The sequence below is a fragment of the Bombina bombina genome, chromosome 6 (genome assembly GCF_027579735.1).
Source record: "Bombina bombina isolate aBomBom1 chromosome 6, aBomBom1.pri, whole genome shotgun sequence".
NCBI classification, from domain to species: Eukaryota; Metazoa; Chordata; class Amphibia; order Anura; family Bombinatoridae; genus Bombina; species Bombina bombina.
The window spans coordinates 1,103,351,903-1,103,423,991 of NC_069504.1; the positions used below are offsets into that span (position 1 = coordinate 1,103,351,903).

At 40.4% G+C, this 72,089-nt stretch overlaps 1 protein-coding gene across 1 annotated transcript; it reads left to right on the forward strand.

Moving 5' to 3' along the window:
- The first annotated feature begins 14,223 nt into the window (after positions 1 to 14,223).
- Positions 14,224 to 54,203, forward strand: ADCK2 (aarF domain containing kinase 2). The gene is made up of 8 exons (XM_053719036.1): positions 14,224 to 15,282; positions 17,445 to 17,591; positions 19,093 to 19,221; positions 22,072 to 22,167; positions 26,355 to 26,606; positions 35,733 to 35,861; positions 44,550 to 44,603; positions 53,414 to 54,203. The coding sequence occupies exons 1-8, from the start codon at positions 14,380 to 14,382 to the stop codon at positions 53,555 to 53,557; spliced, it is 1,854 nt and encodes a 617-aa protein (XP_053575011.1). The 5' UTR covers positions 14,224 to 14,379; the 3' UTR covers positions 53,558 to 54,203.
- Positions 54,204 to 72,089: the final 17,886 nt, after the last annotated feature.

Consider the following 72,089-nt stretch of genomic DNA (forward strand, 5'->3'; position numbering starts at 1 on the left):
AAAAAACCTAACACTACCCCATTGAAGATCACCCTACCTTGAGCCGTCTTCACCCAGCCGGGCAGAAGTCTTCATCCGATCCAGACACAAGTGGTCCTCCAGCCGGGCAGAAGTCTTCATCCGATCCAGGCAGAAGTCTTCATCCAAGCAGCATCTTCTATCTTCTTCCATCCGACGAGGAGCGGCTCCATCTTGAAGATATCCGTTGCGGAGTATCCTTCCTGGTCGACGGACTAACCACGAATGAAGGTTCCTTTAAATGACGTGTCCCTTGAAGTCCGATTGGCTGATAGGATTCTATCAGCCAATTGGAATTAAGGTAGGAAAAATCCTATTGGCTGATGCAATTAGCCAATTGGATTGAAGTTCAATCCGATTGGCTGATTGGAACAGCCAATAGAATGCGAGGTCAATCCGATTGGCTGATTGCATCAGCCAATAGAATTTTTCCTACCTTAAAGTGAATGTAAACTCAGCCTTCGTTCTAAACAGCAGTGTAACAATTATGAATAAAAAACTTGAGTTTCATTTATCAAATTTATAGTTTTTAAATGGATACCTTTATTTTCATTAATTTATATCAATTTGCGGCTAAATCGTCCTCCGCCCGGCATTCGCGCTCTGTTGCTGACCTTTTTGATTGACGTCCTAATAGCCAATAACGGCTCTAACCAAGGGGGGACCCACCCTCTTCTCATTACGTAATAAGTCCTTATTGCGCATGCGTTAGTCTTCGGTGCAGAGCTAATCTATTGTAAGCTTGTGCACATTTCGCGCATGCGCAATAGTAACAAACACGGGGTAGCAATACATTCTTATACGGAGTCCTTTCATTTCCTCTGTATTGCCAAGCTTGGATTAGTGGATGTGAAAGGGCTCCGTATATAGGTTAGATATATCTTACATTGTACATTAGCAATAATGGAGGCTGATAATTATATGCCGGTTGCAAAGTAATAGACATTAGAACTTCAAAAAAGACTTACACTCGATATTTTTTTATTTGAAATTGGCTTGATTGAATTTTTTTTTTCTTTTTGGAGATCCTGTCCTACGCCACTCACAACGATAGTTTTCATTGAATGAATAGACTCATTTAATGAATACTATGGGGGGTAGTTATCAAGCCGTCTACTTTCCTGCCTTCGCCGGCCCAATACGCCCGCCTAAGCTCGCCTACCTTCGCCGCCGCGGACCTGAAAAAAAGTTATAAAAAAAAGCTGTCAAAAAGCCACGGGGCGATGAGCAGCGGACTGTGAGAGTTATCACTCATCCGATCTCCCTGCTCTTCGGCTGTTTGACAGCTTTCTTGCTAGCCTGTCACTAAGCACTCACACTAAACTACACTGCTCTAACCCCTATACCGGCGCCCCCGGAGCCCCCTGCAACTAAATAAAGTTACTAACCCCTAAACCGCCGCTCCTAGACCCTGCCGCAAGTCTTATAAATGTATTAACCCCTAAACCGCCGCTCTTAGACCCTACCGCAAGTCTTATAAATGTATTAACCCCTAAACCGCTGCTCCTAGACCCCGCCGCAAGTCTTATAAATGTATTAACCCCTAAACCGCCGCTCCCGGACACCGCTGCCACCTAAATTATACCTAGTAACCCCTATCCTGCCCCCCCTATACCGTCGCCCTCTATAATAAAGTTATTAACCCCTATCCTGCTGATCCCGCACCTCGCCGCAAATAGTTTAACCCCTAAACCGCCGCTCCCTATATTAAATTTATTAACCCCTATCCTGCCCCCCACTACACCGCCGCCACTGTTATAAAATTATTAACCCCTAAACCTAAGTCTAACACTAACCCTAACACCCCCCTAACTTAAATATTAATTAAATAAATCTAAATAATATTTCTCTTATTAACTAAGTTAATCCTATTTAAAACTAAATACTTACCTGTAAAATAAACCCTAATATAGCTACAATATAAATAATAATTATATTGTAGCTATCTTAGGATTTATTTTTATTTTACAGGCACATTTCAATTTATTTTAACTAGGTACAATAGCTATTTAATAGCTTACCTAGCTAAAATAAAGAGAAATTTACCTGTAAAATAAAAACTAACCTAAGTTACAATTACACCTAACACTACACTATACTTTAATAAATTATTCCTATTTAAAACTAAATACTTACCTGTAAAATAAATCCTAAGATAGCTACAATGTAATTAATAATTACATTGTAGCTATTTTAGGATTTATATTTATTTTACAGGTAACTTTGTATTTATTTTAGCTAGTTAAAATAGTTATTAAATAGTTATTAACTATTTAATAACTACCTAGCTAAAAGAAATACAAAATTACCTGTAAAATAAATCCTAACCTAATTTACAATTAAACCTAACACTACACTATCATTAAATAAATTAAATAAACTACCTACAAATAACTACAATTAAATACAATTACATAAACTAACTAAAGTACTAAAAATAAAAAAAGATAAGTTACAAAAAATAAAAAAAATAAGTTACAAACATTTAAAAACATATTACAACAATTTTAAGCTACTTACACCTAATCTAAGCCCCCTAATAAAATAACAAACCCCCCCAAAATAAAAAAATGCCCTACCCAATTCTACATTAAAAAAGTTCAAAGCTCTTTTACCTTACCAGCCCTTAAAAGGGCCTTTTGTGAGGGCATGCCCCAAAGTTCAGCTCTTTTGCCTGTAAAAGAAAATACAACCGCCCCCCCAACATTAAAACCCACCACCCACATACCCCTAATCTAACCTAAACCCCCCTTAAAATAACCTAACACTAATCCCCTGAAGATCATCCTACCTTTAGTCGTCTTCACTCAGCTGAGCCACCGATGGAACTGAAGAGGACATCCGGACCGGCAGAAGTTATCCTCCAAGGGGCGCTGAAGAAATCTTCCATCCGATGAAGTGATCCTCCAAGCGGCGCTGAAGAAATCTTCCATCAGGGCGAGGTCATCTTCCAAGAGGCGCTGAAGAAGTCTTCTATCCGGGCGAGGTCATCGTCGAAGCCGGGTCTTGAATCTTCATCCCGCCGACGCGGAACATCCTCCTTTCTCGACGAACTACCGACGAATGAAGGCTCCTTTAAGGGACGTCATCCAAGATGGCGTCCCTTCAATTCCGATTGGCTGATAGGATTCTATCAGCCAATCGGAATAAAGGTAGGAAAAATCTGATTGGCTGATGGAATCAGCCAATCAGATTCAAGTTCAATCCGATTGGCTGATCCAATCGTTGGTAGTTCGGAGCCTTCATTCGTTGGTAGTTCGTCGGGAAAGGAGGATGTTCCGCGTCGGCGGGATGAAGATTCAAGACCCGGCTTCGACGATGACCTCGCCCGGATAGAAGACTTCTTCAGCGCCTCTTGGAAGATGACCTCGCCCGGATGGAAGATTTCTTCAGCGCCGCTTGGAGGATCCCTTCATCGGATGGAAGATTTCTTCAGCGCCCCTTGGAGGATAACTTCTGCCGGTCCGGATGTCCTCTTCAGTTCCATCGGTGGCTCGGCTGAGTGAAGACGACTAAAGGTAGGATGATCTTCAGGGGATTAGTGTTAGGTTATTTTAAGGGGGGTTTGGGTTAGATTAGGGGTATGTGGGTGGTGGGTTTTAATGTTGGGGGGGTTGTATTTTTCTTTTACAGGCAAAAGAGCTGAACTTTGGGGCATGCCCCCACAAAAGGCCCTTTTAAGGGCTGGTAAGGTAAAAGAGCTTTGAACTTTTTAATGTAGAATAGGGTAGGGCATTTTTTTATTTTGGGGGGGTTTGTTATTTTATTAGGGGGCTTAGATTAGGTGTAAGTAGCTTAAAATTGTTGTAATATGTTTTTAAATGTTTGTAACTTTTTATTTTTTGTAACTTATCTTTTTTTATTTTTTGTACTTTAGTTAGTTTATGTAATTGTATTTAATTGTAGTTATTTGTAGGTAGTTTATTTAATTTATTTAATGATAGTGTAGTGTTAGGTTTAATTGTAAATTAGGTTAGGATTTATTTTACAGGTAATTTTGTATTTCTTTTAGCTAGGTAGTTATTAAATAGTTAATAACTATTTAATAACTATTCTAACTATCTAAAATAAATACAAAGTTACCTGTAAAATAAATATAAATCCTAAGATAGCTACAATATAATTATTCATTATATTGTAGCTATCTTAGGGTTTATTTTACAGGTAAGTATTTAGTTTTAAATAGGAATAATTTATTAAAGTATAGTGTAGTGTTAGGTGTAATTATAACTTAGGTTAGGATTTATTTTACAGGTAAATTTCTCTTTATTTTAGCTAGGTAAGCTATTAAATAGTTAATAACTATTTAATAGCTATTGTACCTAGTTAAAAAAAAAATTGAAAGGTACCTGTAAAATAAAAATAAATCCTAAGATAGCTACAATATAATTATTATTTATATTGTAGCTATATTAGGGTTTATTTTACAGGTAAATATTTAGTTTTAAATAGGATTAACTTAGTTAATAATAGAAATATTATTTAGATTTATTTAATTAATATTTTAGTTAGGGGGGCGTTAGGGTTAGTGTTAGACTTAGGTTTAGGGGTTAATAATTTTATTACAGTGGCGGCGGTGTAGTGGGGGGCAGGATAGGGGTTAATAAATTTATTATAGGTGGCGACGGTGTAGGGGGGGCAGGATAGGGGTTAATAAATTTATTATAGGTTGCGGGGGTCCGGGAGCGGCGGTTTAGGGGTTAAACTATTTATTTAGTTGCGGCGAGGTGTGGGATCGGCAGGATAGGGGTTAATACATTTATTATAGAGGGCGGCGGTATAGGGGGGGCAGGATAGGGGTTACTAGGTATAATGTAGTTGGCGGTGGGCTCCGGGAGCGGCGGTTTAGGGGTTAATCAGTTTATTATAGCTTGCGGTGGGATCCGGGAGTGGCGGTTTAGGGGATAATAACTTTATTTAGTTGCGGCGGTGTAGGGGGGACAGCTTAGGGGTGTTTAGACTCCGGGTACATGTTAGGTGTAGACAGCTCCCATAGGAATGAATGGGATGTCTGGCAGCAGCGAACTTGTACTTTCGCTATGGTCAGACTCCCATTGATTCCTATGGGATCCGCCGCCTCCAGGCTGGCGGTTTGAAAACCAGGTACGCTGGGCCGTAAAAGTGCCGAGCGTACCTGCTAGTCATTTGATAACTAGCAAAAGTAGTGAGATTGTGCCGCACTTGTGTGCGGAACATCTGGAGTGACGTAAGAATCGATCTGTGTCGGACTGAGTCCGGCGGATCGAAGTTTACGTCACAAAATTCTACTTTTGCCGGTCTGAAGCCTTTGATAACTAAGGCGAATCAGCCTCGCCACAAATACGCTGCGGAATTCCAGTGTATTTGAGGTTGACGGCTTGATAACTACCCCCCTATGTTGTTATACAGCGTAAACAGAAGTAATGCATGCGCAAGGGAAAATAGACACGGGAGCGCGCAGTGCCTATACGTAAACAGCGGGTGGGACCGCTGTTTACGTAATATGGATGAAAATTAGGAATCAGTGAGTGGGAGGAGCGGGTAAGCGAATGAGCGATATGCTATATATAAAATAAAAAATAAAATACACATTTTATTAAAAATTTATTGTGGCGGTATGCTTAATTTGAGGAATCTCTATAAAACTAGATTACACAAACCGGAAAAATTGACATTCACTTTAATAGGCCAGGAAGGATGCTCCGCGTCGGATGTCTTCAAGATGGAGCCGCTCCTCGTCGGATGGAAGATAGAAGATGCCGCTTGGATGAAAACTTCTGCCCGGATAGAGGACCTCTTCTGCCAGGATCGGATGAAGACTTCTGCCCGGCTAGGTGAAGATGGCTCAAGGTAGGGTGATCTTCAATGGGGTAGTGTTAGGTTTTTTTAAGGGGGATTGGGTGAGTTTTAGAGTAAGGTTGGGTGTGGGTGGTGGGTTTTAATGTTGGGGGGGTGTATTTCTTTTTTTACAGGTAAAAGAGCTGATTACTTTGGGGCAATGCCCCGCAAAAAGTCCTTTTAAGGGCTATTTGTAATTTAGTATAGGGTAGGGAATTTTATTATTTTGGGGAGCTTTTTTATTTTATTAGGGGGCTTAGATTAGGTGTAATTAGTTTAAACTTCTTGTAATTTTTTTTAATTTTATGTAATTTAGTGTTTGTTTTTGTACTATAGTGTATTTTATTTAATTGTATTTAATTTTAGGTAATTGTAGTTAATTTATTTAATGATAGTGTAGTGTTAGGTGTAATTGTAACTTAGGTTAGGTTTTATTTTACAGGTAAATTTGTAATTATTTTAACTAGGTAGCTATTAAATAGTTATTAACTATTTAATAACTATTGTACCTAGTTAAAATAAATACAAAGTTGCCTGTAAAATAAAAATAAATCCTAAAATAGCTACAATGTAATTATTAACTATATTGTAGCTATCTTAGGGTTTATTTTATAGGTAAGTATTTAGTTTTAAATAGGAATAACTTAGTTAATAATAGTAATATTATTTAGATTTATTTAAACAATATTTAAGTTAGGGGGGTGTTAGGGTTAGACTTAGGTTTAGGGGTTAATAACTTTATTATAGTGGCGGCGACGTTGGCGGCAGCAGATTAGGGGTTAATACATTTAATAACCTATGTGGGCTATGGCGGTTTAGGGGTTAATACTTAAATAGGTTAATTACGTTGTGGGCTGGCTATGGCGGTTTAGGGGTTAATAATTAGGCTTATTGGCAGCGGCGGCAGCAGATTAGGGGTTAATACATGTAATAGGCTATGTGGGCTATGGCGGTTTAGGGCTTAATATTAGAAAAGGTTAATTGCTGTGTGGGCTATGGCGGTTTAGGGGTTAATACAGTTTATTAGTTATTGCGGTGGGGGATTACGGTTGACAGGTAGATAGACATTGGGCATGCGTTAGGTGTTAGTTTATTTTTCAAGGCATTTTCGGGAGTTACGGTACTCCCATACTCAGCGCAAGGCCTGCTATGGCTGCCTTTTATGACGAGGTAAAAATGGAGTAAGATTTCTCCATTTTCGCCACGTAAGGCCTTGCGCTGGATATTGGATACCGATTTACGACGCAGTCCCATGTTAGCTTATGGGAGTAAAAATTGCGGGCGACAGGTGAAATATACGTGCCGCATTTATATGCGGAGCTGTATATAGGATACCAAAAACATGCAAAAAAACGGCGTCGCCGGGTTTTGCGGGCGACGATGCATATGTAATGGGGCCCCAAATGAGTACCACCTGTACCATGTGACAACCATCAGCCAATCACAAATTTATACACGTTTATTCTGTGAATTCCTGCACATGCTCAGTAGGAGCTGGCGACTCTAAAGGTTTAAAATCGCATGCTCTATCTTAACAATGAAAGTTGAATTTTGACTTGAATGTCCCTTTAAGACAAGTTCAGGGAATGCATTGCATGTGCAGTTAGCACTATAATAATAGTATATGATTGCATTTCTGAAGTGATGATTTTATAAGTGAGACAATTAGAATTAAGCAAAAGAATTATACAAGAATTGAACAAGGAGTAAAGAAAGATACAAGGCTTTTGTAATATTGTGTTTTATGTGTTTAACTGATGTGTTGCTGTTTGCTCACTTATATTCATCACCTCTTTATCACCCACTCCTTTAACCCCTTCATGACCAGAGCACTTTTAGATTAGTTGACCGTTTGGGACTAGAGCTATTTTTACATTTTTGCGGTGTTTGTGTTTAGCTGTCATTTTCCTCTTACTCATTTACTGTACCCACACATATTATGTACCGTTTTTTTATCGCCATTAAATGGACTTTCTAAAGATACCATTATTTTCATCATATCTTATAATTTACTACCATTTTTTTTTATAAAAATGATGATGAAAAAACACACACTTTTTCTAACTTTGACTTACATATCTACAACCACCAAAAACGCCCATGCCAAATAGTTTATACATTTTGTCCTGAGTTTAAAAATACCCAATGTTTACATGTTTACAAGTTATAGGGCAATAAGTAGCTCTTTGCTATTTCCAAAGCATTTTCTTTCAAAATTAGCGAGTTACATTGGAACACTGATATCTGTCAGGAATCCCTGAATATCCCTTGACATGTATATATATTTTTTAGAAGACATCCCAAAGTATTGATCTAGGCCAATTTTGGTATATTTCATGCCACCATTTCACCGCCAAAATGCGGTCAAATAAAAAAAATGTTCACTTTTTCACAAACTTTAGGTTTATCATTGAAATTATTTACAAACAGCTTGTGCGATTATGGCACAAATGGTTATAAACGCTTCTCTGGGATACTCTTTGTTCCGAAATAGCAGACATATATTGCTTTGGCGTTGTTTTTTGGTAATTAGAAGGTCGCTAAATGCCGCTGCGCACCACACTTGTATAATGCCCAGCAGTGATGGGGTTAATTAGGTAGCTAGTAGGGAGCTTGTAGGGTTAATTTTAGCTTTAGTGTAGTATAGTAGACAACCCAAAGTATTGATCTAGACCCATTTTGGTATATTTCATGCAACCATTTCACCTCCAAATAATTTTTTTTTCACTTTTTCACAAACTTTAGGTTTCTCACTGAAATTATTTACAAACAGCTTGTGCAATTATGGCATACATGGTTGTAAATGCTTCTCTGGGATCCCCTTTGTTCAGAAATAACAGACATATATGGCTTTAGCATTGCTTTTTGGTAATTAGAAGGCCGCTAAATGCAGCTGCGCACCACACTTGTATTATGCCCAGCAGTGACAGGATTAATTAGGTAGCTTGTAGGGAGCTTGAAGGGTTAATTTTAGCTTTAGTGTAGAGATCAGCCTCCCACCTGAAACATCCCACCCCCTGATCCCTCCCAAACAGCTCTCTTCCCTCTCCCACCCCACAATTGTCCCCCCATCTTAAGTACTGGCAGAAAGTCTGCCAGTATAACAAAAAAAAAAAAAGTTTGTTTGTTTTTATTTTTATTATTTTTTTAAAAATATTTTCTTCAGTGTAGGATTTCAAAATAATTTGCCCATTATTTATTTTCTGTAGTGTAGCTGCCCCCTCAATACCCCCTCCCAACGCTGCAAATGCATTGCAAATCAATGCACATAAGTGAAGATTGTGGGGACGCGCGCACCCACTCCCAGGACTGATCCGAAACTCGTTGCCGGTAGTGATCCAGAGATGGGCTGCCCACCCGCCTCCCTGAAGCTGCTCTCACCCACCAACGATTGGCACTATCGCTGGCCGATGCAGAGAGGGCCACAGAGTGGCCCTCTCTGCATCGGTGTGCCAAAAAAGGTATTGCAGTGATGCCTCAATATCGAGGCATTACGGCAATACCTTGAAAGCAGCTGGAAGTGATCAGGATCGCTTCCAGCCGCTTGAAACCCGAGAACATACCAGGAACGTCCTTGGTCGTTAAGGGTATTTTTTTTGTAGGACGTTCCTGGCACGTCCTCGGTCACGAAGGGGTTAACCTTCTGGCTCTCTCCCTCAGATACTACCACCCCTGCTGGATTGTCACATGGCCTGGAAACAAGGAGGTGGTGTAGGTATTTTATTTTCCTCTCATTGCACCTTTCAGCCAATACAACCCATATTGTGTCTCACATGTTATTCCTTTGAAAGCCACATGACTTGGTTGTTCTCTTCCCTTTCTATATGTATTGCTCATCAACTCTTTCTTGATAAGTTTGCTGCCTGGCTACATTACTTGCTCTCCTCACACACCCCTGCTCTCCTCACACACCCCTGCTCTCATTCTTGAGGATTACAACAGTCCCTACTGCAAAAAAATCCTTCTCCAGCTCACTTCATCCTACAGTCTGGCAATTGTCTTTACTCTCCCTCTCACAAAGATGGACGCTGCTTTGATCTGATTTTCAGCTATTGATGAACTCTCTCAAACTTCACAAATTCCCCTTTTCCTCTTTCTGTCCGTCATCTGCAACGTCCCAGCTCTTCCTATTACTCTCCCCCCATATAACCCTCATACCAAACTCCACACAAGCATTAAAAGGGATATGAAAAACATTTTTTTTCCTTTTATGTTTCAGATATAGGTCCTTTTAAGCAACTTTCTAATTTACTCCTAATAGCAACTGTTCTTTGTTCTCTTGCTGTCTTTATTTGAAAAAAACAGGAATGTAAGCTTAGGAGCCGGCCCATTTTTGGTTCAGAACCTGGGTAGCTCTTGCTGATTGGTGGGTAAATATAGCCACCAATCAGCAAGCCTTAACCATGGTCCTGAACCAAAAATGGGCTGGCTCCTAAGCTTACATTCCTGTTTTTTCAAATAAAGAAACCAAGAGAATGAAGAAAAATGTATAATATTAGTAAATTGCAAAGTTGTTTAAAACAGCTGCTCTATCTGAAAAATGAAACTTTATTTTTTTTTGACTTTAGTGTCCCTTTAGACTCCACTGTTCAGGTATGCATATATATACGCTAGCCTTTTCTTACCTCAGTTCTTCTCCTCCTTTGTCATCCCCTTGAACCCTCTTAGCAATTAGCATGTAAGCCTATGATCCCACCTGATTTTAGATCACATTCATGAGAGCTGATTTACAACAGTCCAACTCTGAGCAGGGTCCTCTACCCATTTGTCTAACTTAAAGGAATAGTCTAGTCAAAAATAAAAACTTTCCATCTATTGGGTTCTTGTAAAGCGTGGCTATTCACCCATAAGGGTCTCAAGGCGCTGAGAGGGTAGCAGTTCAGTCGAAGAGCCAGGCCTTGAGGTCCTTTCTGAACTTAGTTAGGGCGGTAGCTTGTCTGAGGAGCAGCGGGAGGGTGTTCCAAGTCTTGGCTGCCAGGTGAGAGAAGGATCTGCCTCTCGCTGTGGTTTTCCTGATGCGGGGGATGACTGGGAGAGCTTGGTCGGCCGATCGAAGATGTCTGGCAGGGGTGTAGAAGGTAATGCTGTGGTTCAAGTATTCAGGACCGATGTTGTGGAGGGCCTTGAATGTGTGGGTGATAAGCTTGAAGGTTATTCTTTTGTTGATGGGGAGCCAGTACAGGTCCCGCAGGTGTTTGGTGATGTGGTATTGACGAGGGATGTCAAGGATTAGTCTGGCCGAGGCATTCTGGATGCGCTGTAGTCTCTTTTGGAGCTTGATGGTGGTGCTGGCGTAGAGTGCGTTACCATAGTCCAGTCGGCTGCTGACGAGGGCGTGAGTGACAGTCTTCCTGGTCTCGGTTGGGATCCATTTGAAGATCTTTCGCAGCAGGTGAAGTGTGTGGAAGCATGCAGAAGAGACAGCGTTGATTTGCCGATCCATGGAGAGCGATGAGTCCAGGATGACGCCTAGATTTTGTGCATGGTCGGTGGGGGTTGGAGGGTGTCCGAGGACTGTGGGCCACCAGGAGTTATTCCAAGCGGATGTGGTGGGACCGAGGAGGACGACTTCGGTCTTGTCTGGGTTCAGCTTTAGGCAGTTGTAGCTCATCCAGGTGGCGACTGCTGTCAGCCCTTAGTGGACATTTCTCTTGGCGGTGGTGGGGTCACTGGTGAGTGAGATGATTAGCTGGGTGTCGTTGGCGTAGGAGACGATGTTGAGGTTGTGTCGTCGGGCGATGGCGGCGAGAGGGGCCATGTAGATGTTGAATAGGGTGGGGCTCAGTGAAGAGCCTTGAGGTACACCGCAGCTGATTTATGTGGGCTTGGAGGTGAAGGGTGGGAGTCTAACTTTCTGGGTTCTGCTGGCGAGGAAGGAGGTGATCCATTCCAAGGCTTTGTCGCGTATGCCGGCATCGTGTAGTCGGTTGCGGAAGGTGAGGTGGGAGACAGTGTCGAATGCTGCTGAGAGGTCTAGGAGAATGAGGGCGGCGGTCTCTCCTCGGTCGAGTAGGGCGAGGATGTCGTCTGTGGCGGAGAGGAGGTCGGTCTCTGTGCTGTGGTTGCTCCTGAAACCGGATTGGGAGGGGGTCCAGGGTGTGGTTGGCTTCGATGTAGTCAATGAGTTGCGCATTGATGGACTTCTCGATGACTTTGGCCGCAAAGGGGAGCAAAGAGATTGGGCGGTAGTTCTTCAGATCATTGGGGTCAGCCGTGGGTTTTTTCAGTAGCGGTTTTAATTCTGCGTGCTTCCAATCATCCGGGAAGGTGCCGGTTTCGATGGAGCAGTTGATGGTGCTGCAGAACTCGGGGGTGATGGTGTCACCCGCTCTGTTGAAAATGTGATGCAGGCATGGGTCCGAGGGTGCTCCGGAGTGGATCGATCTCATGATTCTGATGGTATCCTCTGTGGTGAGGGGGCTCCAGATGGTCCGTGGGGGATAGGCGGTGAGGTATCGGTGGGAGTTGGTGGGTAGGCAGTGGTGGGTGAGTTCTGGGGTGCGAAGCTGTCATAGATGTCAATGATCTTGCGGTGGAAGTACACTGCGAGGTTATCGCAGAGGTCCTGAGTGGGCCGGATGTCGTTGGTGTCGCTGTTGGGATTGGAGAATTTCTTGATGACTGTGAATAGCTCCTTGCTGTTGTGGACGTTGGCATTGATTCTATCTTGGATGGCTGTCTTTTTGGTGGTTTTGATGAGGTGGTGGTGGTGGGTAGTAATGGCTTCCATGTAGGCTGTTTTATTTGAGGGGCTCTTGCTGGATCTCCAGGTCCTTTCCAATCCCCTGCAGTGGCGTTTGGAGTCCTGGAGGGCAGGGGTGAACCAACTAGCCTTGTTGGTGAGTTGGCGGTTGGACGGTTTCTTGAGAGGGGCGAGGGTGTTGGCGCAGTCTGTGAGCTAGTGGTGGAGGTTGCAAGCGGAGGAGTTGGCATCTATGGAGGTAGCTGGGGGGCACTTGTTCAGGGTGGAGTGCAGTTGGTCTTCGGTGATGTTGTTCCAGTTTCTGCGGGGTGGGTGGTGCTGCCGGAGGTGTGTGGTGGGTTTGTTGAAGGAAAAGTGTATGCAATGGTAGTCTAGTCAAAAATAAAAACTTTCATGATTCAGATGGAGCAGCAATTTTAAGCAACTTTCTAATTTACTCCTATTATCAATTTTTCTTCGTTCTTTGTATTTTTATTTGAACGTAAGCTTACTAGCCGGCTCATTTTTGGTTCAGTGCCTAGGTAGCGCTTGCTGATTGGTGGCTACATTTAAACACCAATCAGAAAATGCTACCCAGGTGCTAAACCAAAAATGGGCCGGCTCCTATGCTTACATTCTTGCTTTTTTAAATAAAGATACCAATAGAATGAAGAAAAATGTATAAATAGGCGTAAATAAGAAAGTGGCTTAAAATTGCCTGCTCTATCTGAATCATGAAAGTTTAATTTTGACTAGACTTTCCCTTTGTCACCTGCATATTATCCCTATGTTTATAGCACTGAAGAGGCCAAACAACTGATAAAAATAATAAAATACAGAAGGGACTGCAACAATTTACTCAGGAATTAATCTGGAATGTTTTGGGGAAATATCAAATTCTGACAATAATGTTTCCCCCTCATTCCAATAAATACACTTACATTAATATAATTTGTACATTTACAAAATCAAACAATATAAACCATGAATGTCAATCCAACAGGTATTCTAAAATATGGGTTAAAATGTATTTTATCAACCTGCCAATTTCCTTTTGCAAATTATCTTGAGTGTGCGCATGCGCAGCTAGGTCTAGTCTATAGACAGAGGAGTGTGGCCACTAATAGCAGCAGATTACGTGACCATATGCAGGTATTGTCAGCAATCAATTACATACGCTATTTCTCACTGTTTATATAGTCACTTTACAATGATTCTGCATTGCAGTGGCTTTTCTTCTTAAACGAAGATCTGATGAGTTTATAGGATTCAGGCACACGATGCATTTCCAATAACACCTGTATGATCAAAACAATAGGATTTACACTAATAAATAAAATGTTACAACATACTGCTATCTATCCAGCATATTGATCCGCCCAATACAGAATATTGCTTCCTAGCCCTGGGCGCTGCTCCCAACGGTTAGAACCTAACATCTCTTTTTCTAAGACCTTAGATACCAGAGAGTTGTTCCTGCGAAACACATTAGAATACAATGCAGCTACATATGGCAGTCACAGGGTTAATGATCATTTCCCCGCCTACTACTCTTTAGTCAATACCGTATAACTCCTTCGCTGCCTGGCAGAGGTTTTGCAGCCCACGTGCATAGGAAACAGAAGCTGATTCGTCGCCTTTAAGTGGGCGTGGTTATCTTGCTACATTGTTGTAGCCTTTGGAACATTGACAGCTGAGCTCTGTGTTCTTCTATGACAGCAGCCTGATCGGTGCTGGTCGTCTGGGTCTTTAGTATTATTATTACTACATCAATATTAAATTCTGATGGCGTAAAGAGTACGCCCGGTGCAGACTTCCCCCTTGTGATATCTGCTTGACAGGAGGAGCACAGCATCAGCACAATGGCAGTGATGTTCCTACACCTCAGAGCTGGGCTTTCATTAAGCCATCTAAGGACGTGTTTACAAATCAGAACCTGGGCCTTCCCAAAATGGAGATGGACTAATATTTCCATAAGGTATCCGAAGCGAACACCCAGGTTCGCCCCAATGCATTCCTTGCCCAAGGTCACTTTTCTGTGCCTGGGGATTAAAGAGTTAACAACAAAAGCCCTGTGTGAGATGCTGGGTCAGAATCATACTGAGGGGGTCTTGGGTTCGGGGTCACGTGTGAGTAAGAGGAGTGCTCCTGGTCTCCTGCAGAACATCAGTTTTATTATTCGTTTAACCCTTCGTGCTTCTATGTTGTTCCTTAAGTTTGCCCCTCTGCTGCTGCTCTTCCCACTCACCTTCCTATCTGCGGGGTTTAGCTTTGTTTGGCTTCGTGTTCTGTTAAAGGCAACAGAGACATCAGGCCCTGCGTGTATCAAGCTTGGCCAGTGGGCTTGCACTCGCCGTGACCTCTTTTCAGAGGAGTTTTGTGTGATGTTTTCCCAGCTTCACGTGAAGGTGCCTCCCCACGCGTGGGACTACACGGAGCGCTGCCTGAACAGGGCCTTTGGGGAGGACTGGAGAGAGGTGCTGAGTTTTCCCAGCCATGAGCCTGTGGGGTCTGGGTGCGTTGCACAGGTGTACAGGGCCTCAGCTGACCTCACCAGGTTCACTCAATTCCAACCCGTGCTGGAGAACGCTGAGCAAGAGTCTGCATTTGAGGCCTGGGAAGTATCAGGGCTCTCAGGGATGGTTGGTCGGTTCTGGAGAAAAGGAAAGAGCAGAGAAAGAGAGGAAGAAATTCTTCACAAACCTGTAGATAACCAGACAGCAAATAGCTCAGAGACGCCTCATCTAATTCCTGTAGCTGTAAAAGTAAGGCCTGGGCTTTTATATGTTCAGGAAGGAACTAAAGAGGCTTTAAACTCAAAAATATTCTCTCATGACTCAGAAAGAGCAGTCGATATTTTTTTTTTAAATGTATTGTTTTGTGGCTCATGAAAATGTTGTGAGAGGTAAACAAAATAGTTTGTGCCAAGCACAGTGTTATCAAGGGCACACACAAAATATCAAACATGTCCCTAACTTCTGCCCATCACACTGTAACCCCTAATCCACAACAACAAAATACCCTCCTATGCTATTAACCCCCTTACCTCCAAAACCCAGACAAACCCCCTACTCTTAACCCCTAATCCACAACAACAAAAATACCCTCCTATGCTATTAACCCCCTTACCTCCAAAACCCAGACAAACCCCCTACTCTATTAACCCCTAATCCACAACAAGAAAAATACCCTCCTATGCTATTAACCCCTTAACTCCAAAACCCAGACAAACCCCCTACTCTATTAACCCCTAATCCACAACAACAAAATACCCTCCTATGCTATTAACCCCTTAACTCCAAAACCCAGACAAACCCCCTACTCTATTAACCCCTAATCCACAACAACAAAATACCCTCCTATGCTATTAACCCCTTAACTCCAAAACCCAGACAAACCCCCTACTCTATTAACCCCTAATCCACAACAAGAAAAATACCCTCCTATGCTATTAACCCCTTAACTCCAAAACCCAAACAAACCCTCTACTCTATTAACCCCATAACCACCACAACCCCCAATACAATTAACCTCTTAACTGTATAACTCCAATGCAAATGAACCCCCTTGTGCTAATTACCCCCAAAATACACCCCTACCATAAAGTGCTCTAAGTTACCAAAAAAAAAAATATGTAATGAAAATAAAATCAATAAAATGGTTACAGAAAAAATTACTGGAAACAAAAAAACACAACATAAAGCCCCTTTGAAAATAAACCCCAATAAAACCTCTAAACATTTCTTGCAGGATACACTTCCTGGGGTCCTTTTATCCCACCCACCACCACAGTCTGCCTGGCTCTTAGTCTTTGCTGACCTCTTTTATAGAGGTGTGCTGGTCATTTAGTTTCTTTCTATTGGCTGATTTTTAAATAAAATCCTCCAATAGCGGATAAAGGCTTATTTTATAACACAATAAGTATTGCTTGATTTGTTATCTGCCCATTGTGTAAAGACCACTAATTACTGACAAGAATACATTTGTAGCACTCTCATACCTGAAAATATGCACCATTATGTATATATATTATTAGAAAGACATCTTTTTTTATTTTTTTTATTCATAACTTTATTTTTTGTTTAAAAGGACATGAAACCTAAAATTTTGTTTCATGATTCAGAGAATATCATTTAAACAACTTTCAAAATGTACTTTTATGATCAAATTTGCTTAATTCCCCTGGTATCCTTTGTTAAAAGAGAAGCAATGCACTACTATGAGCTAGCTACAAACATCTGGTGAGCCAATGACAAGAGGCATCTATGTGCAGCTAGTTCCCAGTAGTGTATTGCTGCTCCTGAGCTTACCTAGCTATGCTTTTCAAGAAAGGATACCAAGAGAACAAAGCAAATGAGATAATTTAAGCAAACTGGAAAGTTGTTAAAAATGGAATGTTCTGTCTGAATTGTGGAAGTTCCATTGTGGCTTTAGTGTCCCTTTTACAATAGCAGATGTCATGCAGCGATGAGACACCTGGAGATAGTCCTTATAATGCATGTACCATATGATGTTTAGTTATGATCCAAACATTTTCTTTCATGATTCAGATAAAGCCTGTGATTCTGTGCTATATTTAGGAGCCCGCCCATTTCTGGAGCACTATATGGAAGCAGTTTTGTAAGATTATTATCTATTTCCAAGAGCACTATATGGCAGCACTATTTCCTGCTATATAGTGCTCCAGATGCCTACCTAGGTATCTCTTCAACACAGAATATCATGGGAATGATAATAGATGTCAATTGGAAACTTCTTTTTTTTTTTTAATGTTATGCTCTGTCTGAATCACAAATAAAATGTTTGGGCTTCATATCCCTTTAATTCTGTTTTCAGATGAGTTGGATACCTTGTGGTTTGGTACAAAGTTAACCCCTGTGCTTCTGAAAGTGACAATATGGCACATTTAATGACACATTTTTGTCAGGTTCTACATCCAGGCCTTAGTCAGCAGGTACAAATGGACCTTCTCCTCATGAAAACCTGGAGCCGACTGCTTGGGATGATCCCGGGGCTCAAGTGGCTGAGTTTGACTGAGATTGTGGAGGAGTTTGAAAAGCTGATGAGCCAGCAGGTGAGTGTGGGCAGATGGCAGAGCCTGGGCATATCTGTGACCTGGCAGCAGGGTCATTTAAAGGGACACTGTACCCAAATTTTTTCTTTTATAATTCAGAAAGAGCATGCAATTTTAAGCAACTTTCTAATTTACTCCTATTATCAATTTTTCTTCGTTCTCTTGCTATCATTATTTGAAAAAGAAGGCATCTAAGCTTTTTTTGGTTTCAGAACTCTGGACAGCACTTTTTTATTGGTGGATGAATTTATCCACCAATCAGCAAGGACAACCCAGGTTGTTCACCAAAAATGGGCCGGCATCTAAACTTACATTCTTGCATTTCAAATAAAGATACCAAGAGAATGAAGAAAATTTGATAAGAGGAGTAAATTAGAAAGTTGCTTAAAATGTCATGCTCTATCTGAATCACAAAATATTTTTTTTTGGGTACAGTGTCCCTTTAACCTGCGCTTTAGCAAACCTGACTTTGTTTAAAGTTCTAAATTAAAGGGCCATTGCAGCTGTCATTGGCTCACCTGACGTGTTCAGCTAGCTCCCAGAAGTGCATTGCTACTACTTCAACAAAGGATACCAAGAGAATGAAGCAAATTTAATCATATAAGTAAATTGGAAAGTTGTTTAAAATTGTATTATCTGTCTCAATCATTAGAGAGAGAAAAATGTACAAAAAGTTTTAATATGTAAGGGCTTTTTATGATAGCATTATTACTTGCTTATAACTGTGCTTTATACCTGCCAAGGGGTTAAACACATATTTAAAGTTAGCTCCAGAGAAGCAATGCACTATAGAGGTCCCTGCCTGGAGATTGTATATATTAAAGAAATACACTTCTTAGGGAAAGACTAAGTACTATTAATTGGCAGTAAGCTGAACTCTAATATTTTATAAAAAAGAGGTTCTGTAAAAGTTCTATTTTTTTAAACTAACAAAAAGTAGGTGTCTGTTTACAAGTTGTCTTAAAGGGACATAAAAGGTCTGATGCTGTAATGTGTTCGGAATTGTATTATTGCACTATTGCTTGTTTATAACTGTGTTTAACCCTTGCAGTAAGCAGCAGAGCACTACTGGAAGCTATCGGAACACATCAGGCGAGCCAATGATAAATGGCATATGTGTAGCCACCAATCAGCAGCTACTCCAAGTAGTGCATTGGTGCTCCTGAGCCTACCTCAGTGTGCTTTTCAAAAAAGGATATCAAGAGAACAAAATAATTTTGATAATAGAAGTACAATGAAAACTCTCTTAAAGTCTCTGCTTTATCTGAAACGTGACAGTTTGATTTTGACTTTCAAGTCATTTTAAAGAAACATAAAAGTGCACAAAGAAAATGCCCTAATGTGTTTAGAATATTAGTTCTATGTAAGTATTCCTGTTTATTTTTATGTCCCTTTAAGGTAAATTAGCAAAAGACTTCCCAAATGGTCAGATGAGTGGGAAGAAATTCTGTATCTATGGCCAGTGTCTTTTAATAATACGTTTTTCCTTTTACTCATTTAGATTGACCTACGGTTTGAGGCCAGAAATCTGGAGATTTTCCAAAAGAATTTTGAAAAACTGGAATTTATAAAGTTTCCCAGCCCGCTCCATCCTTTCATCACTAGGAATGTTTTAGTGGAGACTTTTGAGGTGAGTGATTTATATTAAAGGGACGGTCTACCCCAGAATTTTTATTGTTTAAAAAGATAGATAATCCCTTTATTACTCATTCCCCAGTTTTGCATAACTAACACAGTATATTAATATAACTTTTATCTCTGTGATTACCTTGTATCTAAGCCTCTTCAGACTGCCCCTTATCTCAGTGATTTTGACAGACTTGCATTTTAGCCAATCAGTGCTGACTCATAAGTAACTCCACGAGCATGAGCACAACATTATCTATATGGCACACATGAACTAATGCCTTGTAGCTGTGAAAAACTGTCAAATGCATTGAGATAAGGGGCGGCCTTCAAGAGCTTAGAAACTAGTATATGAGCTTACATAGGCTTAGCTTTAAACTAAGAATACCAAAAGAACAAAGCAAATTTAATGATAAAAGTAAATTGGAAAGTTGTTTAAAATTGCATGCCCTATCTGAATCATGAGAGTTTAATTTTGACTAGACTGTCCCTTTAAGATTAGCATTGTCCTTGTTGGTTATTTACATCAACATATTTGTTAATGGGATCTGAAACTCACAATTTTTTTGTGTGATTCAGACAGAACATATAATATCAAAAAGGTTTCCAATTTACTTCTATTATCAAATTTGCTTTGTTCCCACCATATTCTGTGTGGAAGAGATACCTAGGTAGGCATCTGGAGCACTAAATGGCAGGAAATAGTGCTGCCATATAGTGCTCTTGCAAATGGATAACATTCTTGCAAAACTACTGCCATATAGTGCTCCAGACATGTGCACACTCCTAAGCATACTTTCCCGCTTTTCAACAAAAGATACCAGGAGAACGGAAACCAATTATAATAGAAGTAAATTAGAAAGTTGTTAAAACTGTCGTTCTCTATCTGAATCGTGAAAGAAACATTTTAGGTTTCATGTAATTTTAGGGTTTCTGAAGGTGAAGTAAAACATTTTCTGCACTAGTCCTCTGAGCATAATCCAAAGGTTTATTTATTAAAAAATGTCCTATAAATGTACAGATCCCCCCCCTAAAATAATGCAGGAACAATACAGAGTATAAGGGGCTGTGAGAATAAGATCTACTGCGCATGCGCACTGCATGTGCATAATGTTTCCATCTCCAACCCTTCACAACCCAGTATGTTAGCCTATGATAAGTGTACCCCAGATCATTTTACAAGGGGCACTCTAGGAATTGCCCTTCTTTATTTTGTTTCCGGATGTAGCTATGGCAACCATTAACATATATCACAGGAAGGGCTCTTTATCTCCCCCTCTAGCACTCTTTACAGGGCAGGTTTGTGGAGAAAGAGAATGTGTAGGTATCCTACACTACTGGAGCTAGCCAGTGATTGGTGGCTACACACATGTCTCTTGTCATTGTCTCACCACCTGTGTTTAGCTTCCAGTAGCACATTGCTGCTCTAGAGCTGACTTTACCTAGGTGTTTAATTCAATTGCAGGGGTTAAAACCCCAGTTATATACAAGAAATGGAGCGATAATAAAATGCTTTCACACATTAGAACATTTGTTTTTTCATATTATATCTGTTTAATGCTCAGTCACTGATTCATCTTAGGGTGGGAAATCCTTTAATGGACATAAAACCCCACATTTTTCTTTTACCATTTGGATAGAAAAACAACTTTCCAATTTACTTCTATTATCAAATCTTCTTGTTATCCTTCGTTGAAAAGCAGGTTTGTAAGCGTGTGCACTTTTCGGCAGTACAATATGGCAGCAGTTTTGCAACAATGTTATACAAGAACACTAGATGGCAGCACTGCTTCCTGTCATGTAGTGCTACAGATATGTGCACACTACCTACATAGATATCTCTTCAACAAAGAATTATGACGAGAACAAAGCAAATTTGATAATAGAAGTAAATTGGAATTTTTTTATTTTATTCTCTACCTGAATAATGAGAAAAATGTTGGGTTTCATGTCCCTTTTACATTTTGTCCGGCCTGTAAGTGACATTTGAGTACTGAAGTTGAGGTTCACAGAGATGTAGTGTTCAGTAAAGTGTATTACTGTGAGCAAGTATCACAGAAACAGGTGCCAGGTAAAGTGTATTATACCCAGGTAGGGTTTCCACTCGGCCATGTTTTCCTGGACACTTATGAGTTACACATGGTGCAGGGTGTGCAGAGGGGAACATGCATTGTGCAGCTGGACAGTGACCCTGGACAGCACAATACATGTCCCTCCCTGCACCATGTGTAACTCATAAGTGTCCAGGAAAACATGACCGACGTGCCAACATTGTACCCACTCAGTTTATTTTGACAGTTTTTCACAGCTAGACAATGCTAGTCCATGTGTGCCATATATATATATATATATATATATATATATATATATATATATATATATATATATATATATATATATATACATTGTGATCACTCCCGTGGAGTTATTTATGAGTCAGCACTGATTGGCTAAAATGCAAGTTTGTAAAAAGAACTAAAATAAGGGGACAGTCTGCAGAGGCTTAGATACAAGGTAATCACAGAAGTAAAAAGTATATTAATATAACAGTGTTGGTTATGTAAAACTGGGGAATAGGTAATAAAGGGATTATCTATCTTTTTAAACAATAACAATTCTGAAATAAACTGTCCCTTTAACAGATCTGATACAAGTTTGTAAGATCATGTGATAAATATGATTTCATTTTTGGTCACCTGGGACACATGAAACAAATATCTACCTGCAGAGGTACTTGCTACAAAAAGGTTTAGAGACCGTTATAAATCATTAGAGTATTTTTATTTCCCCTTTTCTATCCGTTTACACAATAAATGTGCTATTGTTATGCTAGTGCTTTGTATTATTGTTTTAGGAAGGTGAGCCTGTGTCCGTTTACCTACAAGAGCCTGACACTTCTCCGATCAAGCAGCGGATAGCCAAAATGGGATCGGACATGTTGCTGAAAATGGTAGGTGATTGTACAATAAAACCAGGCGTGACAAGTCCAGGGGACCTACATTTTGACTACTAGCTTCTTTTACATCTCTTAAAGGGACATAAAACACAAATTGTTTCAGATAGAATATACCTTTTAAAACAACTTTCCAATTTACTTCTGTTGTCAATTTTTACTTAATTCTTTGGGTATCCTTTATTGAAGGAGCAGCTATGCACTACTGGGAGTTAGCTGAACACATTTGGTGAGCTAATGACAACAGACATATATGTGCAGCCACCAATCAGCTGCTAGATCCCAGCTCCTAAACCTAACTAGGTATGATTTTCGACAAAAGGATGGCAAGAGAACAAAGCAAATTAGATACTAGAAGAAAATTGGAAAGTTGTTTGAAACTATATGCTTTATCTGAATCATAAAAGGAAAATTTTGGGTTTCATGTCCCTTTAAGTATGACAAAGGCACCCTAGGGAGTGGAGCAAGCACAATTTTATAATAACAGAAAATGCATAAAAAAACAACCTTTTTAAGTAAAAAACAAATAAAGCAGCTGAAGTGCTCCTAATCGTCTCCTCCAAGTCCCCCGGTGTTCTTCAGTGAAGGCGCTAGGAAGCAGAGAGCTCTGTTGCTAGGAGACGCACCACGTCACAGGCATGAGTAGTAGATAAACAAATCCAAACGCACATTCCCCTCATAGGTAAGGAAAAATAGCAGCAAATATAAAATACATTATTATTGAAACATTTTGTTAAAGGGACAGTTTACACCAATTTTCATATAACTGCATGTAATAGACACTACTATAAAGAATAAGATGCACGGATACTGATATAAAAATCCAGTATAAAATGGTTTAAAGACTTACTTAGAAGCTCCCAGTTTAGCTCTGTTAAAAAGGTAAGTTGGAACACCCACTGCAAGTGGTTCTATAGCAAAAACAGCAGACACTTCCCCCTCCCCCTTCCTCTGCATATGAAAAGACCCTTTACACAAAGAGGAGCAGGCTGGAGTAGGTATACATCAGTATACTTCTAAAACTTTTGGGCTTGGTTAGGAGTCTGAAAATCAGCGCAATGTTATTTTAAAAAAAAAAAAGGAAAACTATACTTAAAAAAAAAAAAAAAAAAAAAAAAAAAAGCTGTATAGCAAAACATTTATGCAAATAAAAATCTAGTGTATAATGTCCCTTTAAAGGAATATCCATAAACCTCAATAAATGTACGATGTGCCTTGCACCCAGCCATGCTTTTATTGAGGTTTGTGGGTATGCTTTTTACAAGATTCTTCTGTTAAATGTATTTTTACTATTTAGCGCTGTTGGTTTTTACTTAAGTAGACATTAGTGCAGAGGTTTTTGTATTTGTAAACCATTTAAAGGGAATCTAAACCCTCTGAGATTGTTACTTTTCATCTCTTTAACAGCTGTCCCTAATTGGTCTCACCAGGAGAGGTCGGATTACAGAACAGTTAGTTACTAAAGTGAAACTAAAACTTTACACTTATTTCCTAAATACTGAAACAACTAATATAACTTTAAATAAACACATATGTAAATCTGTACTTTAGATACATCTTTATGTCTAACTTAGTTTTTTTTGGTATCCCCTAAAGGGACATTAAACCTTAAATGTTTCTTTCATAAATCAGATAGAACATGCAATTTGAAAGGGTGATTTTAGTGATAAAATTACATTTTCTAATTCTTAAAGGGGTTAAATACATAAAGTACTGCTTACGATCTACAGAAACTGCATCTAATGTAGGGCTCAATTAATTTGTTTAAAATCTAGGAGCTAGCCCATATATTTAGGGAATAGGGCCCTCAATCCCTCCTGTATGTGTTTGTAAATTTTGTCCTGTCTCTTACAAGTTTTGTATTGTTTTATTTAAATGAATTGTATCCATGGACAGCGCTGCGGAATATGTTGGCGCTTCATAAATAAAGTATAATATATATATAACACACACACACGAAATATGTGAGTGTGTGTATATGTACACATACATCTGGTGAGTAAATGCCAAGAGACATATGTGCAGCTAGCTCCCAGCAGTGCACTGCGTCTGAGCCTACCTAGGTATGCTTTTCAACAAAGAATATCAGAAGACCAAAGCAAATATAATAGAACTTAAAGGGACAGTCTAGTATAAATTAAACTTTCATTATTCAGATAGGACTTTTAATTTTAATCAACTTTCCAATTTACTTTTATCATCAAATTTGCTTTTTTTCTCTTGGTATTCTTAGATAAAAACTAAACCTAGGTAGGCTCATATGCTGATTTCTAAGCCTTTGAGGGCTGCCTCTTATCACATGCTTTTTAAATCTCTTTTCAACACAAAGAGACAGAAAGTGCACGTGGGCCATATAGATAACACTGTGTTCAGGCACAGGGGGTTATTTAAGATTTAGCACAAAACAATGCTAAATGCAAGACAATAGATAATAAACAGTCACAGTCATGTGATCAGGGGGCTGGAAGAAGGTTCCTAGATACAAGGTAATCACAGAGGTAAAAAAGTGTGTTAAAGGGACAGTCAACACCAGAATTTTTGTTGTTTAAAAGATAGATAATCCCTTTATTACCCATTCCCCAGTTTTGCAAAACCAACACTGTTATATTAATACACTTTTTACTTCTGTGACTAACTTGTATCCAAGCATCTTCTGACTGCCCCTAATCACATGACTGTTAGTTATTATCTATTGACTTGCATTTTAGCCAATTAGTGCAGTGTCTGCCACTAGCCACGAGCGTGATCACAATGCTATCTATATGGCTCACATGAGCTTGCTCTCCCCTGCTGGGAAAAGTAAATAAAATAGAGACGGCCTTCAAGGGCTTAGAAATTGTATGTGCCTCCCTAGGTTTGCTTTCAACTAGAATACCAAGAGAACAAAGCAAAATTGTTGATAAAAGTAAATTGGAAAGTTGTTTAAAATTACATGCCCTATTTGAAAAATGAAAGTTTTTTTTTTTTTTTGGACTTGACTGTCCCTTTAATATAACTGTGTTGGTTATGCAAAACTGGGGAATGGGTAATAAAGGGATTATCTTTTAAAACAATTCTATGGTAGACTGTCCCTTTAGCAGGAAAGATGTTTAAAATTAAATCCTATATCTTAATAATAAAAAATTAATTTACTGTCCCTTTAGTGACGGGACATATTTTTTGTCATAGACCAAAGATTTTTACTTTTGTTATTGATTTAGTTTTTTATTACAGCATCACTAATTGTTTCGGGAGGCTGTGGAGGAGGTGTACAATCAGACAGGGAGACACTGGCAGAAACACAATTGTTAAGGGACATTAAAGTCAAAATTAAAATGTTGTCATGATTCAGAGCATGTTATTTTATTTTAATCAACTTTCAAATTTACTCCTATGACCTCATTTGCTTTGTTCACTTGATGTTCTTTGTTGAAAAACATACCTAGGTAGCCTCAGGAGCAGCAATGCACTACTAGAAACTAGTTGCTGATTGGTGGCTGCACTCCCAGTAGTGCATTGCTGCTCCTTCACCAAAGGATACCAAGAAAATGAAGCAAGTTAAATAATAGAAGTAAACACATTGTAATTACAAGACATTTATGTTGTGTTGCTGTAGAATAACAGATCAGCCAAGTCTTAATGTTCTTAAAACAAATTAACTTCCTTTTTACTGCAATTATTTTTCAATAGCCAAACTCCACTCACCATTTGCCTTATTTGGAGGAGCCAATCAGGGCTTTTGTCAGCAGACAACAAGGCCAGTCACTATAATTAGGGACAGAAATGTAGCAGAGTTAGCCTTGAGTAGTCAGTAGGTGCATTTCAAGTAAAGAGAATTAGAAATTGCTCAATTTTCTTAGCTAAATTACATGAAAAGGGGCAATATAAATAATGAAAATATATTGCACATAACTAATACAAACATCTCAAGGTGTTTACTGTCCCTCAAATTGAAAAGTTGTTTAAAGTTGCATGCTTTATCTGAATCAAGAAAGAGAAAAAAAATTGTGTTGTCCCTTTTTAAACATTTTTTTGGAGAATCATATTTTGATTCTAGCTCAGTGTACAATGTTTGAACTCAGAAGTGTAAAGATAAAAACAGCTTACAAACAATATATGGACTTTTGATACTCACCCTCTTTTTGAAATTGTTTAGATGTATAACTGCTTTTTTAACTCTTTGCTTTCTGCTACTTGCATTGCAGGTATTTGTAGATAATTTTGTCCATGCGGATCTTCACCCTGGAAACATATTAGTGCAAGGGACTGAGCAGTTCAGCTCAGGTAACGTGGACCAGACCACCCTGGTGGACATGTGTGACACGCTGATTGTGAACGTCCGTCCCAGCCGTTGCCCCCTCAGACTGGTGCTGCTTGATGCTGGGCTTGTGGCTGAACTTCAAGAAGAAGATCTGCAGAACTTCAGGGCCGTGTTTACTGCTGTGGTGCTGGGACAGGTGAGAATTTAGCATTATCTAGATTATAGTTGTCTATAGTGATTCATTCCTCTGCAAAAGATTTATCAATAGGCAGATTGTAATGTATCAGTAAATGTTCAAGTGTGGACCAGTAGATTAGAATGTTTGGTTTGTAGAACAAATGTGTCTACAGATTATTTGTGTATTTGGAAAGGTGGCGCTTCACTCCCCAGAAAACGACTCCAAACTTTCAGTGTGTATCTTTTAAACAAAATCAAGGCTCAAAATAGTGTAATCCCTAAAAGGGATATTGTACACCAGGGTCTTTTAATATGCAGGGGGTGGTCTACTCTTCCTGATTTCACAGCCATTTTCAGTGGGTTTCCCAGCCTAACATCATTAACTGTTAAATTCGCAGCTTCTAAGTAAGATTTTAAATGGTTTATATTGGATATGTTTAGATCAGTATCTGTACGTATTCTTCTTTTTTTAACATTGAATTTATGCAGCCTCCACAATCGTACAAGCTGTACTGTATCGGTTTACTTTTAATAACGAGCTTACTTTTAATAAAGTACTTGGTACAGTGTGACGTCAATATTAGAAGTGATCCCGTTCAATACAGTGTGAACTTATCGTTTGCGTGATTGTAGCAGTTGCATAAATACAATGTTAATAAAACACAGAACCTTATTTTAAAATATGCGTAGTATATTTTGCATTTTCTGGTGCTGTGCTCGGAATGTTCAAAGGCAGCGAGCCCTATCTTTTCTTTTGAATGGTAAACACCACTCATTTGTACAGTGAGGGTCAGCACACTTTATTAGAACGTCACCCAGCGAGAGCTTTGCAAGACTAAAATAAACATTTTTCAGTGGACCCATCGATCTTGTGACCATCGGGCCCCGTGAATGTACTAAATATTCACATTCAGACCAGAGGTAAAATGAACGTATGCCTCTATGAATATAACTGTGTATGAACAAGTATAATGTAGCATATTATTCAATTAAAACCTCTCATTTTACTTCTGGCACCTACATCTGCCTTTAGACAGCTGTACCTTTCAGTTTAGCTCACATAGTAGAGAGCAGAAGAGTTACATTACAGCAGTTTTTTGCACAGTTTAAATGTATATAACAAATATAATCTCCAAGCTGGCGGGGCCCAGTGAGAAGATGCATAGCTTCACTAACTAATACTTGTAAGAGTGACAATGAATACAGCAGCAGACACAGGAGGACAACTATAAAATGGTGATTAATAACCATGGTTCTGTAATTGTATTTCCCTGAGCAATTTAATGTCCCTTTTCAGCCCTTGTGAGCCCGTAGCAGGGCCGTACACACACAAGGAAAATAAAGGAAGTTACAGTAATCAGTATACTTTGACCCACAGGGTGGATTTACTGCAAAATTATTGGTTGTTTCTATCTTTTCTGCACAGAAATGGTTAAGCATGATCTCCTTGTCACCTGCTTCAGATAAACTGAATATACTTGTCCTTTTACCCTCTGTGCGCCAGCAGTTTTGTACAATCGCCCCTTGTCACATATACACCTATTTTCAGCAGTTAGTGACTTGCAGTATATACAGTATATATATCTTGAGTTGTAGCTAAATTTATTTAAAAGAGCATATTACTTCATTTTTTTCTATCATGTATATGAAGTCGAATATATTAAAAAGCTGCTTGAATTTAAACTGAAGCTAACAGGAAGTGACTAATCCCCATACGTCTGAGTCTTAGGACTCTACTGCTAACTGGCTGATGAAGGCAACTCTCACAAGAAAAAAAGGCTTATTCAGCAAAAGAACATTGTTCTGTAATACATTTTAAAACATTTTCTTTTAGATAGAAAAAAAGACAATTTATTAGTATCATGCCCCTGTAACCCCTTTGCAACCTGCAAACAAAAAATGCCAGGGAATTTTTAGCATTTTTGCTATCACTCTGTTTAAAAAGAAATAGGGCCTTTTTTTATTTAGCTCTAAAAACTATATATATATATTACAACACAAGGTATTGACATAAGACCATTTTGCTATATTTGATGCTGCTATTTGGTCGCCAAATACGATTATTTTAAAAAAAAAGTACATTTTTTCGCAAACGTTGGGTTTCTCACTGAAATTATTTAAACAAAACTATTGTAGTCATAAGACAAATGTTTGTAAAAGCTTATTTGGGGTTACCTTTGTTCAGGTATGAATAGCTTTGCCATTGTTTTTGGCAATTAGAAAGCCGCTAATTGCACCACAGTGATGGAGTTAATCAGGTATCTTGTATGGTTAATATTTGCTGTAGTGTAGAGATTACCCTCCCTCACCTCCATTGGTCACCACCATCTTAGGTACTGGCAGACAGTCTGGCAGTTTAGTAATATTTTTATTTCTGTAGTGTAGGGCACCCTCTTCACCTACGTACCTCCCTGATTCCCCCCCCCCAACAGTTTTCTAACCCTCCGCCTTCGCAATACCCCCACCGTCTTTGTTACTGGCTGCTAGAATGCCAGTAACAAAATAAATATATATATATATATATATATATATATATATACACACACCTCTCAAAATTTCAAGTCCTGAGCTACTAGCCTGCCCAAAATGTAACTTGCCACTTCTGATCCCATGCACTACCTGCCCACACCACACACACTACTCCACCCCCTCTTTGCATATGTTTACCCACTGTGAAACCCATTATTGTACATTCATTTTGTAATAGTTTTTATTTTATACCATAAATTAAATAATGCTACATACAGTAATACATTGACAAAAATAGTGCATAGCAGTTTTCAACTAGGGGTTCTGAGGAAGACAACAGCTGTATAGAAAAAAGAAGTTGTTGAGCTGAGAGAAAAACAGAGAGTGCTGACATTAATGTGAGGCGATAGCAGACCTGGACATTTATTTATTTTATAATTATCATCGCTCAACTATCATTATCCACTCCCTCCTCTCTTCAATCTCTCGTTTTACCCTCTCGCTTCTCTCTCAGGCCATTCTTCTCTTTACACTCTTTTGTGTCTTTCTGATCGCTTCACTCTTTCTTTTTTTCTAAACTCTTTCTTAGCACCATCTTTTTCTCCCTTTTTACCCTCTCAGAAGTAGGTCTAAGCACTAATGGGGTCCCTAGAGGAATAACATATCCTTGCCCTTTCATGGATATTTAATATCCCTTTAGATACTAGTTCACTCGACACTGTTAAATTAACACTCACCAATGGCTTGTGGGCTAATGGAAATTTTGAGATATATATATATATTCCCAAAAACAAGACATTATAGTAGCAAATAGATTAATACCTTTAGCTGGTATTTAATTAAATATATATATATATATATATATATATAATTTATGTTATTTATTTTTTCTTCTGTAGTGTAGTAGACCCCTCTCCACAAGCGCATGTTGTTGGGTTTTTTCTACCCTCACATAAGACCCTCTCCCAGTGTAAAAACCGCCAAAAACCTGCTGCCTAGGCAACCAGTTCTTGGTAAACAACACAGTGCAAAAATAAGACATAAAGAAATACCAACAAGAAACAAATATGTTTAAATCCACACCTATACAGAGAGGTACATATACATGTATTATAGTTTATCCTAGGCATGATTAAAATTCCTCTATAGTGACAAACAGCTGTGGCACAGTGATCAAGGATATACTGGATACAGTATAAAAACATTTCTCACAAAAAGTAAATATTGTTACAACCATGTATACCAGAGTAACAGCACACACGTAATATTAAATAGGAGTATAGGTTCATCAGAGGCTATATACCTGACCTGCAGTCCCTGTATACATCCAAATGTAGCTTAAAATGACAGGATAAACCCATACAAGCCTCAATGGTCAGAGGCCCCAAGTGTACTAATCCTGACATAGGCCATCCCGCAAGCATTCTACCAATATATCAAATAAGCCCTGTATGGAACTGGCTCAAACGTAGGGGAGATCGTAACAGCGTGCACAAACATCCACACATCGTAGTGTATAGTCCGTTAGTTCAAACGGCCCTAAATAGTTAGAGAACCCTTTTCGGCACAAACATGTAAGAGTTACCTTAAGCATAACGGGACTCCCATGTATCAGCTAGAAACGGCCCCAAATTAGAGTGGATTATAGGCCTGGGAGTACAGAGCGCACTACATAGTATCAGACAGTTCACGTTCCAATGCACATGCGTATCGCATGTGGAACGCCACCCACACTAGCAAAATGGAGCCACAGGATAGGTGGTGAGGGAAAAGCCCCTATAAATCTAAACACCAACGCTTTGCAGGGTAATGGCCAAGGCTAGGCATAAATGTCCAATCCTAATACTGAGTCGCCAGTCAAAATAAATTAATACCGGAGATCCCTCCTACAATATGCCAGATGATAAGGGAAACATATACAATTACTGTAAGGGGCTATGTGTCAGTCTGCAGGAAAGAGAGCAAAGACCGTATTGATATTAGGGGTGGTTCACATAGCATGTTAGTGTGCTGAATAGCATATACAGATATATACAGCATCTGATAAGGGCTATGTGTCAGGATGATGACGACCTCAAGGGGGGAACGATAAATAATGATTAAATATGGCCACCGTAACATATACATACAGGGGACCTTTACCATGCGTAAGGATCAAACACAACTGCCATTATCATAGTGAAGAGAGGTATATCTCAAAGATCCCCATGGGTACCGGGACATAGATAGGAAATAAGGGTACCAGTGCCCCATGGTAACAACTGACTATACTAAAAACTAAATTTATGGTTACCTGATAGATTACTTTCTTTTACGATATGACGAGTCCACAGATTTCATCCTTACTTGTGGGATATTAACCTCCTGCTAACAGGAAGTGGCAAAGAGCACCACAGCAGAGCTGTGTATATATAGCCCCTCCCCTTCCCCTCCACCCTCAGTCATTCGGCCGAAGGTATAGGAAGAGAAAAAGGAAAGGCTAATAGGTGCAGAGGTGACTGAAGTTTACAAAAAATATAAAGAAAAACTGTTTTAAACAGAACAGGGTGGGCCGTGGACTAGTCATATCGTAAAATAAAGTAATTTATCAGGCAAGCATAAATTTAGTTTTCTTTTACAAAGATATGAAGAGGTCCACGGATTTCATCCTTACTTGTGGGAAACCAATACCAAAGCAATAGGACACGGATGAAAGGGAGGGACAAGACAGGAACCTAAACCGAAGGCACCACTGCTTGAAGAACCTTTCTCCCAAAAATAGCCTCAGAAGAAGCAAAAGTATCAAATTTGGAAAAAGTGTGAAGGGACGACCAAGTCGCAGCCTTACAAATCTGTTCAACAGATGCATCGCTTTTAAAAGCTCATGTGGAAGCCACAGCCCTAGTAGAATGAGCCGTAATTCTTTCAGGAGGCTGCTGTCCAGCAGTCTCATATGCCAGGCGGATGATACTTCTCAGCCAAAAAGAAAGAGAGGTAACCGTAGCTTTCTGACCCCTACGCTTTCCAGAATGAACAATGAATAAAGAAGAAGATTGACGGAAATGAAAGTAAAACTTTAAGGCACGGACCACATCGAAATTATGCAACATACGCTCCTTCTTAGAAGGGTTAGGACATAAGGAAGGAACAACAATTTCCTGATTAATATTCTTATTTGAAACAACCTAAAAACAGAACTTTCCAGTATAACAATTTGATATCCATGGAATGCATGGGTTCAAACGGAACCCCTTGAAGAACTTGAAAAACTAAATTCAAACTCCTGGGAGGAGTAATTGGTCTAAATACAGGCTTAATTCTAGATAAAGCCTGACAAAAAGACTGAACATCTGGTACATTTGCCAAACGTTTGTGAAACAGAATTGACAAAGCTGAAATGTGTCCCCTTAAGGAACTTGCTGATAACCCTTTCTCCAATCCTTCTTGGAGAAAAGACAGAATCCTAGGAATCCCAACTTTACTCCATGAGTAACTCTTGGATTCACACCAATAAAGATATTTACACCATGTCTTATGATAGATTTTTCTAGTGACAGGCTTTCTAGCCTATAACAAAGTATTGATAACCGAATCAGAGAATCCTCGCTTCGATAAAATCAAGCGTTCAATCTCCACGCAGTCAGCTGCAGAGAAATTAGATTTGGAAGTTCAAAAGGACCTTGAATGAGAAGGTCCTGACTCAATGGAAGTTTCCACGGTGGCAGAGAGGACATGTCCACTAGATCCGCATACCAAATCCTGCGTGGCCACGCAGGCGCTATCAGGATCACTGAAGCTCTCTCCTGTTAGATTCGAGCAATCACACATGGAAGGAGAGGAAACGGCGGAAACACATAAGCTAGGCTGAACAACCAAGGCACTGCCAAGGTATCTATCAGTTCGGCCTGAGGATCCCTTGACCAGGATCCGTATCTTGGAAGCTTGGCATTCTGCCAAGATGCCATCAAATCCAATTCCGGTCTGCCCCATCTGAGAATCAATGAGGCAAATACCTCCGGGTGAAGTTCCCACTCCCCCGGATGAAAATTCTGCCGACTTAGAAAATCTGCTTCCCAGTTCTCTACTCCTGTGATGTAGATTGCTGACAGATGACAAGAGTGTGCCTCCGCCCAACTGATTATCTTGGATACCTCTATCATCGCTAAGGAACTCCTTGTTCTCCCCTGATGATTGAGAAATGCCACAGTCGTGATGTTGTCCGACTGGAATCTGATGAATTTGGCTGAAGCCAACTGAGGCCACGCCTGAAACGTATTGAATATTGCTCTCAGTTTCAGAATATTGATTGGAAGTAGAGACTCCTCCTGAGTCAAAACACCCTGAGCCTTCAGGGAGTTCCAAACTGCACCCCAGCCCCCCACCCAGAAGCAAGGGCAGAAATAAGGCTTTAGAAGTACTCATATCAACATCTAGTTAAAAGATAGATAAAAAATACCCTCTACAACTTGCCACAGCTCTGCTGTGGCGCCTACCTGCCCCCAGAGTACTTCAAATCAAGTTTCCAACCCTTCAGACCAGCTACACAGTCCAGGAGCCACCGAGTTACTGTTTGCTGCTGCTAAGCCTGAAGGAAAATGTGCCAAAATAGGCTCCGCCCCTTAAGGTCAAAAGTTGGAGTAGGCCCAAACAACACCGCATGGGAATGCAGTTTTGCAGTAAAGTAGAAATACACACACAATATAACCCTCAAGCATAAAACCAATAAGTTTTAAGTGCCAAAAATAAAAAAACATAAAACATCGTTTTTTACAATGTCTCCCATGTCACGTAATGCCCAAATATCAACTAATGATAAATATAACATAGGGACTCCAGTAACATCCCTCTTATTAAAATAGGTTTTACTGCTTACCCCATCCCCATACAGGGAAATAATGTCAGCCAGTTCTGATACACCAAGTCTCCTCAGAAAAAAAGGCTGCACATACCTTAATGCTACTTGTAGCATGAAACCGGTCTCCACACTGAAGATGTCTCATGGTTACCTTCAGAAGTCTTGTGGGAACCAGCGTGGATCTTAGTTACAAATGCTAAGATCATCAAACCTCAGGGCAGAAATCTTCTTCCATATCCCCCTGAGGAAAATAGCACGCACAGGTACCATTTTAAAATAAAAAACTTCTTGATTGAAGAAACTAAAACTTACACCTCACTTTACCATTTCTTCCTAGTATAACACAGGCAAAGAGAATGACTGGAGGTGGAGGGGAAGGGAGGGGCTATATATACAGCTCTGCTGTGGTGCTCTTTGCCACTTCCTGTTAGCAGGAGGTTAATATCCCACAAGTAAGGATGAAATCCGTGGACTCGTCATATCTTTGTAAAAGAAATAGATCAACAGTGACACCTTGATAGTTTAAACATACGTCAACAGTACTGAGAAACAAGACATGCCCACACACACCCAAAGTGCCAAGAATACAACCGTCAATTACAACCATTAATTCTAAGTACTTATATCACAGTTAGTCCACATATAGGGGGGTATCACGATCTAGTCCGTGCGAATTTCAGACACTTGTATAGTCCCCTCACAGGAAGCAATGCCATTCAATACCCATGTTCAGACCCCTTGGGTGAACAGTGTCCAGTTTGTAGATCCACTCTGCCTCTTTTCGGAATAGCAGCTTTCCCCGATCACCACCCCGACTCAGTGGAGGGACATGGTCAATTAATTTAAACCTCAAGTCCGCCACAGAGTGGCCCTTTTCCATGAAATGCCTCGCCACAGGCTGGTCACTTTTCCATTTATCAATGGCAGTGCGTATGGCACATCTGTAGTTTGCCATCCTCTTTTTAATGTCGTCTGAAGTCTTGCCTATATAAAACAGGCCACAATTACAGTTTAGCATATATACCACAAATTTCGTGGAGCATGTAAGGTAGTGATTGATTTTAAACCTTTCATTGGTGTGTGGGTGTCGGAAATGGCTGCACTGGAGCATCGCATTACACGTAGCACAGCTAGGACACTTAAAGGATCCCTTCTTAGTCAAGGTTATTACCTTACTATAGCTGCTGATAGGGTCTGTCCTCATCAGTATGTCCTTCAAGTTTCTACCCCGCTTATAGCCAATCCTTGGTGGACCATATCCACGGTAGGGTAATGAGTCATCAGACTCTACAATGTCCCATTTCTCTTTCAAAGTCATTCCCAGTGTTCTTGTGTTGGGAGTGTAAGTAGTAATAAAGTTAATCCTACTCTGGGTATCCTTGTCAGTATAGTCTGCATTCAGATCCAATCTTGCCTCCTTAATCAGTTGATTATTGTGTCCTGTGTTCCTGAATCTATCCTCCATTTCCTTTAGTTGGATATCACGCCTCCTTCCTGATGTATTATTTGCAGGGGGCGGCATTGCACAAGCAGTTCACATTGTTAGCATTTATTGATGTGCGGCGGACATGATACGCTACATCATATCATGTCACTTTAATAAATCGGCCCCTATGTATCCTCTCCAAAGGGGGTTAACACATAGGTCTAAGCATAAGCACTGTAGCATGGCCAGTTAGCCAATCAGAAGCTGCAGTCACTGTCAGTTACCATTAATGTCAGTAGCTGCAATGCCTATGGTGAGTATTAAAAATGTGTTACCTGTTCTAACAATGCCCCTTAATCATCATATTCACAAGCTGTTATTATGACAAATATTGGATCTCCTTTGTCTATTCACAGGGAGACCGCGTGGCTGAGCTGATCCTGCATCACGCCAGAGACAACCAGTGTAGGGATACGGAGAGATTCAAGACAGAGATGGCGGAACTGGTGAACGAGGCCCGGAAGAACACTGTGTCTCTGGGCAAGGTGAGACCTCCCTATCTTCCAAAGCTTTTTAGTTTTTTGTTTTTTTTAATAATGTTCATAAAGTTCACTGTACTCCAAATGTCATAACATCCATATGAAAGGGCAGCATCTGACAAGTCAGGTAAAAGCTTTTTAAATTTAAACTGCAATCGATACAGCTGTGAAGTACTGAATAAAACATATTTGTTTTTGCATCAGATTCATCATTAATATCCACACCGCTGACACCTTTGCGCTCATAAGTATTTGGTTATCTTTTTGTGCCTTGTGATAATTTTATGAGCCCTATTGGTTGTGCTAGGGGAAACAAAATAGTGTGCACAACCTTAATGTCTAGCGGAGGCACGCAAGAAATAAATTAATAAACATTTCCCTAAATTCTGCCACATCACACTATTAACCCCTCATCTGAAATACCACCAATGCAGACAAACCATTCTATGCTCTTTACCCCCATAGCTGTCACTATTCCAATGCAAACTCCCCATCACTATTAATTCCTTAACCACCAATGCAAACTCCTCTATGCTATTAACCTCCTAACTGCCAAAAACCCCAATGCAAACTCCCCTATGCTATTAACCTCCTAACTGCCAAAAACCCCAATGCAAACTCCTCTATGCTATTAACCTCCTAACTGCCACAACACCCAATGCAAACTCCCCTATGCTCTTAAAGGGACAGTCGGGTCCAAAAAAACCTTTCATGATTCAGATAGGGCATGTAATTTTAAACCGCTTTCTAATTTACATTTATAACTATTTTTGCTTTGTTCTCTTGGTATTCTTAGTTGAAAGCTAAACCTAGGAGGTTCATGTGCTAATTTCTTAGACCTTGAAGGTCGCCTCTGCATTTGACAGTTTTTCACCACTAGAGGGCGTTAGTTCATGTGTTTCATATAGATAACTTGGACCTCATGCACGTGAATTTACAGAGGAGTGAGCACTGAATTGGCTAAAATGCAAGTCTGTCAAAATAACTGAAATAAAGGGGCAGTCTGCAGAGGCTTAGATACAAGGGAATCACAGAGGTAAAACGTGTATTATTATAACTGTGTTGGTTGTGCAAAACTGGGGAATTGGTAATAAAGGGATTATCTATCTTTTGAAACAACAAAAAGTTCTGGTGTTGACTGTCCCTTTAATCTCCTAAAACCACTAACAACTAATCAGTTCCAGAAAGACACCCCTCAGACGCCCTAAGTTATAAAATAAACTTTAGTGAAAATAAGTTATTTAAAAAAAAAACCAGCCCTTAAAGGGACAGTCAACACCAGAATTTTTGTTGTTTAAAAAGATAGATGATCCCTTTATTACCCATTCCCCAGTTTTGTATAAGCAACACAGTTATAATAATTCATTTTTACCTATGTCCTTACCTTGTATCTAAGCCTCTGCAAACTGTCACCTTATTTCAGTTATTTTGACAGACATGCATTTTAGCCAATCAGTGCTTACTCCTAGGTAACTTCACGTGCATAAGCTCAAAGTTATCTATATGACACACATGAACTAATGCCCTCTAGTGGTGAAAAACTGTCAAAATGCATTCACATAAGAGGTGGCCTTCAAGGTCTAAGAAATTAGCATATGAACCTCCTAGGTTTAGCTTTCAACTTACAATACCAAGAGAACAAAGCAAAATTGGTGATAAAAGTAAATTGGAAAGTAAATTTAAAATTACATGCCCTATTTGAATCATGAACGTTTATTTTGGACTAGACTGTCCCTTTTAAAAACAAAGCAAACCCCCCCATAAAAACAAAAAGTTTCCCTAATACTGTGGTGCATTGTCTGCTCTGCGCTTCCTGGGGTCTTCTTCCTTCTGTACCCCACCATAATATTGCTTTCCATAGAGGTGTGCTGGCAGCTAGATTCTTTCTATTGGCTGCATTTAAAAAAAATAGCCAATAGAATAACAGCTCATTCTAGAACGCAATAACTATTGGCTCATTGTGTTAGGACCAGTAATTACTGACAAGAATACGTTTACAACACTCTCATTCTGCATTACTTGAAATATGTAACATTGTGTGTATTATTATAAAGATGTATTTTTCTTCATTTTTCTTTTCTTTGAGAGGTTTCAACATAACTTAATTTTTTTTAAAGGAACATGAAAACCAAAATGTTTCATCATACAGATAGAGCATAACGTTTTAAACAACTTTTCAATTTCCTTTTATTTAAATTGCTTTGTTCTCTTAGGATCTTTTGTTTTAAAAGCATACCTAGGTAGGCTCAGTAGCCACAATGCACTACTGGGAGCTTGCTGCTGATTGGTGGCTGCACATATATGCCTCTTGTCATTGGCTCACCTGATGTGTTCAGCTAGCTCTCAGTAGTGCATTGCTACCATTTCAGCAAAGGATACCAAAATAATGAAACCAGTTTGATAATAGAAGTATATTGTAAAATTGTTTCAAATTGCTTTCTGAATCGTAAAGATTATTTCTTTTTAATGACACGGTGAGTCCACGGATCATCTAATTACTATTGGGAATATCACTCCTGCCCAGCAGGAGGCTGCAAAGAGCACCACAGCACAGCTGTTAAATATCCTCCCTTCCCTCCAACCCCAGTCATTCTCTTTGCCTACGTTAGAGCAAGGAAATGGTAAAGTTTAGGTGTTAGAAAGAAGATTCTTCAATCAGGATTTTATTATTTTTCAGCAATGCAAGATTGTGCTGCTTTGTCCTAGGGTGTAGCCGTAGTCCATATCAGTCTCTTCAGTAGAGCAGTGGTGGCTTTCAAGCAATGGGAACTTGTGGGGTACAATCCTCACTGCGCCTCCCATGTATTTAATGCTGCCCTAATCGTGCAAGCCTGAGTAAGATTACTCAGTCTTTGTTTTTATCCACAGGTCCATGTGAGGGAACTGGCCTTCTCAAACCTAGTGAGCTGCCGTGCTGCCTGGCAGAAGTATAAAGGTGATTGGTGGCTGCACATATATGCCTCTTGTCATTGGCTCACCTGATGTGTTCAGCTAGCTCTCAGTAGTGCATTGCTACCATTTCAGCAAAGGATACCAAAATAATGAAACCAGTTTGATAATAGAAGTATATTGTAAAATTGTTTCAAATTGCTTTCTGAATCGTAAAGATTATTTCTTTTTAATGACACGGTGAGTCCACGGATCATCTAATTACTATTGGGAATATCACTCCTGCCCAGCAGGAGGCAGCAAAGAGCACCACAGCACAGCTGTTAAATATCCTCCCTTCCCTCCAACCCCAGTCATTCTCTTTGTCTACGTTAGAGCAAGGAAATGGTAAAGTTTAGGTGTTAGAAGATTCTTCAATCAAGATTTTATTATTTTTCAGCAATGCAAGATTGTGCTGCTTTGTCCTAGGGTGTAGCCGTAGTCCATATCAGTCTCTTCAGTAGAGCAGTGGTGGCTTTCAAGCAATGGGAACTTGTGGGGTACAATCCTCACTGCGCCTCCCATGTATTTAATGCTGCCCTAATCGTGCAAGCCTGAGTAAGATTACTCAGTCTTTGTTTTTATCCACAGGTCCATGTGAGGGAACTGGCCTTCTCAAACCTAGTGAGCTGCCGTGCTGCCTGGCAGAAGTATAAAGGTAAGTACTAACTTTAATTTTTCTGGGACACATTGCAGAAAATAAGGATGACACTTTACATTATAATTATTGGTACAAGAGATCATTTTATTGGCAGCAATAGCAGGCACTGGGGACGAGGAGAGATGGCTCAGAGGTGGTGTTTTGATTATTACTTTACTCCCTGCGGCTTGGGTAATTCTTTTAGCCGATCAGGAGGTTAACGTTATAACGCCCACGATGGGCAGGGCTAGCTGAGGCGGCATTTTCTGTTGCGCGGCTTTTCCCCCCTTCACTTTCTGTGTTACGGAGCGGAGCTTGCTGCGTCACAGTCATTAGCTGTATAACGGTTACCGGTCTTCACTTCAGAGAGAATAGCTGTTGAGTCCGGATTTTCTAGCAGAATAATCACTCAGTTTTCAGTCAGGCAGGTAAGCACCTCAGCTAAGCTGAGGTGTAGAGGTTGTCCAGAGTGATTTTTGTGCTACTTTATAATTTTACTGCAGAAAAATAAAGCAGTTTCGTTTTAAAAATTAAAACGGTTCAGAACTCTGGACAGCATTTTTTTTATTGGTGGATGAATTTATCCACCAATCAGCAAGGACAACCCAGGTTGTCCACCAAAAAATGGGCCGGCATCTAAACTTACATTCTTGCATTTCAAATAAAGATTCCAAGAGAATAAAGAAAATTTGATAATAGGAGTAAATTAGAAAGTTGCTTAAAATGTCATGCTCTATCTGAATCACGAAAGAAAAATTTTGGGTTCAGTGTCCCTTTAAGCTCGAACACCTCCGTTGGTTACTTAAGAAGGTTTTATCTACCCTGGACGACTCCGACACTACTGTCGTAGTCAATCCAAAGAAGTCTAGTAAACTAAACAAGTATTTTGATATTCCTTCCATGGTGGAGTTTTTTCCTGTACCAGATCAAGCTACAGAGATTATTGCTAGGGAATGGGAGAGACAGAGTATCCCTTTTTCTCCATCCCCTATATTTAAGAAGATGTTTCCTATAGCAGACTCTATCAAGGTGTCTTGGCAGACGGTACCCAAGGTGGAAGGAGCAATTTCCACGCTAGCTAAGAGGATCACTATTCCCATAGAAGATAGTTGTTCCTTTAAGGATCCTATGGACAAGAAATTAGAGGGGTTACTCAAGAAAATGTATGTACACCAGAGTTTACAATGGCAACCTGCGGTGTGTATTGCTACCGTCACTAGTGCGGCGGCATACTGGTTTGATGCGTTTTCTGATTCTATTCGGACAGACACTACCCTCGAGGAGATCCAAGATAGAATTAAGGCCCTTAAGTTGGCAAATTCTTTTATTATGGATGCCTCCCTACAGGTTATTAAACTAGGAGCAAAAATTTCTGGGTTTGCCGTATTGGCTCGCAGAGTCTTATGGTTGAAATCCTGGTCTGCGGATGTGTCGTCTAAGCTTTTGGCGATCCCTTACAAGGGAAAGACCTTGTTTGGGCCGGGTCTGGCTGAGATCATTTCCGACATTACAAGAGGAAAAGGTAATTTCCTCCCTCAGGATAAGAGGAATAAACAGAAGGGGTGTCAGAGTAATTTTCATTCCTTTCGAAACTTAAAGGGCAAGCCTTCCTCTCCCTCACAAGAACAATCCAAGCCTTCCTGGAGGTCCATCCAGTCATGGAACAATGGAAAGCAAGCTAAGAAACCCGCCAATGACTCAAAGTCAGCATGAAGGGTCTGCCCCCGATCCTGGACTGGATCTTGTGGGGTTCGGGATGTTCAGGATCCCTGGGCGGTGGACATTGTGTCCCAGGGATACACGCTAGAGTTCAAAACTGTCCCTCCCAGGGGCAGGTTTCTTCTCTCTAGATTATCTGTAGACCAGATAATAAGAGAGGCGTTCTTACTCTGTGTTCAAGATCTTTCCGACCTGGGAGTGATAGTTCCTGTTCCAATACAGGATCAGGGTTTGGGATTTTACTCCAATCTGTTCGTGTTTTACCAAAAAAGAGGGAATGTTCAGACCAATTTTAGATCTCAAAAGTCTAAACAAATTCCTCAGAGTACCGTCCTTCAAGATGGAAACTATTCGTTCCATTCTTTCCTTGGTTGAAGAGGGTCAATTTATGACAGCGGTAGATTTAAAGGACACGTACCTGCATGTTCCCATCCACAGGGACCATCACAAGTTTCTGAGGTTTGCATTTCTAGACAAACACTTCCTGTTTGTGGCTCTTCTATTTGGCCTTTCCACAGCTCCCAGAATTTTCTCAAAGGTTCTGGGATCCCTGTTGGTGGTGCTCCAATTGCGGGGCATTGCAGTGGAGCCTTATCTGGACGACATTCTGGTTCAGGCGCCATCCTTTCAACAAGCAAGATCCCACACGGAAATGTTGTTATCCTTCCTGCGATCTTACGGATGGAAGGTGAATTTTGGAAAAGAGTTCCTTAGTTCCAAACTACAAGGGTAGTTTTCTTGGGAACTATAATAGATTCCTTATCAATGAAGATTTTTCTGACAGAAGTCAGGAAATCAAAGATTTTCTATTCCTGTCTAGCGCTTCAGTCCTCTCCTCGGCCATCAGTGGCTCAATGCATGGAGGTAATCGGTCTGATGGTAGCAGCCATGGACATCATCCGTTTGCCCATTTCCACCTCAGGCCTCTGCAGTTGTGCATGCTCAGGCAGTGGAACGGAGATTATGCGGATCTGCCTCCACAAGTACTTCTGGAGCAGGAGACAAGGGATTCTCTCCTTTTCGTGGTTGTCTCAGGAACATCTCTCCCAGGGAACCTGCTTCCGCAGACCCACCTGGGTGATTGTGACAACGGACGCCAGCCTACTGGGATGGGGAGCAGTCTGGGGCTCTCTAAAGGCTCAGGGGACATGGACTCGGTCGGAGTCTGTTTTACCCATAAACATTCTGGAGCTGAGAGCAATCTTCAATGCTCTTCTGGCCTCAGTTAGCTTTGGCCCGGTTTATCAGGTTCCAGTCGGACAACATAACTTCAGTGGCTTACATCAACCATCAGGGGGGAACTCGGAGTTCCTTGGCCATGGCAGAGGTAGCCAAGATAATTCAGTGGGCGGAGTCCCACAACTGCTGCCTGTCGGCGATCCGCATCCCAGGAGTGGACAACTGGGAGGCAGATTTTCTGAGCAGACAGACCTTTCACCCGGGGGAGTGGGAACTCCATCCGGAAGTGTTTTCCAGCTTGATTCTCAAATGGGGACAGCCGGAGCTGGATCTCATGGCATCTCGGCAGAATGCCAAGCTTCCGAAGTACTGGTCGAGGTCAAGGGATCTTCAGGCGGTACTGATAGACGCTCTGGCGGTACCTTGGAATTTCAGTCTTGCATACCTATTTCCGCTGTTCGCTCTTATCCCTCGAGTCATTGCTCGAATCAAACAGGAGAGGGTGTCAGTGATCCTCATAGCACCGGCGTGGCCTCGCAGGATCTGGTATGCAGACCTGGCGGAGATGTCGTCTCGTCCACCTTGGAGACTTCCATTGAGGAAGGACCTTCTACTTCAGGGGCCCTTCCTTCATCCAAATCTAGTTTCTCTGAAGCTGACTGCTTGGAGATTGAACGCTTAATTTTATCTAAGCATGGATTTTCAGTGTCGGTCATTGAGACTATGATTCAGGTGCGTAAGTCTGTGACTAGAAAGATTTACCATAAGATATGGCGTAAATATCTGCATTGGTGTGAATCCAAAGGCTACTCTTGAAGTAGAGTTCGGATTCCTAGAATTTTGGCTTTTCTCCAAGAGGGTTTGGAGAAGGGTTTATCGGCAAGCTCCCTAAAGGGTCAAATATCTGCCTTGTCTATTTTGTTACATATACGTGTGGGGGATGTACCATACGTGCAATCGTTCTGTCAGGCCTTGGTCAGAATCAGGCCTGTGTTTAAGCCAGTTACTCCTCCCTGGAGTCTTAATCTAGTTCTTAAAGTTCTTCAACAGGCTCCGTTTGAGCGTATGCATTCCTTAGATATTAAGTTATTATCTTTTGAAGGTTTTGTTTCTGGTTGCTATTTCATCTGCTCGTAGAGTTTCAGAGCTCTCAGCATTACAGTATGAGTCTCCTTACCTTATTTTTCATTCGGATAAGGTAGTTTTGCGTACTAAGTTAGGGTTTCTCCCTAAGGTGGTTTCTGATCGGAACATTAATCAGGAGATTGTTGTTCCTTCCTTGTGTCCTAACCCTTCTTCTCAGAAGGAGCGTCTGCTGCACAATCTGGACATGGTGTGTGCATTGAAATTCTATTTACAGGCGACTAAGGATTTTCGTCAGTCTTCTGCTCTGTTTGTAGTTTTCTCTGGAAAACGTAATGGGCAGAAAGGTACGGCTACTTCTCTTTCTTTGTGGCTGAAGAGTATCATTCGCTTGGCCTATGAAACTGCTGGACAGCAGCCTCCTGAGAGAGTTACGGCTCATTCTACGAGGGCTGTTTCCTCTTGCTGGGCATTCAAAAATAAAGCTTCTGTGGAACAGATTTGCAAGGCTGCAACTTGGTCCACTCTTCACACTTTTTCTAAGGCGCTTTTGGGAGAGAGGTTCTTCAAGCAGTGGTGCCTTCCGTTTAGGTTCCCTGTCGTGTCCTCTAGCTTGGGTATTGATTCTCAATAGTAATTGGATGATCCGTGGACTCACCGTGTCATTAGAAAGAAAACAACATTTTTGCTTACCTGATAAATTTATTTATTTCTTGACACGGTGAGTCCACAGCCCGCCCTGTTTTCTTAAGGACAGGGTTTTTTTGTTGTAAACTTCAGACACCTCTGCACCTTGTTGCTTCCTTTCTCTCCTTTGCTTCGGTCGAATGACTGGGGTTGGAGGGAAGGGAGGTGATATTTAACAGCTTTGCTGTGGTGCTCTTTGCCGCCTCCTGCTGGGCAGGAGTGATATTCCCAATAGTAATTAGATGATCCGTGGACTCACCTTGTCAAGAAATAAATACATTTATCAGGTAAGCATGAATTTCATTTTTTGGGTCTCGTGTCCCTTTAACGAAAAAAATAAAACCTCAACAAAGTGTGATTATGTAATTGCACATCTTAAGTTTTAATTCTTAAGAGAATTTATCCATCAAACTGAATTCTCGGTGATGTCACTACTTTTATTTGTGTCTCTTTTTCAGATACAAGTTGCTGTTTTGCTTTCTCGAGTTTTCCGACTTATGATGACGCACAAGGTAATGTTTTGTTTGTTTGTTAAAGTGAAATAAAGGACCAGTAGTAAAATGCTGCAATGTGCTAGAGAGGTTTCTGATTGCAGTATTTATTGTGCAGACCTTTTGTGTTTAAAGGACATTCTATTGCAACAACTGAATTCTTTAAACCATTGCTGCTTGCAATTTATGCAATATTCACGCTCTAGTGGTTGAACAGTCTCTTATCACATGCTTATTATTAGCTTGTCACAAAAAGAGACTGCTAATTCATGTGTTTGATAAAAGTTAACATTGTGCTCTCTCCTGTGGAGTTGTGCAGGACACAGCACTAATTGGCTAAAATGCAGGTCTGTTTATATTTAGCCACAGATGGACCGGCTCCTTACATTCCTGCTTTTTCAAATAAAGATGCCAAGAGAACAAAAGAGTAAATTAAGAAGGTTGCTTAAAATTACTGCTCTATCTGAATCATGAAAGAAAACGTTTGGTTTTATTATCCCTTTAAATTTGTTTTGAGGCACCAGCTCCTAATGAGCATGTGCAAGAAATCAGTATAAACATATTTGTGATTCGCTGATGGCTGTCACATGATACAGAGGCAGGGAAATGAAAGGGCGTTTTTTAAATGTTTATTTGCATTGTTTTTTTATATGAAATTCTACTGTATTTAATAGTCCTTTAAAAGGGCCATTATGCTGAAAAAAAATTTAAGTTTTTAGAGCATGTAATTTTAACACTAATGACTAGTACCGCTTGGATGCTGCAGAGAACGGCTGCATTCAAGCGGAAATGGATGCTGACCCAATCAACAGCTGCAGTCACACAGCTGGGTCATGCAACATCCACTTCTGCTCCCAAGCAGTACTTTAACTGTGTTTAACCCCTTTGCAGGTTGGTAGTGCTAAAATGACGTTTCCTAATGAATTAGAGCATGGAATCTGATTTATACTTATTTTTTGCATTTCCCTTATGACTGTTTATTATTATGTTGGCACAAATGATGCGACTGTTCACGCAAGCATAAAGTAGACAAGGCAACATAAAATACACATTTTCTTTGTATTAGTCCAAAAATAAAAGAGAACCCTTCCTGGTCTTGTTTGAGCAGTTGAATGATACCAGATTTAGCAGCGAAGTAATAACAAATTATCCAGCGATTCCAATAGTTATCGTACCCAAGATTAATTAGAACTTTTTACTTTTATAAAAATTGTTAATTTTCTTGTTCTATAGTTATAAAATTTAAGTGAAAATAAAGGGTGAATCATTTACCTGATCACATCTCAGTTTACCAGTTGCTGTCTGTTCAGTAACCCATGAATGGTGAAAATTTCACATCTAAACCCCCAGGCATAGATGTCCAAACACACCCAGACCAGGGTTCTTCAAACTTTTTTTTCCAAAAACTCGGTGCCATGATACCATATACCTTAGCAATCCTATTTTTATGCTTGGTCTGAAAATGTCTGAAGGTGATATACAAGATAGCTTCAACTTTTGGCTAAGTGACTAAAATGTATTCTTACTTTATTCCTATAACACACACACTCTCATACAACACTGACACACACCACACACACAACACTGACACACACCACACACACACACACTCTCATACAACACTGACACACACCACACACACACACACTCTCATACAACACTGACACACACCACACACACACTGTCATACAACACTGACACACACCACACACACACACACACTGTCATACAACACTGACACACACCACACACACACACACTTTCATACAACACTGACACACACCACACACACACACACACACTTTCATACAACACTGACACACACCACACACACACACTCTCATACAACACTGACACACACCACACACACACACTTTCATACAACACTGACATACACCACACACACACACACTCTCATACAACACTGACACACACCACACACACACACACACACACTCTCATACAACACTGACACACACTACACACACACACACACACTCTCATACAACACTGACACACACTACACACACACACACACTCTCATACAACACTGACACACACCACACACACACACACACTTTCATACAACACTGACACACACCACACACACACACACACTCTCATACAACACTGACACACACCACACACACTCTTATACAACACTGACACACACCCCACACACACACTCTCATACAACACTGACACACACCACACACACACACTCTCATACAACACTGACACACACCACACACACTCTCATACAACACTGACACACACCACACACACTCTCATACAACACTGACACACACCACACACACTCTCATACGACACTGACACACACCCCACACACACACACACACTCTCATACAACACTGACACACACCACACACACACACACTTTCATACAACACTGACACACACCACACACACTCTCATACAACACTGACACACACCACACACACACACACTCTCATACAACACTGACACACACCCCACACACATACACTCTCATACAACACTGACACACACACTCTCATACAACACTGACACACACACTCTCATACAACACTGACACACACACTCTCATACAACACTGACACACACCCCACACACATACACTCTCATACAACACTGACACACACACTCTCATACAACACGGACGCACACACTCTCATACAACACGGACACACACACTTTCATACAACACTGACACACACCACACACACACACACACTTTCATACAACACTGACACACACCACACACACTCTCATACAACACTGACACACACCCCACACACACACTCTCATACAACACTGACACACACCCCACACACACACTCTCATACAACACTGACACACACCACACACACACACTCTCATACAACACTGACACACACCACACACACTCTCATACAACACTAACACACACCACACACACTCTCATACAACACTGACACACACCACACACACTCTCATACAACACTAACACACACCACACACACTCTCATACAACACTGACACACACCACACACACTCTCATACGACACTGACACACACCCCACACACACACACACACACTCTCATACAACACTGACACACACCACACACACACACACTTTCATACAACACTGACACACACCACACACACTCTCATACAACACTGACACACACCACACACACACACACTCTCATACAACACTGACACACACCCCACACACACACACTCTCATACAACACTGACACATACACTCTCATACAACACTGACACACACACTCTCATACAACACTGACACACACACTCTCATACAACACGGACGCACACACTCTCATACAACACGGACACACACACTCTCATACAACACGGATGCACACACTCTCATACAACACTGACACACACCACGCACACTCTTATACAACACGGACACACACCACACACACTCTTATACAACACGGACACACACCACACACACTCTTATACAACACGGACACATACCACACAACACGGACACACAAGTTGCGACCCAGTAATGGGTCCCGACCCGTGATTTGAAGAACCCTGCCTTAGACCATAAAGCTCTGTCTCCGGGCAAATGGTAAAATATGTGCGCTCTTATATTCTTCATTTGGAACATATCTGTGAAAATATCTGTAGAAATGAATAATCCCAACTATTACACACAACATAACTATCCATCCATTCCCCATAGCACAGGCGGTGCATACCACAGTACACTTTTGACTTGTGCACATTAGCTGTCAGTCATGCCTCATGTCTGCTTTGTCAAGTGGATCTCTTCCACAAATAAAGACAGATTTAAATCCCAATGTGATCCTTGTAAAATAAAAATGTCATCCTTTGGGGGGGCGGAGCCAACAGCCAAGCAGTGAGGACGTGTTTTAATGAGCTTCTGCAAAGATCTATTTAAAATAACGGCAAATTGCGGTTTATTCTCTGCAATTTGCCCCAATCCTAACAGTATACAAGCAGGACTGTTCCCGCTGTGATTGTGAATCGCTTTATTATTTGTTCAAGCCAGATATTCATCCTACTTATCTCAGCTAACTGAGAAATGGCTAGGCCATTGGGGCCTACGAAAGGTATGGTGTCAGATATGGAAGGAGTCTCCGCAGAGTTATATGAAGCAATGTGGAAGCTTAACCAACAACTTGATGCTGGCTATGAGGAACTATTAGCCTGCCTAAAGTCACCTGTGGATCAGCAAGCATCCCCGACGCAAGACAGATGGGATAATGGAAAGCTGCAGACTTGCAAAAAGCAACAGCTAAGAGTGGCGAAGGGAGAAGCTATGACTAGAATGGCCGGTATTATGGTGAAATCCGTTTTGCTGAGCAGAAGCCATAGAACGGAAGCTGAAAGAACACTGTATGCTCATAAAAAAAATTATGCACCGACACAACAACTCTGAGAACTATGTGCCCGAAGAGAGCTTGTGCACGTACAAGATGGCGCCATTCCCTTCACATCCTTCAACACGGAACCTGCAGGGATGTTTGCGGACTCACTCTTGGCGCTACACCCAGAGAAGACGAGCAAAAAGCCTGAGGTTAGTGCCACCGCTATTAAGGAAGTTGCCAGAGCCTCACTGGGCGACGCTGACCGCTTGACACGCTTGCATGAGAACCCTACAGCGACAACTACACAATATGACCGCGGGCAGCGTGGCATCCCTCCCTTCAACTTGAGAACAGGTGTCGGCTAGCAGCTCTGCATATGGACCGCTCTGATGACTTCTCTCGGCGGCTCTCAATAACCGGATTCTGGACAGTCCCTCACAGGACAATATGTTAATTAACTAGCAGCCCTGATGGACATATAAATAACCTGCTCTTCTTCTACAGTAACTACAGGCTAATAACTTTGGCGTGGGTTAGCTGAGGTCTCTTATGCTGCACGCTTGTGAACAGATTCTTGGTATTAATGGGATATTTTTTGCCTGTGTTATGTCGTGGGCTACTAGTTTGGGATTGTTTATCAGACTAGCACCAATCACAGAATTTAGATAAACATAATATTTTGCTGTAGTTTGATATGCGTTCTGTTCAAAAGTCTCTATGTTATGCTTTAGGTTTTGTGTTGTGCCTGAAGGCTAGGTTGTATTATTTCATTTTCTGGTGATAGGCCAGGTCAGCTCACATATAGACATAGCTGTCAGTGTATTTGTTTTAACTCACTGTCAGATGTACAGGTGTTACCCTGCCGATATTAGGCCATAATTTAGGCTTTCACAATCTAAAATTAACCCTTAGCAATATTTACTTTGCTGCCTCAACACATTGGAGGACAGTCTTTTACATTCTAGGTTCGTTGTCCCCAGAGACCTACATGACATCAACTAATTATCCTAACAAAATGTTTTTAATGCACTGAGATTTTCTTTGCTGTAGTTCACATTTATATGATGGCCTATATTAACTTTTTACATATAGAATGTGCTACTTAAATGTTATCTGTAAGCTATAAGCATAGTACTGACAGTGTGGAAAACAAGCTAACCCCAATATTTTTGCTAAGGCTCTTATGATTCAACCTGATAGGCGGGTCTCAGTGGCCCATTTACCATATTACTTACAGATAGCTTCAGTATACAAGGCACATGTTACTTAGGGTTTATTTATGCCCACAATTACTGTTAACACATATGGGTCAGTTTGATATGTATATTTTAGTGAATACTACTTATTATACTATTTGTTTTTATTTGTTTTTATTTTTTTTATATATATAAATATTTCTACTTACAGGTTTATAATTTACAAATAGGTTGATCCCAACAAATTAACCCAAAGGAATACTAAGTATGACTCTCAAAACAGCAAGTAGTGGTGTCTGATTCTATCTCACCGCCATAAGACGCTTGGGGTTTAATTATTCATATAAAATGTATAGCTATAGCGTAGTTAGGCTTAGCACTTGCAATGTCAGAATATATAGTACCCAAATCTCACTATAATTTACTTAGTTTGACCTAAAACTCTCTTGGCTCCACTTTAGGGGAAGAGAACAATTGTTTCTTAATCTTGGTACTACACGAGGCTAAGATCTGTATGACACATGACATGCTACACCATGGTTGCTCCATGTTTCTGTGTGTACCGGGTATAGAATTTAGTTTTGTTTCTTCACTCCACTAGTACACTTTGTTCCTTATACACTCCTATTACAGAAATAATATACACCCCCCCCAGGTTCTTTCTGAATCTACAACATGTTTATTGCTGTGTTTGTTATTGTGTCTTTCATACACTTGTTAGTGCTTATATATGCTCAGATGCCATTACGTCACACGTTTATTATATAGGCCTAGAAGATAACCTATTTAGTTCAATTATATATTAATACTAAAAGGATTCTATAAATGGCCTTACCTCCTCGTAGGTTAGGACGTGTTCTACAACTGTAATGTGTTTATTATATGATCAAATGTATCTCATCGTCTCTAAACAGTTTACTATCTTCTCAAATGTTATTTGGAAATGTATATTTTCTATCACGCTCCATTTTAATTAGTGGACGAGTTTGCTAAGCAATGTTTAGATAAGATCACATTTTGCCTGTTTCGTTACTCTTAGACCAGGCCTGAACACATAGATAAACTGCTAATATCGTGACATGTATTCATTCCTTTGTAGTTTATATTTCTAATGTTTGGGTCTCCCTGAATGAATCAACAGAGTGACCTTTAGCCCCTAACTAGTCACCCCATTTTGTGTGGGAATGTTACTTTAATCCACTAAACACTCCTAAGTAGACTAATGGGCGCTTATAGGACTACACCAAATACCATATGCTCTTTACATTTATATATGGCTCCGTCTCCCCCCACCTCCTTTCCATATACGTATAGCGGTGCTTACCTGCTGAATATCCCCCTCTCCCCTGTATAACTCGGCCCAAGAGTGGCTGATTTCTATGCTAACCCTCCACAGGTTGCTATTTTGGTCTTAGATTGAATACTATTAGAAAGTGGAGTTCATATGCAGACATTATAATATAAAATGAAGTTCTGTCTCATCTCGCCTAAGACACTATCTATCTCTATAATCAGATTTGAAATGTATTTTCTATTGCTTCATGCGCATATTGTTTTCTCAATGTTGCTTTCCTATAGATAGTGTATTACTTTCTCTGTTGTAACATTGGCTTTAGGGCGAGTCCTTGTTGTAATGATATATGTTTTAACTTCAATAATAAAATTATTAAAAAAAATAAAATAAAAAAAAATGTCATCCTTTTAACAAAGCTGAAATAATAAAACACATTGATCAGTATATATACTGGAAAAAAAGTTGTTATTCTGAAACGGTGTAAATTGAACCGTTGTAAAACGAGGGCCATCTGTGTGTGTGTGTGTGTGTGTGTGTATGTATATGTATATGTGTGTGTGTGTATATATATATATATATATATATATATATATAAGAATTACAGTCGTATGCAAAAGTTTAGGCACCCCTGACAATTTCCATGATTTTCATTTATAAATAATTAGGTGTTTGGGTCAGCTATTTCATTTTGATCTATCAAATAACTGAAGGACACAGTAATATTTCAGTAGTCAAATGAGGTTTATTGGATTAACAGAAAATGTGCAATATGCATCAAAATGAAATTAGACAGATGCATAAATGTGGGCACCCTTGTCGTTTTGTTGATTTGAATACCTGTAACTACCTAACACTGATTAATTGGAGCACACAATGCAAATGTGGAAGAAGCACACACACCACAAACAGAGTCGCTTGAGCTATGCAAACGCACATTTGGACAAGCCAGCTTCATTTTGGAAGAAGGTGCTGTGGACTGATGAAACAAAGATTGAGTTATTTGGTCATAACAAGGGGCGTTATGCATGGCGGCAAAGGAACACAGCGTTCCAAGACAAACACTTGCTAGCCACAGTAAAATTTGGTGGATGTTTCATCCTGCTGTATGGCCAGTACCAGTACTGGAAATCTTGTTAAAGTTGAGGGTTGCATGGATTCCACTCAATATCAGCAGATAATGAATAATGTTGAGGAATCGGTCATAAAGTTGAAGTTACGCCGGATATTTCAACAAGACAACGACCCAAAACACTGCTCAAAATCTACTCCCTGGCATTTATGCAGAGGAACAAGTACAATGTTCTGGAATCACCATCTTAGTCCCCAGACCTGAATATCATTGAAAATCTGTGGGGTAATTTGAAGCGGGCTGTCCATGCTCGCCAATCATCAAACCTAACTGAACTGGAGAGGTTTTGCAAGGAGGAATGGTCCAAAATACCTTCATCCAGAATCCAGACACTCATTACAGGCTATAGGAAGGGTCTAGAGGCTGTTATTTCTGCTAAAGGAGGCTCTACTAAATATTAAAGCGATATTTCTGTTGGGGCGCCCAAATGTATGCACTTGTCTAATTTCGTTTTGATGCATATTGCACATTTTCTGTTATTCCAAGAAACCTAATTTCACTACTGAAATATTACTGAAATATTATTTGATAGATCAAAATGAAATTGCTGATCCAAACACCCAATTATTTATAAATGAAAATCATCGAAATGGTCAGGGGTGTCTAAACTTTTGCATACGACTGTCTGTGTGTGTGTGTGTGTATATGTATATGTACGTATGTATGTATGTATATATTGTGTATGTGTGTGTATATATATATATATGTATGTGTGTGTGTGTGTATATGTATATGTGTGTGTGTGTGTATATATATATATATATATATATATATATATATATATATATATATATATTTTTTTTATCACAGCTTCTTATGATTTTATAGAATTTTTTTTTCTCTTTTTCAATCTCAGGTGAAACTAGAGAGCAACTTTGCTTCTATCGTGTTTGCTATTTTGGTAATGGAAGGACTTGGTAGGTGTCTGGACCCCGATATGGATATACTTGAGGCTGCCCGGCCGCTCCTTGTGAAGAGTGCCGCGTCTCTCCTAATATAGACAGTGTGATTCAAGGGAATCGTGTGGGACCAATCTCTGATGGCCTAGAAACATTCAGCGCGAATACTGCCCTTCTCATTCTATACGGGTATATGATGAACTTTACTTGAATGCAACTAAAACAATGCATTTTTTTTCTTTATGTTGCAGTAATTGTACAGTATGCTTTTTTATGGAAGATTTTTACCATTTTAACAATATTTAATGGCAAAATATGTGTTCAATCATTTTGCTGTACACAATAATTCCATATGGCGTTTAAATGACTGAAAAGAGCATTGATAATACTAAAGTGAATTATCGTGGCTGACAAACTGAAAGCAGAAGCTGTTTTCTGAGCACAAAAAGAGACATTTGCACTTTTAAGCAGAACTTTCAAGGAAAACAGAAAAAAAAAACATGGCTACAAGAACGCAAGAGACAGCACAAGTGACATTTTATGTTTACAGGGATACTAAATAATTAACTGTTTAATTACGAATGTTATGAAAGCTAGATTTTGTAGTCTGTGATTTGCAAATTTAAAACAACTTTGTCTTTATGTATAATCTCCAGTTATTGTATTTGATGCAGTAGTTTCTGGCCGACAATCACTCCATAAATTATATTAAAGGGCCATAAAACCCAAATGTTTAAACACTTGAAAGTGATGCAGCATAGCTGTAAAAAGCTGACTAGAAAATATCACCTGAACATCTCTATGTAAAAAAGAAAGATATTTTACCTCAAAAGTTTCTCAGTAGCCACATCCTATTGTAAAGGATTTCTAAGCAACAAATCAGTATGTCTGTCCCGGGACAGCGGAAGGAGCGAGCTTACGTGCACTCTCATCTTATTTCCCTATTCTAAGGAAGTTTACAATGAAATCTCATGAGAGTCAAGTGAAATCTCATGAGATCACAGTAAAAGAGTTCATGACCTCAGCACTGTTGATGCTGATTGGCTGCGTTTTCATTTTTTCATATATATATTTTTTTTACCTGCAGCTGAGCAGTAACTGAAGTATATCTGTGTGCACAGAACTTACTCTGCTGAGCTGAGGAGATTGTGAGGTAAAATATCTTCCTTTTTTACATAGAGATGCTCAGGTGATATTTTCCTGTCAGCTTTTTACAGTTATATGCTAAATCACTTGAAACTGATGCAGTATGAGTATTATGTCCCTTTAAAGGTGAAAGCTAAAATATTTACCATTTCTCGTTACTTTTGCTACCTATAAATATATTCTGTAACATGATGTCATGGTGCACAGCCAATAGTCTACTATTAAAGGGGCATGGAAGCCAGACTAAACTTTCATGACAGAGCATAAAATTTAAAAACAAAAAAACAAAACTTTCCGTTTTACTTGTAACTATAAAAGTTTCCATCTTATTTCTACTAACAAATTATCTTGGTAACCTCTGTTGAAACCCCTTTTCCTTGACAGCATACTGAAGTATGCTTAGGAGTATGCCTGTGTCTTCAGCAATATGTCAATAAAGAAGACCGGGAGAAATATGTTTACTTGATAAGTGTTTTTAGAGAGAGAGCTTGTTTTCACTTCCAAGGACCCTCAGACACAATATATAAGCAGCAGCTGAAGCTGTGCACGTGCTCTGGTTTATTCCTACAAGTGTAACCTAGACATATAGATCCATTATGCTATTTGAGTTTTTGTTTTTTTAAGACTTTATATTTATTGGGATGAATCTGTCTCTATTTTAATTATTTTTCAGAATTTGTAATCTACTGGCACCATTAAAGGGACGTTATTGACTGTTTTATTTGTTACATTTAAATGAGAGCATTTTAGATTGTATTACATTTTGTTTGAAATATGTCTGTCCATCAGTAGGACTTTTTTTTTTCTTTGTCAACCACTGACCAATTAAAGGGACATTTAACACTAAATAAATGCTAGCTAGAATGATGCATTCAAAGAAAAGATTAGTCTGGGAATAACCTGTAGATGTATTTTTTTAAAGTCTCATTAGCTGTTTAAATAGTAACAAAATAACTGTAAAGTTTTAGTGTCTATAAAACAATGGGAGCTGCCATGTTGTAACTTAATTTACCTTCTCTGCTGTGGCCAATTAGGGACAGTTATAAATAGGTCACTACAGTGTGCAGCCAATGGCTGTGTGGAATATAACAGTGTTCTGTACTTCCATTTCTAACAGGAACTGAAAAGCTCACAATTTCACAATGGAATTATATTACCATTTCAACGTGTTTAATGTCCCTTTTAGTAGTAATCTTTTGTGACACCTATAACACGCAATCCTCACTGGCTTTTCTTGTATCTTACCCTATGCCCTCTGCTACTACAGCTGCTTTATCTAGATAAACAAACAAGTGTGCATCAGTCCCCTGCTTTAGGTGGTGATCAGGCATGAGCAGGGTTAACTTATATGGTATCGCTGTACCTGTGATGTTGTAGGGAGATTGACAGCAGCAGTAACAAATGGTGGTACACTTTGCCTCTGCTTTTTATACACCTCCCTATAAGTCTTTATCTCTGGATTCTAGCAGATCTGCCATTCATACACCTACTTATAAGTCTTTATCTCTGGATTCTAGCAGCACTGCAGATCTGCCATTCATACACCTACTTATAAGTCTTTATCTGTGGATTCTAGCAGCACTGCAGATCTGCCATTCATACACCTACTTATAAGTCTTTATCTGTGGATTCTAGCAGCACTGCAGATCTGTCATTCATACACCTCCTTATAAGTCTTTATCTGTGGATTCTAGCAGCATGGCAGATGTCATTCATACACCTCCTTATAAGTCTTTATCTCTGTTGATTCTAGCAGCATGGCAGATCTGTCATTCATACACCTCCTTATAAGTCTTTATCTCTATGGATTCTAGCATCATGGCAGATGTCATTCATACACCGCCTTATAAGTCTTTATCTGTGGATTCTAGCAGCACTGCAGATCTGTCATTCATACACCTCCTTATAAGTCTTTATCTGTGGATTCTAGTAGCATGGCAGATGTCATTCATACACCTCCTTATAAGTCTTTATCTGTGGATTCTAGCAGCATGGCAGATGTCATTCATACACCTCCTTATAAGTCTTTATCTCTATGGATTCTAGCATCATGGCAGATGTCATTCATACACCTCCTTATAAGTCTTTATCTGTGGATTCTAGTAGCATGGCAGATGTCATTCATACACCTCCTTATAAGTCTTTATCTCTGTGGATTCTAGCAGCATGGCAGATGTCATTCATACACCTCCTTATAAGTCTTTATCTCTGTGGATTCTAGCAGCATGGCAGATCTGTCACTCATTTATTTTAACTTTTTCAGTATTGTGTACATTTAAATCAAATTTTAGTTAAAAGTTAAATCCAGAAGTCTGTGGGGTCTGGTAGCAGTAAAAACTTTACTTTTAGAAAGATATCACCACATGTAAAGCGGGACCATTAACATACACAAGTTGGACTCCTGGACACAATGCACATCACTAATCACATAACCAATCACCCCACCTAGACGGGAGCGGCCATAGAGATAGTTTGAAATATAGGGGACATAGACGCTTCTCATCGCATTAAAAGAGGAGGGTCATTTGACTTCTAGCTATGTGTGAGGGACAGGGAATGAAATACCTCTCAATATAACAAATGTTTACACCTCAATCTAGGACACTTAAACACACATTCTTCATTTACACCTGGTCAGGAGGTATGCAGGCTGGATCAGAGAAACCCACGTAGTAGAAATAGTGACTGTTTTATTGTATTTGATTGTAAAGCGTAAATATCTAGTTCAAATATTGCTTTATTCTAGATTGTTATATTAAAGACTTGTTTTGCATTTTTGCTTAAATCTTGTTTTCAGCACTCAACTGTGTGTGATGCCCACATGGACTGATGGTTACTGTACTTCATATAGTAAAATATGTATGGACTTCCCACATTTTCCCCATCAAACTGCTAGATACCAACTGATTGTAACCCTTCTGCCCTGTTGAATGATTTGTTCATTGTACTTATTTACACCTAATAAAGCTTTTGAAAATTAAAAAAAAACAGCTTAAGGTTTTTATCTTTTTACAATTAAAGGGACAGTATACTATAAAATAGTTTTTCCCTTAATGTGTTTCCAATTCCTTTTTGTTACCAGCTGCAGAGCATAAAATGTATGAGATTTGCTTTTTTAAGGCTTATTTGTGTATATGAATTAGCTGATTTTGTGTTTTGAAGCCACAACCTAATAAAATGGGTTGAGCTTGTAGGTATAATGAGATCTCATTACTTTATCACATTGTGTACATATACCTGCTTCTTTATCTTTTATATCTGTCCATAAACCAATGACCAATACTTGGAGAGAACAATGGAAAATTAACATTGTATTACCTTATCTCTTCTATAACCCACTGGGAGTGTAATTTCTTCTACTGTCTGTGTTAACACAGCTTGGCCTCGAGACCAAAAACTTTCAGGATGGGTGGGGATACCACAGGCTAAATAAACTATTTAATATGCCAATATAAGAGTAATGGAAATACTTGTAAACAATTTAATACACTCCAGCAGGTAAAGTGGATCATTAGGAACAAATTAAAAGGGAGACATTTTTTGAGTAAACTGTCCCTTTAAAGGAACAATAGATTGCAGTTATTCGACAAGTCTTCCATGTTTTATGGCTACAAGTGACTTTGTCAGGGATTTAAAACTATAAACAGTGTTACAAACCTCACAGACAGCTACGACTTTAAACCTTAGCCCTCCCTGTACGTGCAGTCGTGCAACCTTCTACACAAACAGGCTGCTAGTGTGATTTTTGCAGCAGTGATTACAACATGCTTGTTACCCACATAAAGTGCTGTTGCTTCTCTGTATAAGCCTAGACCCATTATAACACGGATCACACAAGTACTGCTCTCATATAAATCATTCCCACCCGTAGGGGACTCCAGCCTTGCGCTCTGTTTAAATTGAAAAGGACATAATACTAAACAATGTATTCATCACTGGGAAGGGTGTGGTTTGGAAACCAGGAGGATGGTGTGGAAGGGAATATACTTGTGACAGAAGTTTATTTCTTTCCTCTGTCATCCAGACTAAACAAAGACATTTTAAAGGGACACTGAACCAAATTTTTTTCTTTCATGATTTAGAAAGAGCATGCAATTTTAAGCAACTTTCTAATTTACTCCTATTATCAATTTTTCTTCATTTTTTTGCTATCTTTATTTGAAATAGAAGGCACTTTTTTATTGGATGAATTTATCGACCAATCGGCAAGAACAACCCAGGTTGTTCACCAAAAATGGGACCGGCATCTAAACTTATTTTCTTGCATTTCAAATAAAGATACCAAGAGAATGAAGAAAATTTGGTAATAGGAGTAAATTAGAAAGTTGCTTAAATTGTCATGCTCTATCTAAATCACGAAAGACTACATAGTATACAGTTATACATGCAGATACACACATACACATACACACACACACTTATACATGCAGATACACACACACTACATAGCATACACTTATACATGCAGATACACACACACTACATAGCATACACTTACACATGCAGATACACACACACTACATAGCTTACATTTATACATGCACACACTACATAGCATACACTTATACATGCAGATACACACACACTACATAGCATACACTTACACATGCAGATACACACACACTACATAGCATACACTTATACATGCAGATACACACACACTACATAGCTTACATTTATACATGCACACACTACATAGCATACACTTATACATGCAGATACACACACACTACATAGCATATACTTACACATGCAGATACACACACACTACATAGCTTACATTTATACATGCACACACTACATAGCATACACTTATACATGCAGATACACACACACTACATAGCATACACTTACACATGCAGATACACACACACTACATAGCATACACTTATACATGCAGATACACACACACTACATAGCATACACTTATACATGCAGATACACACACACTACATAGCTTACATTTATACATGCACACACTACATAGCATACACTTATACATACAGATACACACACACTACATAGCATACACTTATACATGCAGATACACACACACTACATAGCATACACTTATACATGCAGATACACACACACTACATAGCATACACTTATACATGCAGATACACACACACTACATAGCATACACTTATACATACAGATACACACACACTACACAGCATACGCTTACACACTACATAGCATACACTTACACATGCAGATACACACACACACTACATAGCATACACTTACACATGCAGATACACACACACACACACTACATAGCATACACTTATACATACAGATGCACACACACTACATAGCATAAACTTATACATGCAGATACATACACACACTACATAGCATACACTTATACATGCAGATACATACACACACTACATAGCATACACTTATACATGCAGATGCACACACACACTACATAGCATACACTTATACATACAGATGCACACACACTACATAGCATACAGTTATACATGCAGATACATACACACACTACATAGCATACACTTATACATACAGACACACACACACACACACTACATAGCATACACTTATACATACAGATACACACACACTACATAGCATACACTTATACATACAGATACACACACACTACATAGCATACACTTATACATACAGATACACACACACTACATAGCATACACTTATACATACAGATACACACACACACAGTTATGGATACAGATAGACACACGCACTACATTCATTGTATGGGGTCCTGGGTTGGCAAGCACATTATCTGGCAGTCTGCGGCTGCCACTGTTCTTTACCCTGGTATTAGCACTGCTCATTGTATAAAACTGAAGGCATGCTAGTATTATCACCAGGGGTTAGACGTCATCACTACCAGATGTAGGTTAGAGAGGTCACCATTACCTGTGGTCAGAGTGTATACAGCCTTCTTACTCCTGCTTAACCCACACACCATTCCTTTTCAACAGGGAACAGGTATCTAACCCTGGGAGAGAAAATCCAGCTGTTTCTGAGTATGGTCCCAATAGAATAAACAAACCAAAGAGATACTGAGCAGTTTGTTACTGTATTACCCTATGGTACTTTATGTTTTATCTGATAGTTAAAGGGACATTTTTTTTCTGATTTACTTCTATTATCACATTAGCTTTGTTCTCTTGTTATTTTTTGTTGAAGAGATACCTAGATAGGTAGCATGGACATGTCAGGAAATAGTGCTGCCATCTAGTGCTCTTGCTAATATATAACGTTGCAAAACTGCTGCCATATAACGCTGCAGACACGTGCACACTCCTGAGCTTTCCTTCCTGTTTTTCAACAAATTATAACAAGAAAACAAATACAATTCGATAAAAGTTGAGAAAGTATGGAAAATGCAAAAAACAAAAAAGTCATTTGAAAAATTAAATTCACCCTGTACTATATTGAAAACACATTAATAGATTTTTTTTACTTTGTGAATTTAAAGGGACAGTCAACACCAGAAATTTTGTTGTTTAAAAAGATAGATAATCCCTTTATTACCCATTCCCCAGTTTTGCAAACCAGCACTGTTATATTAATACACTTTTTACCTCTGTGATTACCTTGTATCTAAGCATCATCTGACAGCCCTCGTATTTCAGTTCTTTTGTCAGACTTGGATTTTAACCAATCAGTGCTTACTCCTAGGTAACTTCACGTGCATGTGCACAGTTATCTATATGAAACACATGAACTAATGCCCTTTAATGGTGAAAAACTGTCAAAATGCTTTCAGATTAGAGGTGGCCTTCAAGGTCTAAGAAATTAGCATATGAACCTCCTAGGTTTAGCTTATAACTAAGAATACCAAGAGTACACAGCATAATTGGTGATAAAAGTAAATTGGAAAGTTGTTTAAAATTACATGTCCTATTTAAATCATGAAAGTTTATTTTGGACTTGACTGTCCCTTTAATGTATTTTTGAAAATATACACTTGTTTCAAATCTGATGACTGCAACACGTTCCAAAAAAGTTGGGACAGGGGCAATCTAGGACTAATAGCGATGTGACAAGTTAAAATAAAAAGGTGATGTGAAACATGTGAGGCAATCGTGTAATCATAGTATATAAGGAGCCTCCAAAAAAAGCCTAGTCCTTCAAAAGCAAGGATGGGTCGAGGCTTGCCGATCTTCCATCAGATGTGTCAGCGAATAATCCAACACTTTGAGAACAACATTCCCCAAAGACAAATCATAAGGTTTTTGGGCATTTCTCCTTCTACAGGGCACAAAATAATTAAAAGATTCAAGTAATCCGGCCAAATCTTGGTGCATAAAGAGCAAGGCCGATAGCCACTTTTAAATGCGCGTGATCTCCGATCCCTCGGACGTTACTGCCTCAAAAAACGTCATGCGTCTGTAATGGATATCCTGACATGGGCTCGGGAATACTTTGGTAAACCTTTTGTCAGTCAACACTATTCACCACTGCATCCACAGATGCAAGTTAAAGGGACAGTCAAGTCCTAAAAAAATTTTATGATTCAAATAGGACATGCAATTTTAAACAAATTTCCAATTTACTTTTCTCTTGTAAGGTGTATCCAGTCCACGGGTTTATCCATTACTTGTGGGATATTCTCCTTCCCAACAGGAAGCTGCAAGAGGACACCCACAGCAGAGCTGTCTATACAGCTCCTCCCCCAACCCCCACCTCCAGTCATTCTCTTGCAGCTCTCGACAAGATAGGAAGTATCAAGAGATATGTGGTGACTTAGTGTAGTTTTACCTTCAATCAAAAGTTTGTTATTTTTAAACGGTCCCGGCGTTGTACTGTTTTTCTCTCAGGCAGAAATTAGAAGAAGAATTCTGCCTGGAGGTTGATGATCTTAGCGGTTTGTAACTAAGGTCCATTGCTGTTCTCACACATAACTGAAGAGTATGGGAAAACTTCAGTTGGGGGAACGGTCTGCAGATTTCCTGCTTTGAGGTATGTTCAGTATTTTTATTTCTAGAGAGATGATCAGTTCTAGAAAATGCTGACACAGCCTTGTGTAATGGAGGTAAGCCTGATGCAGTGATTTAACAGCGACTGGGATCATGTTTACAAAACAGGGTAATACTCATGTTAACACTCATATTACTTAGTGACAAAACGTTTACAGGTTTCATAGATAGAACGTTTTTTCTCTGAGGGAGATAAGTCTTTATTTGGGGCCTAGTTTTCCACATGGCTAGTCAAATACTCCTAGGAGTATTTTCTTAAAGCCCCTCTGGCATCCAGTACATGGTGGGAGGGGCCTATTTTCGCGCTCTAGATGCACGGTTTACTTCAGACTGAGACATCCAGCTTCCCTAGAGGAGTCCTCTGGCATCTGAGGACCACTATAGAGGGCTTATTTCTTCCCTAAATCCTAATTAAGGGCAGATAGGAGCCTCAGCAGAGCTGTGGCAAGGTGTTTAACTGTATTTTAACGGTGGTTAACGTTTTTTGAATCCGGTTTGGGGCCTAAAGGGTTAATCATCCATTTGCAAGTGGGTGCAATGTTGCTTTAGTCCCTTACACACACTGTAAAAATTTCAAAGACTTCACTATATTTTTACACTGTTTTTTACTCTTAAAGGCACAGTAACGTTTTTATTTAATTGCTGTTTCACATTATTTATTATTATAGCTTGCGTGTCTCATTACTAGTCTGTTAAACATGTTTGACATAGAGGAAACTCCTTGTTCAATATGTTTGGAAGCCATTGTGGAACCCCCTCTTAGAATGTGTACCAAATGTACTGAAATTTCTATAAACTATAAAGACCATATTATGGCGCATAAAGATTTATCTCCAGGGGATTCTCTGACTGAAAGAAGGGAGATTATGCCATCTAGCTCTCCCCATGTGTCAGAACCTATAACTTCCGCTCAAGTGACGCCAAGTACATCTAGCGCGTCTAATTCTTTTACCTTACAGGACATGGCGGCAGTTATGAATGCTACCCTCTCAGAGGTATTGTCCAAACTGCCAGGGTTACAAGGAAAGCGAGACAGCTCTGGGGTTAGAACAAATAAAGAGCTTTCTGACGCTTTAATACCTGTGTCCGATATACCCTCACAATACTCAGAAGCCGAGGCAGGAGTGCTTCTATCTGTGGGTGACATTTCAGATTCAGGAAAGGCGTTGCTTCAGTCTGACTCTGAAATGACAGCGTTTAAATTTAAGCTTGAACACCTCCGCTTATTGCTTAAGGAGGTTTTAGCGACTCTGGATGACTGTGAACCTGTTGTAGTTCCAGAGAAATTGTGTAAGATGGACAAATACTTTGCAGTGCCTGTTTACACTTATGTTTTTCCAGTCCCTAAGAGGTTTTCGGAAATTATTACTAAGGAATGGGATAGACCAGGTGTGCCGTTCTCTCACCCTCCTGCTTTTAAAAAGATGTTTCCCATAGATACCGCCACACGGGACTCGTGGCAGACGGTCCCTAAGGTGGAGGAAGCAGTCTCTACCCTAGCTATGCGTACAACTATCCCCGTCGAGGACAGTTGTGCTTTCCTAGATCCTATGGATAAAAAATTGGAGGGTCTCCTTAAGAAAATTTTTATTCATCAAGGTTTTATTCTCCAGCCTCTTGCATGCATTGCCCCAGTCACTGCTGCAGCGGCTTTTTGGTTCAAGTCTCTTGAGGAGGCTCTACAGGTGGAGACCCTGTTAGATGAGATTTTAGACAGGATTAAAGCTCTTAAGTTAGCTAATTCCTTTATCTCTGACGCCGTTTTTCATTTAACCAAACTAACGGCTAAGAATTCAGGTTTTGCCATTCTGGCGTGTAGGGCGCTATGGCTTAAGTCCTGGTCAGCAGACGTTACTTCAAAGTCTAAGCTTCTTAACATCCCCTTTAAGGGACAGACCCTATTCGGGCCCGGTCTGAAGGAGATCATTTCTGATATTACTGGAGGAAAAGGTCACGCCCTTCCTCAGGATAGGTCCAATAAGTTAAAGACCAAACAGAATAATTTTCGTTCCTTTCGTAACTTCAAGAGTGGCGCAGCTTCAGCTTCCTCTAATGCAAAACAAGAGGGAAATTCCGCCCAGTCCAAACCAGTCTGGAGACCTAACCAGGCTTGGAACAAAGGGAAGCAGGCCAAAAAACCTGGTGCTGCCTCTAAGACAGCATGAAGGAGTAGCCCCCGATCCGGGACCGGATCTAGTAGGGGGCAGACTTTCTCTCTTCGCTCAGGCTTGGGCAAGAGACGTCCAGGATCCCTGGGCATTAGAGATTGTTTCCCAGGGATATCTTCTGGAATTCAAAGGTTTATCTCCAAAGGGGAGATTTCACCTCTCACAACTATCTGCAAACCAGATAAAGAGAGAGGCATTCTTACGTTACGTTCAAGACCTACTGGTTATGGGAGTGATACACCCAGTTCCAAGGGAGGAACAGAGGCAGGGTTTCTATTCAAACCTGTTTATAGTTCCCAAATAAGAAGGAACGTTCAGACCAATCTTGGATCTCAAGATCCTAAACAAATTTCTCAGGGTCCCATCTTTCAAGATGGAGACAATCCGAACCATCCTTCCTATGATCCAGGAGGGTCAATATATGACTACCATGGACTTAAAGGATGCTTATCTCCACATTCCGATTCACGGAGATCATCATCAGTTCCTCAGGTTTGCCTTCCTAGACAGGCATTACCAGTTTGTGGCTCTTCCCTTCGGATTAGCCACAGCGCCAAGAATCTTTACGAAGGTTCTAGGGTCTCTGCTGGCGGTTCTAAGGCCGCAGGGCATAGCGGTGGCTCCTTACCTAGACGACATCCTGATCCAGGCGTCAACTTTTCAAATCGCCAAGTCCCATACGGACATTGTTCTGGCCTTTCTGAGGTCTCACGGGTGGAAGGTGAACAGAGAAAAGAGTTCACTCTCCCCTCTTACAAGAGTTTCCTTCCTAGGAACTCTGATAGATTCAGTAGTAATGAAAAATTTTCTGACAGAGGTCAGGATATCAAAGCTTCTAACTTCTTGCCGTGCTCTTCATTCCACTTATCGGCCGTCTGTGGCTCAGTGTATGGAAATGATCGGCCTGATGGTAGCGGCAATGGACATAGTTCCGTTTGCCCGCCTACATCTCAGACCACTGCAACTTTGCATGCTCAATCAGTGGGATGGGGACTACACAGATTTGTCTTCTCTGTTAAATCTGGATCAAGAGACCAGGGATTCTCTTCTCTGGTGGTTATCTCGGGTCCATCTGTCCAGGGGAATGAGTTTTCACAGGCCAGAGTGGACTATAGTGACGACAGATGCCAGCCTTCTGGGCTGGGGCGCAGTCTGGAATTCCCTGAAGGCTCAGGGTTCGTGGACTCAGGAGGAGGCACTCCTTCCGATAAACATTCTGGAGCTAAGAGCGATATTCAATGCTCTTCAGGCTTGGCCTCAGCTAGCTGCGGTCAGATTCATCAGATTTCAGTCGGACAATATCACGACTGTAGCCTATATCAACCATCAGGGGGGAACAAGGAGTCCCTTGGCAATGATGGAGGTTTCCAAGATAATTCTTTGGGCAGAGGTTCACTCTTGCCATCTCTCAGCTATCCATATCCCAGGAGTAGAGAACTGGGAGGCGGACTTTCTAAGTCAGCAGACTTTTCATCCGGGGGAGTGGGAGCTCCATCCGGAGGTATTTGCCCAGCTGATTCAACTATGGGGCAAACCAGAACTGGATCTGATGGCGTCTCGTCAGAACGCCAAGCTTCCTCATTACGGGTCCAGGTCAAGGGATCCCCAGGCAACGCTGATAGATGCTCTAGCAGTGCCCTGGTCCTTCAGCCTGGCTTATGTGTTTCTGCCATTTCCTCTCCTCCCTCGTCTGATTGCCAAGATCAAGCAGGAGAGAGCTTCATTGATTTTAATAGCACCTGCGTGGCCACGCAGGACTTAGTATGCAGATCTGGTGGACATGTCATCCTTTCCACCATGGACTCTGCCGCTGAGGCAGGACCTTCTACTCCAAGGTCCATTCAAACATCCAAATCTAATTTCTCTGCGTCTGACTGCTTGGAGATTGAACGCTTGATTTTATCAAAACGTAGTTTCTCAGAGTCGGTCATTGATACTTTGATTCAGGCTCGAAAGCCTGTCACCAGGAAAATATATCATAAGATATGGTGTAAATATCTTCATTGGTGTGAATCCAAGGGTCAGGATTCCTAGGATATTATCTTTTCTCCAAGATGGATTGGAAAAGGGATTATCGGCTAGTTCCTTAAAGGGACAGATTTCTGCTCTGTCTATTCTTTTGCACAAGCGTCTGGCTGATGTTCCAGACGTTCAGGCGTTTGGTCATGCTTTGGTTAGAATCAGGCCTGTGTTTAAACCTGTTGCTCTGCCATGGAGTTTAAATTTAGTTCTTAAAGTTCTTCAAGGGGTTCCGTTTGAACCTTTGCATTCCATAGATATCAAGCTTTTATCTTGCAAAGTTCTGTTCTTAGTGGCTATCTCTTCGGCTCGAAGAGTTTCAGAGTTATCTGCCTTACAGTGTGATTCCCCTTATCTGATCTTCCATGCAGATAAGGTGGTTTTGCGGACCAAACCTGGGTTTCTTCCTAAGGTAGTATCTAATAAGAATATCAATCAGGAAATTGTTGTTCCGTCACTGTGTCCTAATCCTTCTTCAAAGAAGGAACGTCTGTTACACAATCTTGACGTGGTTCGTGCTCTAAAGTTTTATTTACAAGCTACTAAGGATTTTCGTCAAACATCTGCATTGTTTGTTGTCTACTCTGGAAAGAGGAGAGGCCAAAAGGCTTCGGCAACTTCTCTTTCTTTTTGGCTGAGAAGCATAATCCGTTTAGCTTATGACACTGCTGGCCAGCAGCCTCCTGAAAGAATTACAGCTCATTCTACTAGAGCGGTAGCTTCCACATGGGCTTTTAAACATGAGGCCTCTGTTGAACAGATTTGTAAGGCGGCGACTTGGTCTTCGCTTCATACTTTTTCTAAATTCTACAAATTTGATACTTTTGCTTCCTCGGAGGCTATTTTTGGGAGAAAGGTCTTACAGGCAGTGGTGCCTTCCGTTTAAGTGCCTGCCTTGTCCCTCCCTTCATCCGTGTCCTAAAGCTTTGGTATTGGTATCCCACAAGTAATGGATGAACCCGTGGACTGGATACACCTTACAAGAGAAAACAAAATTTCTCCAACATTGGTGTGTCCGGTCCACGGCGTCATCCTTACTTGTGGGAATATCTCTTCCCCAACAGGAAATGGCAAAGAGTCCCAGCAAAGCTGGCCATATAGTCCCTCCTAGGCTCCGCCCACCCCAGTCATTCTCTTTGCCGTTGCACAGGCAACATCTCCACGGAGATGGTTAAGAGTTTTTTGGTGTTTAAATGTAGTTTTTTATTCTTCTATCAAGTGTTTGTTATTTTAAAATAGTGCTGGTATGTACTATTTACTCTGAAACAGAAAAGGATGAAGATTTCTGTTTGTGAGAGGAAGATGATTTTAGCAGACAGTAACTAAAATCGATTGCTGTTTCCACATAGGACTGTTGAGATGAAGTAACTTCAGTTGGGGGAAACAGTTAGCAGACTTTTCTGCTTAAGGTATGACTAGCCATATTTCTAACAAGACCATGTAATGCTGGAAGGCTGTCATTTCCCCTCATGGGGACCGGTAAGCCATTTTCTTAGTCTAGCAAACAGAATAAAGGGCTTAATATGAGCTATAAAACTGGTAGACACTTTTATGGGCTAAATCGATTGCTTTATTTGGACATTTTATACATGTTTATGCTGATAATTCACATTTATAAACTTGGGGAACGTTTTTTAACGGCAGGCACTATGTTAGACACCTTTTCCAGTCAGGGAGGGCCTTCCCAGTTGTAGGCTGAGCCTCATTTTCGCGCCATTACTGCGCAGTTGTTTTTGAGAGCAAGACATGCAGATGCATGTGTGAGGATCTGAAAGTAGCTGGAAAAGTTTCTAGAAGGCGTCATTTGGTATCGTATTCCCCTCTGGGCTTGGTTAGGTCGCAGCAAAGGCTATAGCTGGGACTGTATAGGGGTTAAATTTGTAAACGGCTTCGGTTCCGTTATTTTAAGGGTTAAAGCTCTGAAAATTGGTGTGCAATACTCTTAATGCTTTAAGATACTGTGGTGAAATTTTGGTCATTTTGAACAATTCCTTCATACTTTTTCACATATTCAGTAATAAAGTGTTTCTGTTTAAAATTTAAAGAGACAGTAACGGTTTTGTTGTAAAACGTTTTTTGTGCTTTATTGACAAGTTTAAGCCTGTTTAACATGTCTGTGCCTTCGGATAAGCTATGTTCTATATGTATGAAAGCCAATGTGTCTCCCCATTTAAATTTGTGTGATAATTGTGCCATAGCGTCCAAACAAAGTAAGGACAGTACTGCCACAGATAATGAAATTGCCCAAGATGATTCCTCAGATGAGGGGAGTAGACATGATGCTACATCATCTCCTACTGTGTCTACACCAGTTTTGCCCACGCAGGAGGCCCCTAGTACATCTAGCGCGCCAATGCTTATTACCATGCAACAATTGACGGCTGTAATGGATAACTCCATAGCAAATATTTTATCCAAAATGCCTACATATCAGAGAAAGCGCGATTGCTCTGTTTTAAACACTGAAGAGCAGGAGGGCGCTGATGATAATTGTTCTGTCATACCCTCACACCAATCTGAAGTGGCCATGAGGGAGGTTTTGTCAGATGGGGAAATTTCAGATTCAGGAAAAATTTCTCAACAAGCTGAACCTGATGTTGTGACATTTAAATTTAAATTAGAACATCTCCGCGCACTGCTTAAGGAGATGTTATCTACTCTGGATGATTGTGACAACTTGGTCATTCCAGAGAAATTATGCAAGATGGACAAGTTCCTAGAGGTTCCGGTGCACCCCGACGCTTTTCCTATACCCAAGCGGGTGGCGGACATAGTGAATAAGGAGTGGGAAAAGCCCGGCATACCTTTTGTTCCCCCCCCCCCCCTATATTTAAGAAATTATTTCCTATGGTTGACCCCAGAAAGGACTTATGGCAGACAGTCCCTAAGGTCGAGGGGGCAGTTTCTACTCTAAACAAGTGCACTACTATTCCTATCGAGGATAGTTGTGCTTTCAAAGATCCTATGGATAAAAAATTGGAGGGTTTGCTTAAGAAGATTTTTGTACAGCAAGGTTATCTTCTACAACCCATTTCGTGCATTGTTCCTGTCACTACAGCAGCGTGGTTCTGGTTCGAAGAACTAGAAAAGTCGCTCAGTAGAGAGACTCCATATGAGGAGGTTATGGACAGAGTTCACGCACTTAAGTTGGCTAACTCTTTTATTTTAGATGCCGCTTTGCAATTAGCTAGATTAGCGGCGAAAAATTCAGGGTTTGCAATTGTGGCGCGCAGAGTGCTTTGGCTAAAGTCTTGGTCAGCGGATGTGTCATCCAAGACAAAATTGCTTAACATCCCTTTCAAAGGTAAAACTCTATTTGGACCAGAATTGAAAGAGATTATCTCAGACATCACTGGGGGAAAGGGCCACGCCCTTCCACAAGATAGGCCTTTCAAGGCCAAGAATAAGTCTAATTTTCGTTCCTTTCGCAATTTCAGGAACGGACCGGCCTCTAATTCTGCATCCTCTAAGCAAGAGGGTAATGCCTCACAACCCAAACCAGCCTGGAAACCGATGCAAGGCTGGAACAAGGGTAAGCAGGCCAAGAAGCCTGCTGCTGCTAACAAAACAGCATGAAGGAGTAGCCCCCGATCCGGGACCGGATCTAGTAGGGGGCAGACTCTCTCTCTTTGCTCAGGCTTGGGCAAGAGATGTTCAGGATCCCTGGGCACTAGAAATAGTTTCTCAGGGTTATCTTCTGGAATTCAGGGAACTACCCCCAAGGGGAAGGTTCCACATGTCTCACTTATCCTTAAACCAAATAAAGAGACAGGCGTTCTTACATTGTGTAGAAGACCTGTTAAAGATGGGAGTGATACACCCAGTTCCAATAAAGGAACAAGGAATGGGATTTTATTCAAATCTGTTCGTAGTTCCCAAAAAAGAGGGAACTTTCAGACCAATTTTGGATTTGAAGATCCTAAACAAATTTCTCAGGGTACCATCGTTCAAGATGGAAACCATTCAAACGATTCTACCCACTATCCAGGAAGGTCAATTTATGACTACCGTGGATCTAAAGGATGCGTACCTACATATTCCTATCCACAAAGAACATCATCAGTTCCTAAGGTTCGCCTTTCTGGACAAACATTACCAGTTTGTGGCCCTCCCATTCGGGTTAGCCACTGCTCCAAGGATTTTCACAAAGGTACTAGGGTCCCTTCTAGCGGTTCTAAGACCGAGGGGCATTGCAGTAGTACCATACTTGGACGACATTCTAATACAAGCGTCGTCCCTGTCAACAGCAAAGGCTCATACAGACATCGTTCTGGCCTTTCTCAGATCACACGGATGGAAGGTGAACATAGAAAAAAGTTCTCTGTCTCCGTCAACAAGAGTTCCCTTCTTGGGAACAATAATAGATTCCTTAGAAATGAGGATTTTTCTGACAGAGGTCAGAAAGTCAAAACTTCTAAGCACTTGTCAAGTTCTTCATTCTGTTCCACGTCCTTCCATAGCGCAGTGCATGGAAGTAGTAGGGTTGATGGTTGCAGCAATGGACATAGTTCCTTTTGCACGAATTCATCTAAGGCCATTACAACTGTGCATGCTCAAACAGTGGAATGGGGACTATACAGACTTGTCTCCAATGATTCAAGTGGATCAGAAGACCAGAGATTCACTCCGTTGGTGGCTGACCCTGGACCATCTATCCCAGGGAATGAGCTTCCGCAGACCAGAGTGGGTCATTGTCACGACCGACGCCAGTCTAGTGGGCTGGGGCGCGGTCTGGGAATCCCTGAAAGCTCAGGGACTATGGTCTCGGGAAGAGTCTCTTCTCCCGATAAACATTCTGGAACTAAGAGCGATCTTCAATGCTCTCAGAGCTTGGCCTCAGCTAGCAAAGGCCAGATTCATAAGATTCCAATCAGACAACATGACGACCGTTGCGTATATCAATCATCAGGGGGGAACAAGGAGTTCCCTGGCGATGAAAGAAGTGACCAAAATAATTCAATGGGCGGAGGATCACTCCTGCCACCTATCTGCGATCCACATCCCAGGTGTGGAAAACTGGGAAGCGGATTATCTGAGTCGTCAGACATTCCACCCGGAGATCTTTGCCCAACTAACTCAATTATGGGGCATTCCAGACATGGATCTGATGGCGTCTCGTCAGAACTTCAAGGTTCCTTGCTACGGGTCCAGATCCAGGGATCCCAAGGCGACTCTAGTAGATGCACTAGTAGCACCTTGGACCTTCAACCTAGCTTATGTATTTCCACCGTTTCCTCTCATTCCCAGGCTGGTAGCAAGGATCAAACAGGAGAGGGCCTCAGTGATCTTGATAGCTCCTGCGTGGCCACGCAGGA

Bases quoted from the DNA above. Each gene is read 5' to 3' on its own strand.
- ADCK2 (XM_053719036.1), top strand. From the start codon at position 14,380: ATGGCAGTGATGTTCCTACACCTCAGAGCTGGGCTTTCATTAAGCCAT. The intron at 15,283-17,444 runs GTAAGGCCTGGG...CATTTTTGTCAG, and splicing joins TAATTCCTGTAGCTGTAAAA to GTTCTACATCCAGGCCTTAG. The intron at 17,592-19,092 runs GTGAGTGTGGGC...TTACTCATTTAG, and splicing joins AAAAGCTGATGAGCCAGCAG to ATTGACCTACGGTTTGAGGC.